Raw genomic sequence first — 72,089 nt, 5'->3', positions numbered from 1 at the left:
CGAGTTACCAGATTGCTTAAAATGCAAATTGAAGAGCTGCTGAATAAAAAGCTAAATAACTCAAAAACCTTCAATAATAAAAAATTAAAACAAATTGCAAATGATCTCAGAATATCACTCTCTACATCATACTAAATGTTGAACAACCCCTTTAAACAATTATGAATCTGTGTGAGTGTTCACCAGCCATTGCAACTAACAAGCCCTTATTAGCAATACCTGCTCCCTGCCAATTAGGTGATCCAAACACAGACCACACAAGACAGGGGAGGGTGCCAACATAAGAAATTCCAGACAGGGTTGTTCTCTCAGATTAAGGAAAACATAGTCTTAAATCCTTACAGGGCCTGATAAATATACATAAATTCACATGTTAGTTAAAGGGATACTGTCAGGGAAAAACATGTTTTTTCCAAAACGCATCAGTTAATAGTGCTGCTCCAGCAGAATTCTGCACTGAAATCCATTTTTCAAAAGAGCCAACAGATTTTGGTATATTCAATTTTGAAATCTGACATGGGGCTAGACATATTGTCAATTTCCCAGCTGCCCCTGGTCATGTGACTTGTGCTCTGATAAACTTCAATCACTCTTTACTGCTGTACTGCAAGTTGGAGTGATATCACCCCCTCCCTTCCCCCCGGCAGCCAAACAAAAGAACAATGGGAAGGTAACCAGATAACAGCTCCCTAACACAAGATAACAGCTGCCTGGTAGATCTAAGAACAACACTTAATAGGAAAAGCCAAGTCCCACTGAGACTGATTCAGTTTCATTAAGTAGAGGAAATAACAGCCTGCCAGAAAGTAATTCCATCCTAAAGTGCAGACACAAGTCACATGACTGGGGCAGCTGAGAAACTGACAAAATGCCTAGCCCTATGTCAGATTTCAAAATTGAATATCAAAAAATCAGTTTGCTCTTTTAAGAAATGGATTTCAGTGCAGAATTCTGCTGGAGCATCACTATTAACTGATGCGTTTTGGAAAAAACATGTTTTTCCCTGACAGTATCCCTTTAAGAGTATTATCAGAATAAGGTACCTTACCAACAAAGGAAATTTAGAACATATAGCACTTTTGATCCTGGAACAAATTCCCCCACACTTAAGACATTCCAACACATGCTCAATGTTGAAAATAATAAACCAGTGTTGGACAGGGTTCATCATATCCTTACCTGGGAGGAGAGAGCTGCAATCAAAACTCTGCAGGCAGATTCTGAACTTATTATCAGACCTGCTAATGAAAGTGGTGGGATTGTTCTTTTGGATACACAGTACTACTGTATATAGAAGAGCTGTTAAGCCAAATCAGTGATGAATCTACTCACACTTCTTTGTCTCAGGACCCCACACATATGTTTCAAGTTATTGTTGCTGATTTCCTGGAAAAAAAACCCTTGCTCATGGGTGGATTGATAGCAATACAAAACAATTCCTCATCGTTGAGTTTCCTAAGATACCAGTCTTATACGCATTACCTAAAATTCATAAGTCTCTATCTGCTCCTCTAGATCATCCCATTGTCTCATTGGTAGGTTCTTTATTAAAACCTTTGTCTGTGTATCTTGATTACTCTCTTCAACTCCTACCACAGAGGATGCCAAGCTATATTCCTTAAAGTGGATATTTTCACAAAAAAGACCAGCAACACCGAGATATCTTGTGCATCAACGTTAGAAGTGTATTAAATTTGCATGAATAACCAACGTGACATTTTGGTCCACACAGGGACCTTCCTCATGGCAATATATATAAATAAATATAACAAACAAGGAAAAGTTGTGCTCACCACTAATTTTTAAAACCATTAGGCAGGGGAGCAATGAGGCTATAGCTATAGCTGGGACAACTTTCCCTTGTTTGTTCTAGTTTATACAGGAGCAGTGACCAGCTCAATGTTGCAGCTCCCACCCTTCCCAACTATAGTCAGGTGATCCCACTGGTGTCTAATAAAAGGGCAGCCAAGTTTGGGAGTTTTACTTTGAAAGCAGCAAGTAAGTTGCAGGTAAAACTTAGTCCCTTTGTAAAATGTATAATTAAGCAATTGAATTCTTAATGAATCAGATGAAAATTGAGCATAGGACTGGCCAGATTTGGGATGACTTTGACGTAGTTGGCCAGCTTAAATATATTGCAATATATGGACAAACAATCCCTGTGTTGTTTAAAGGGTAAGGCATTTTTCAGTAGCAGTATGCACAAAATGTCTCTGTCTTAAATATACTGATAATGGGTTGAGTGCAGAGGACCTCTTGTATTTGTATGTATATATATATGTATATATATATATATACATATATATAGTCCAGGTGTGTATCCGCACTCTGACTTGTCCAAGTGGGTGCTATATCAAAATATGATAAATAGCGACGAAGAAGATAAGCACTCCAATGTTACTGATCAACAATCATTTATTCCACTGTGCATACCAACGTTTCGGTCCACATTTGGACCTTTATCAAGGATAAAGGTCCAAATGTGGACCGAAACGTTGGTATGCACAGTGGAATAAATGATTGTTGATCATAAATATATATATATATATATATATATATATATATATATATATATATATATATATATATATATATATATATATATATATATATGTAGCGCTATAGTAAATTGAGTGCACCTTACTCTACTTTGGGCTTCACTCCTAGTACATATGCTCCGGATGAGACCTTAAATCTTAGGGAGTGAGCCTTTGCATCGAGGTGGAAGCAGGGTGTAGTGCAACTGTAACAGTAATCAGGGTGCAGAGAATTGGGCGCCAGTGGTTCTTATAACTTAACCAAATAACAGATTTATTGAGCACAGTATACAATCCTCAGTGGAGTGTACATAGATCAGAACATTTGCAGGTTCATACAGTACATTGAATTGACCTTTGGTCAGTATGATCCTCCTCAGAGATAGGAACAATACGTGCAGCTTTGAGGAGGTACACCCAGCTTTCAGCCTTTTCCCTAAGTGAAACCTGAGGGGAATCTATCTACCCTAGGTCTGTACACTTAGTCCCTACTTCTGGGCAATGAGTACCCTGGGATCTTAATCCCACTACAATCCTCGTAGGAGCCTCAGACTGCTCAGCTAAATAAACTGACTGACTATCACTCCTAGAGTGATCTATAAGGGTGAGTAGCCTATTCTTACTAGACCTGACCTGTCTAGGTTCCACTCGAGCTCTGCCTCCTGCACAGGCTAGAGCCAGCACAAGATGAACCCTGAAAGTATGGCTTCAGAGCCTTTTATACTCTAGCACAGTGCCATCTGCTGGTCACTGTGCGAAACAACAAGAGTCAACAGTACCCCTCCCAACTGTATTTTAGGACCCAATTAGGTGTCCATAACATGGAGGGACTGCCTGCACAAAATACTAGGGGTGGCTATTTACACATCCCTACATATATATATTTATATATATATAATAATCAAAAAGAAAACCGCACCAACAGGTCTTTGTATGAAATAAACATATAGGTTTTATTTGATCAACGTTTCGGCTCAACAGCTAGAGCCGTCTTCAGGAACTTGTTGAGCCGAAACGTTGATCAAATAAAACCTTTTTGTTTATTTCATACAAAGACCTGCTGGTGCGGTTTTCTTTTTGTTTATTACTATTGCTGTCTTTAACCAGCACACAGGCATTGTTTTTTGTTTGTCCGTGGGCACCATGTATAAGCTTAATATATATATATATATATATATATTTATTTAAACATTGGAAAGTATGAATAAAGTATGAATAAAAAGTAATGAGTCACTGATTTTGGAGTGGCGGGGCCTTTGGAAAAAAAAATGTATATATATTTTTGTTTTACTAAAGATTTTTAATAATTAAAACTACAGACTGTACCAATGTAATGTTTTTGAGATTTTGACATCTTAGTAAGATTTGAGCTCTCAAAATGGCAGTTGTGTGGATCTCTTGAGGTTCCTCAACCATTAGGGACCTGCTTTAGATTACTTTTTTTTTCTATCATACCTCTATAAATTGTATGGCTTCTGAAATACTACCAATCAAACTTAAACAGATACTCTGTGTTTCATTACATGTAATTTAAGAATTATTTGATTGTATTTTACTACTGTAAGTTTATTATTTACTCTTTTGTCTGCAAAAGTTTTTTTTGTGGGGTGTCTGATATAATTTTTGTATATCATTTCTTAAGAGGTGTGTTAGTATTAATATCAGAATTGGTGAAGACTTTTTTTTTTAATCATACCTCTATAAATTGTATTGCTTCTGAAATACTAACAAGCATACTCAAACAGATACTCTGTGTTGCATTTCATTTCATTTAATAAGTATTTGATTTTTCATTTCATTTCATTTAAGAATGATTTGATATCATCTCTGGATATAATTTTTTAACAGGTGAGTACGTTTTAATATCAGAATTAGTGAAGGTTTCTAAGTGATATCAAGCCAGAACCTGATCTATAGAAGGGATTTATAGAGATTTTTACAGACTGAATAATTACGCTACAGAATGGGCAGGAACTTTACCATCAGGTTTTTGTTCGGCAGACACAGTTAAGGAAGAGCAAAGGTTGCACTGGATCCAAAAATAACTAAGTCCCCATAAGGATGGCATACAGTACATAGGATGACTTAAGCATACAGGCATTAAGGACTTGCCATATACTGCAAGTGGTTTGGAAAAGAAAATTTATCATGGTAAAAATGTATTTGAAAAAAGAACAAAATATTCTTCAGGTATTTCTTGGTTTCATCCTACTGATATATTTGGAAAATGTCTCATAATATTGCTGCAAAGATAAAATTATTACAAAATCATGCCCAATTCCAAATGTAATCCCTGATAAATTTGCAGATACAGGATCCCTTATCCAGAATCTGTTATCCAGCAAGCTCTGAATTACGGGAAGGCCATCACACATAGATTCCATTTTAAACAAACAATTCTATTTTTAAAGAAAGTTTCAGTTTCTCTCTGAAGTAATAAAACATTATGTTGTACTTGATGGTAACCAGTAACATACCAATAGATGTGAGTTCTCCAAAATTATAAGCCAGCAAGTAAAAAAATACAAAATATTTATTAGTGCATATTTGGCAAAAACCTAAAGCATTTTGTGCCTGTTGGGTCACTTACCTATGAGTAAGAGGTTTTTGCCCAATATGTCCTAATAAATATTTTGTATTTTTTTACTCGCTGGCTTATTTTTTGGAGGAACTCACATCTATTGGTATGTCACTGTATGTTTGCACCTGGAGGCTGGAGTGAACTGTGAGTATGTCCTGTTAATATTAATTTATCTTTTTTCAAATTTTTCAATTCATGTTTTTTGGTAGTACTATTATTTTTTGCTTTGTGCACCATCTTTTTTTAGTAACTTGATGGTAACAAAGCTACATTAATTCATTTATTTAATGTTTAGATGATTTTTAGCAGACGATAGTTCCAGAAAACCCCAAGTTCCAAACATTCTGGGTAGTGGATCCCAGAAATTATCTGTAGAAGGTTTCTGTATAAGAAATTATCTGGAGAAGAACATCTTAAAATTTAGAAAATATTTTGTATATCTTGGGATCTAATGTTAGCTGTGACTTTTTTAACTGTCTGATAAACTCAAGAAACAGAAGGCGAATAGTATATCCTACACAGTTTATAGGGCTAAATGTGTGGTATGAACAAGTGTTGTAAGGATGATATATTCATTGATGATAATCTTGCTATGTTATGTTTCCAATCAAGAGTTTTAAGGTGTTATTTACTAAACTGGAATTTTTCTGGTCGAGCCTTTAAAGGGGAAAAAACCCTCAAAATGTTCAAGATTTATTATACAACCAAAGCTGCTAAGCCAAGCCTACCATTAAGTACCTGTGAGATACGAAACATGTAAGGCCATGCTCTGATGTACCAATAAACTAGAAACATTTTACAAGTCTGTCTAGAGGACTGTCCTTTGAGTGCCTACTCCATTTACTATATGGTTTTGATCCCCAGCTGAAGGTTCAGGGCAGAACACCTGGACCTCTTCCTACACCCGGTGAGTGAAACATAATATTTCTTACAAAGCTGCAAAAAGTCCAAATCCGAAAATACTCAATCTCAAACCTACCGAGGTCCTGTATAAGTCAATGGCAGTGGTCCCATTTCCAATTTGAAGGTATCATGACCTGCGCTAGGTTTCATACAAAAAATTCTGTCTTTTCAGCCAATACCATGAAAAATGTGAGCATTTTGGTCATCAAACTCGATAAATGTGGGTTTTATGCCCCACAATCTGAAAAAGTCAAAGAATTCACATTTTTTTTCAAATTTTTTGAGTTATATCTGAATTTTTCTAGTTTTTTATGATAAACAAGGTCAAATTGTGGTTGGGAGTTTGGTTGGGCTTTTTTTTTAATTAAAATAATGAAAAATATTTGGATTTTAGTAAATAACTCCCAGTGTAGGTCCAAATAAATTAGTGAAATCATAACTGACTAAGGCAAGATTTGGCCAAAGGCAAACTGTTGCCATCTAACATTTTTAATTTATACTGTTACTAGGCAGGTGTTATACCCAGCTCTAAATCTCCTATTGTAGCTGTTCCAACAAGCTAGTTCAATAACATTTTACAGCAATTTATAATTGTATTAACCTTTCTACTATACCTGATGTTACTGTGTTTCTTAGTTTGCATAATTAATTTTGCCTTGCTAAATTTAGTTTCTGCATTATCTCTCATTTATGCTTTTATGTAGGCCAAGAGCCACAATAACTATGCAAGAGAACCAAAACAGCAGTGGATTCATTTTCCAGGGTTTCTCAGATTATCCAAACATGCAGATTCCTTTGTTCTGCCTGTTTCTCCTGATCTATCTCCTTACTTTACAGGGAAATGTACTTATTCTAATAGTGATTTACCAAACCTCCTCATTGCACATTCCTATGTACTTCTTCCTATGCAATCTTGCATTTATAGATCTCTGTGCCGCTTCTGTTTCTCAGCCTAAACTTCTTTCTATTCTCTTAAGAGGAGACAATGTGATTTCTTTTGGTGGCTGCATGATCCAGATGTACTGCTTTATAACTTTGACATGTGCTGAATTTGTCTCATTGACTGTCATGGCGTATGACCGCTATGTTGCTATTTGTAATCCTTTGAGCTATTTGATTGTGATGAACAGAAGGGTTTGTGTTATGTTGCTCATTATTTGCTGGATATTAAGCTTTGCAGAACCAATGTCACACACTTTGCTCATATCACAATTACCTTTCTGCAGATCACGGATCATAGACCATTTCTTTTGTGATCTTTCCATATTATTAAACCTGTCTTGTGCAAGCACTGCTTCTATTGAGTTGTTGACATATATTTTGGGCTCCTTGGTAGGACTTCCTGCCTTTGCGCTTATAATAGCCTCTTATACCTACATCATTTCAACTATACTAAAGATCCATTCTGCTACAGGAAGGAAGAAAGCTTTCACTACTTGTACCTCCCACCTCACTGTGGTCATTGTCTTCTATGGCACAACACTCATTACTTATATGCAGCCTACATCTCAGTATTCATCCACTTTGTCAAAACCATTCTCATTTTTATACACTGCCCTGGTACCACTTATAAACCCTTTTATATACACCTTACGGAACAAAGATATTAAACAACAAATTTCCAACCAAATACATTTCAAAAGTGGTCACTGGCAATAAGCAGATACAGTGCTCTAAACAAAAATAAATTAAAAAATGCGCCTGCAAAATGCCATTTTTTAAATGCTTGCTATATTAACTGTGTGCTTCAGATTGTATTCATATTGATGAATCAGGAGCATGTTGTATTGATCACAACTTTTATTACACAAGTTGGAAACATTTGCATTGTGGATAAAAAAATATGCCAACATTTTGCACTTAGAGGTGACTTTTATCAGCCCTAGAATTAATTACATCTTATTGAATATATGTATGTCTTTCTGTAAATTATTTTATGCAGTCATACAAGCCAGACGAATTTCCATCAAAATATAAATCAAAATGAGTAATTAGGATAACCGGGCGCAATGCTGTGAATAAAATATGCCCCTGCAAAATGCCATTCACTAGACTCCTTGTTTTATTAATCATGAGTTTCAGTTTGTATCCTTATTCATGAATCAGGAGAAAGTTGTATTGATCACAACTTTTGTGGCACACACTGGAAACATTTGCATTGTGGATAAAACACATGATGAACTGTGCCAATACTGTTTGCACCATCTTTTTCTTTCTGCAAATTATTTCTTGAGTTTGCAACTATACAACAAGGCAGATAAATGATAAAGACCATAGGGCTAACACACCCACATGTGTTCTAACATTGACACAATATAAAGTGCATGTTGTCACAGTTCAAGTTACATTTGTCCAAGCAAACTCCTAGGGGGTTATTTACTAAGCTCCTAATACAAGAAATTCCCCAAAATCCGAAAATTTGTGATTTTTTTTTTTATAAAATCTGACTTTTAAAAAAATCACAAATTTTTCGGAATTTATTAAACCCAGATGGCTAAAAAGCCCGAATATAAAAACACGGCATCTCAAACCTGTCGAGGTTGCATAAAAGTCAATTGGCTTAGTCCCATTGATTTTTGGTTGTGACGGGAGTTTCGGGCAATTTCACAATGTTTTCTGAGCTTTTGGGTGAAAACTCTGAAAAATTCGGGGGAAAATTCACGAAAAAATCGTGAAAATCAGAGCTTTACCTGCAAAGCAAATTTTTGGGAAAATGTAATAATAAATAAGCGTTAAAAACCCGAGCGGGTTAGATCGGAGATTGAAGCCGCCGATATTGAGATAAATTCGGACCTTGATAAATAACCCCCTAAATGTTGTACTTAAAATTTCTGGAATTTAACTTGCTGGACTTTAAGTTGTTAAATCTGCCATAGCTCTTATGCCATGCGCACCCCTGCCATGCTTCCCCTAAAGTGAATACCTGTAAAAGAAATAATAATACTCCTCCATTATTCTCTGAATGAAAACAGCCAACAGATAATACATAACCTATCAGGGCATATTATCATTTTGCCATAATTTTAGTTCTTACTCACTGAACACCTGAGATGAATTAACTCAAATTGTAATTGCAACAGAAAGAAGTTTGTGAGTAAAAGACTGTAACTGTCAACTGTAACTGATATACCCTAGCATGTATGCATGCACCTGGTTTGTATATGAACCAAATGTACACAAATAGTTTAGTATGGGATTATCCAATGGCAAATACTATTAGAAAATACACACACACACACACACAATTAACCATCCTGTATGAGGTTTGGAAGATAACCACTAAGTGATGGGAAGAATATACATCCTACCTTTCAGTGATCATTTTCCTTAGAAGGTTTGTATAATTCTTCTGAATGCATATGTAATGGTACAGTTCAGTGCTGCACAATATATTGGAGCTCTATAAATACATGTTGATATTAATAATAATAATATAGCGGAGAAAGAAACCAGAGCCATGCCTGAAAGATAAGGAGGACACAGGGGCACATTTACTAAAGAGCTAATTGTGTTTTTCTGAGAAATTTTTGCTAAAAAGAAAATTTGAAGTGACATTGCCTGTTTACTAAAAGACAAGCAACACACTTCTCTAGTGAATTACCTTGTCTCTGGAGAAAAGGGGAACAATTGTAAATCCGCTAATTTACCATTTTCACCAAAATCTATTTTGCCATTCTGATTGGCATCCTCAACATTATTATGTCAGGGACATCATATCTTGTATTAAAGGAGAAGGAAAGGTCTTTTTACTTAGGGATGCCAAAAGTTAGGCACCCCCAAGTGATCGCATGTACTTACCTGAAACCCTGGGCCAGTGCACCTATTAGGAGAAAACTGCACCGGCCCTGGATTCTTTCATGGAGCACCACAGAGTAATTGTCTTCCGGTTTCTTCAAATCTTCCAGGGCAGACGCATGCACAGTAGAACAAAATAGTTGGCTTTTTTGTTAAAGTTCGTCTTATCGAGATACTGCGCATGTGCAGCTGTGACAAAAAAGAAGAAACCAGAAGACAATTGCTCAGTGGTGCTCACTGGAAGAATCCCAGACCGGTGCAGTTTCCCCCAAATAGGTGCACTGGCCTGGGGTTTCAGGTAAGTACATGCGATCACTTGGGGGTGCCTAACTTTTGGCAAAAAAGACTCTTCTCCTTTAAGTCATAAGCAAAAGTCAAAACACTGGCGTCTTTTCATATTTAAAGTGGGATTATGTTTACAAGTTGTAACTGTTAAAAATATATTATTTACACTTTTTCTAACATTTGAACTCATACAACATTGGTTTTAGGGTGGGCTCATGGCCTAGGACAATAGAGGATCTCCGTCTTCATTTTGCTTCCTTGGACATTTATGTTGGACAAACATAAAGGACATACAAAAGAAGATGCCTACTTGCACCACTACTGGGGTAGTGGGGTAAATAATCAGCACCTTACAATATGGTTGGCTGCTTTCAGGTTGTGGCAGGCATAGCCAAAAGCAAAGGTGGTGGGTGGAGGAAAAGGTGTCTTACCAACATTTTAAATAGCAAGACATAGAAATGAATGATGAACAAATTAGTATTATGCATTTAACTATATTATGTGCACTCTATGTAAAAACATACCAAATCTATACACATATAACTGCTACTAAAGGGCATTTAAGTGTCGATACGTCTGTACATGTATTATATACTGTATATAGTAAATAAAGATCTTTTGAGTTAAATTGTTTCTTATCTTCCTGTTTTCATCTTGTGTGCATGTTTTTTTCTATTTGTTTCTATGCACATAATGCAAGACTGTACCACTGTAATGGTTTCAAACTGATACTCTCTGTTTCATTTCAATAACAGTTTTGTGGATCTCTTGAGGTTCCTCAACCATTAGGGATCTGCTTTCAACTACTGCTTATTTTCTGGTACCTCTATAAATTGTTTGGCTTCTGAAATACTGCCAAGCATACTCAAACAGAAACTCTGTGCTTTGTTTCATTTATGTTAAGAATTACTTCAAACAGTAAGTTTGTATATACACTTTTATCTGCAGAGGTTATTTTATGGGTTGTCTGATACCTTCTCTGGATATAATTTCCAAAGTGGTAAGTTGGTTTTTAAATATGAATTAGTGAAGTGATGATATCAAGCCATAACTTGACATAGAGAAGTAAGTTAAAGAGATTTTTCGAGACAGTAAGTAAGGTGCAGAATGGCCAGTAACTTTTAAGTTGGATTGAATGAATGGACAAAGATTGCATAGGATCCTAAAATAATATCCACATAACAGCCCATAAAAATGACATACAGTACTTAGGAGGTCCTACACATACATACATTACATCCATATATTGAAAGTGCTTTAGATAAGAAATTGTGGCTAAAATTGTTCTGCAGATGTTCAATTCTACTGATATATTTGGAAAATGTCTGCAAAGACCAAATTAATAAAAATACTGCTGAATTCCCAATGTAGACCCTGATAAATCTACCCTTAAGTTTCAACTATAGGTATGGGATGCCTTATCTAGAATTATGGAAAGACCATCTCCCACAGACTTTATTTAAAGCAAACAATTTTTTAAAGATAGTTTCAGTTTTCTCTGTAAAAATAAAACATTATGGTGGATCCTAATGGATTAAATGATTTTTGCAGGCTTAAGGCATGGTGATCCATATGACAGAAAGATTTTGTATCTGGAAAATTCCAGGTCCCAAGCATTCTGGGAAACACATCCCATTATAAAAAATTATCTGGAAAAGGATATCTTACATTTTAGCAAATATATATCTTTGGATCTTATGTTAGATGTAAATGTGTTTCTACTATCTGATAAAACTCAAGATACAGAATGCTAATAGGATATCCTGCAGTGAATAGGGTAAATTGGTTCATATTAACATAGCAAGTGGTATAAAGATGATACATTTATTGACCATGTGTCATATCAATAGTTTTACCCTATAGTTGTTTGCCTGGCTAACAATATACAACACCTCTACCTACATAAACTATACAGCACAGAATGTAAGTGTAGACCCATATGAAATTAGTGAAATCATAACAAACTGACCAAGGCAAGATTTGCTTAGATATTGGCCAAAATGTTATACATAACAACATAGCCCACTTAGTTTATTATATGTTTTAATGTATACTATTAATAATCAGGTGTTATATCCAGCATTAAATCTTCTCTTACAACAGCAGAACGTTCCAACAAGCTTGTTCAATAAAGTTGTACAGTACTTTTTAACTGTATTAACCTTTCTCATACAACTAATTTTACATTGTGTCATTCATTTTACCTACATCCTTGCTAAATTTAGTTTCTGCTTCATCTCTCATGTATTCTCTTATGTAGGCCAAGAGCCACAATAACTATGCAAGAGAACCAAAACAGCAGTGGATTCATTCTCCAGGGTTTCTCAGATTATCCAGACATGCAGATTCCATTGTTCTGCCTGTTTCTCCTGATCTATCTCCTTACTTTACAGGGAAATGTACTTATCCTAATAGTGATTTACCAAACCTCCTCATTGCACATTCCTATGTACTTCTTCCTATGCAATCTTGCATTTATAGATCTCTGTGCCTCTTCTGTTTCTCAGCCTAAACTTCTTTCTATTCTCTTAAGAGGGGACGGTGCAATTTCTTTTAGTGGCTGCATGATCCAGATGTACTGCTTTTTATCTTTGACATGTGCCGAATTTGTCTCATTGACTGTCATGGCGTATGATCGCTATGTTGCTATTTGTTACCCTTTGAGGTATTTGATTGTCATGAATAAAAGGGTTTGTGTTATATTGGTCATTTTTTGCTGGATGTTTAGTTTTGCAGAACCAATGTCACACACTTTGCTCATATCACATTTACCTTTCTGCAGATCACGGACATTAGACCATTTCTTTTGTGATCCTTCAATATTATTAAACCTGTCTTGTGCAAACACCTTTTCTATTGAGTTGTTGACATATGTGTTGGGCTCCTTGGTAGGACTTCCTGCATTTGCACTTATAATAGTCTCTTATACCTACATCATTTCCACTATTGTCAAGATTCGTTCTACTACAGGAAGGGAGAAAGCTTTCTCTACTTGTACCTCCCACCTCACTGTGGTCATTGTCTTCTATGGAACCACACTCATTACTTATATGCAGCCTAAATCTCAGTATTCATCTACATTATCAAAACCATTTTCCTTTCTCTACACTGCCCTGGTACCACTAATAAACCCTTTTATATACGCTTTACGAAACAAAGATATTAAACAACAAATTTTCAACAAAATAGAATTCCAAAGGGGTCATTGCCAACAGGCAGACACATTGATGAATGCAAATATGCGCTACAAAATGCATTTCTAGCATGCTTGCTACAGATGCAGCCACTTTGGTTTGTCTGTTTGACACAGAATAACTAAACACAGATATCCCATTTATCTCATTTAACACAGAAAACTGTGTCACAACATCCCATCTAATTAAAGCATTCACCATTGTGAACAATGGTGCTTTGGTATGCTAATGAAAAGGTTAAATGCATTAAATGAGTTAAGATGACTTTAGATAACCCAGTTTCTTCAATTAACCATGAGTCATGACGCATTTAACTCACAAATCCAAGTGGCTTCATCTGTATATGAATTGTGCACTTCAGCTTGTATTTATATTGATGAATCAAGAGCAAGTTGTATTGATCACAACTTTTGTGGCACACACGGGAAACATTTGCATTGTGTATAAATAAACATGGTGATTGGTGAACGATGCAAATATTATGCACTTAGAAGCAACTTTTATGATCCCCAGCATTGATTACATCTAAATTAATATCTGTATGTGGTTTTCTGTAAATTATTTCTTGTGTTTGCAGCCATAAAACAAGCCAGACACATTTTCAACAAAATAGAATCCAAAGATGTTACTCCAAATGTTGGAGTAACAGTGCATCATATAATGCATTGTGTGAAACTATAATTATTGACGCTTGAGAATTCTGAAGTCACCACTACATTGGACTGTAAAGTTCCCAGTGTGTGTTGCAACAACCAGAGTACCAGGCTTAAGCCCAGTGAATCAGCAAATAGCATTTTGAAAACACGCTGCTGAAGTGATGCAACCCCCATGCTATAAATGCTAGATGCAACACACATACATTTTGCATCCAAACACAATTTTCACACATCGCCACAATTGTGGCAGATGCAACAATTACATTGGAATTGTGGGGAAAATACACAGAATTGGCCTTTACAGTCCATTAACAATACATTGTAAGTAATACAAAATAATTAAAGTATTAAAACAATGTATGCAGTCATTTGGTGCCCTAATTAGAGGGTCTGGAAATGGCAGGGCCATGGGAACACATAGGCATAGGGTAGGATTCACACAAACAATTATTTTAGGAAACGAGGCTCCAACGTTAGAGGCTTTTCTATGGTAGCCTCCCTGCACTTAGCAGTTCAATCAGTGGAGAATGCCAGGGTTGTGTAATGCTACTGATGGTCATTGAAGCATGTAAGTTCAGCTGTGATGGTTACAGCTTGGTGGTCTTTGACATCCTCCACGTGTAAAAAGACTAACAACATGGGGTTCTTGGCAGCCACCTCTTTGTTACTTTCTGTAAATCACAAGGGCAGCTTTCAAAGGGGGCAATCATTTGACATGCCAGGCAGGTATAAATCTGGCCCTGAATGGTGATGGTGCCAATCACAACTTATACTACTGGGCTAATGAGGTGCTATTTGGTAAACATGCCAAGTCAAGGCTAAAGTTGCACTTTACTGTTGCTCTGCCTCCATATATATTATCAATTATCTTGGGAGAGGGAATGCAGACTGGCTAAAACTATACAGAAATAATATCTAGTATAGGTCAATCTAAAAACAACTGGACTTGCTGAGTAATCAATGAAGACGTTTCACTACTCATCCGAGCAGCTTCTTCAGTTCAACTGACTGGTGTGGGAAGTTTTCGGCATATAAACTCTTCCACTAATCCATTTACAATGGCAACTTCTTCAAAGAGGTAACATCTGAAGAAATTCACAGAGGTGTTGATTCTGTGTAGTTGTGATAGGATTATCCAATGTGCCATGCAACTACGAAGAGTTTATATGCCGAAAACTTCCCACACCAGTCAGTTGAACTGAAGAAGCTGCTCGGATGAGTAGTGAAACGTCTTCATTGATTACTCAGCAAGTCCAGTTGTTTTTAGATTGACCTATACTAGATATACCATGACCTGGATGAATGAAAATCTTTATAGTCATATACAGAAATAAATAAATATTGAGAAAAATTAAACAACATTTTTCCCCAGAGTACAAAAAAGGTTGTTTTATCACAATATATAACCATCATTGTCTTCTGTAGTGACCTTTTGGAAAGAACTTTTGTCATAGTCAGTGGATAAGTAATCTGAATGTTAGTGTTCAATGAGCTATTTAATGGTTGGACAGTATTTTAGAAGTTGGATGTTAGTAGACATAGATGGGAGCAGGTACAATCACATATAAGTACTGAACACAGACACTACTTACTGTATACATCTTAGGATGTGCTGCTCCATTACAGCTGTGCTGTTTATTTACATGGCGCACTTTCATAGATGCTCTAGGATCCAGTGCAGATGGAGGTAAGATGCAGTAGGTGCTAAGGGAGTAGATAAACAATCTCTTACAGGGGGAAATTTTTTAATCTATTGCAGGTATTGCTTGGGTGGTTGTTATGTTGAATGCATCTTTAAATACAACACCATTGTAGTAGTAGTAGTAGTAGTAGTAGTAGTAGTAGTAGTAGTAGTAGTAGTAGTAGTAGTAGTAGTAGTAGTAGTAGTAGTAGTAGTAGTGCTATTATCTGGGTACTTATATATTTTCTATTAACTGCTGGACAATGCAATATAACTTTGGGGGCTCTACTGGGAGCTCTAATTTTGGGATAACTTAAAAACTTAAAGCAGGGTAAAGATTTGCTGTTTGTTTATGGGCAATGAGATGTACTATAAGCTTTGGAAATGGTTTGACTGTTGGCACATGGTAGGAACCTGCTTTACTATCTTGGATTTGAGTGCAGACATTAGTAACAAAGACCAGACTATTAAATCTAGTGCACATATTGCCTAGTTCAGTGCAGTCCTTTGCTTACTGATTACTTCCCCCTTCATGATTTCTGCAAATCACGGACCATAGACCATTTCTTTTGTGATATTTCCATATTATTAAACCTGTCTTGTGCAAACACTGCTTCTATTGAGTTGTTGACACATATTTTGTGCTCCTTGATAGCACTTCCTGCCTTTGCACTTATAGTAGCCTCTTATACCTACATCATTTCAACTATACTAAAGATCCATTCTGCTACAGGAAGGAAGAAAGCTTTCTCTACTTTTACCTCCCACCTCACTGTGGTCATTCTCTTCTATGGCACAACACTCATTACTTATATGTGGCCTACATCTCAATATTCATCTACTTTGTCAAAACCATTCTCCTTTTTATACACTGCCCTGGTACCACTTATAAACCCTTTTATATACACCTTACGAAACAAAGATATTAAACAACAAATTTCCAACCAAATACATTTTGGTCACTGCCAATAAGCAGATACAGTGCTCTAAACAAAAATAAATGAAAATATGCGACACACAAAATGCCATTTTTTAAATGCTTGCTATATTAACTGTGTGCTTCAGATTGTATTCATATTGATGAATCAGGAGCATGTTGTATTGATCACAACTTTTATTACACAAGTTGGAAACATTTGCATTGTGGATAAAAAAATATTCTGAACTATGCCAACATTTTGCACTTAGAGGTGACTTTTATCAGCCCTAGAATTAATTACATCTTATTGAATATCTGTGTGTGTCTTAAATTATTTTATGCAGCCATACAACAAGCCAGACAAATTTCCATCAAAATATAAATCAAAATGAGTAATTAAGATCACCAGGCGCAATGCTGTGAATTGCGTTTCAGTTTGTATGCTTATTCATGAATCAGGAGACAGCTGTATTGATCACAAGTTTTGTGGCACACACTGGAAACATTTGCATTGTGGATATAAAACATGATGAACTGTGCCAATACTGTGTGCACCATTTGTTTCTTTCTGCAAATTATTTCTTGCGTTTGGAGCTATACAACAAAGCAGATAAATGATAAAGACCATAGGGCTAACACACCCACATGTGTTCTAACATTGACACAATATAAAGTGCATATTGTCACAGTTCAAGTTACATTTGTCCACGCACACTCCTAGGGGGTTATTTACTAAGCTCCAAATACCCGAAATTCCCCGAAATCCGAAAAATTTGTGATTGTTTTTTATAAAATTGGACTTTTAAAAAAAATCACAAATTTTTCGGAATTTATTAAACCCCGAGGGCTAAAAAGCCAGAATATAAAAACACGGCATCTCAAACCTGTCGAGGTTGCATAAAAATCAATGAGATTAGTCCCATTGATTTTTGGTTGTGTAAGGGGTTTCGGGCAATTTCTCAATGTTTTCTGAGCTTTCGGGTGAAAACTCTGAAAAATTCGGACATTTCGGGGGAAAATTCACGAAAAAATCGTGAAAATCAGAGCTTTACCTGCAAAGCAAATTTTTGGGAAAATGTAATAATAAATAAGCGTTAAAAACCCGAGCGGGTTAGATCGGAGTTTGTAGCCGCCGATATTGAGATAAATTCGGACCTTGATAAATAACCCCCTAAATGTTGTACTTAAAATTTCTGGAATTTAACTTGCTGGACTTTAAGTTGTTAAATCTGCCATAGCTCTTATGCCATGCGCACCCCTGCCATGCTTCCCCTAAAGTGAATACCTGTATAAGAAATAATAATGCTCCTCCATTATTCTCTGAATGAAAACAGCCAACAAATAATACATAACCTATCAGGGCATATTATCATTTTGCCATAATTTTTGTTCTTACTCACTGAACATCTGACATGAATTAACTCAAATTGTAATTGCAACAGAAAGAAGTTTGTGAGTAAAAGACTGTAACTGTCAACTGTAACTGATATACCCTAGCATGTATGCATGCACCTGGTTTGTATATGAACCAAATGTACACAAATAGTTTAGTATGGGATTATCCAATGGCAAATACTATTAGAAAATACACACACACACACACACAATTAACCATCCTGTATGAGGTTTGGAAGATAACCACTAAGGGGCCGATTCATCAATAGTCGAATATCGAGGGTTAATTAACCCTCGATATTCGACTGGGAACTAAAATCGTTCGACATCGAATATCGAAGTCGAACGATTTTGCGCAAATCCTGCGATCGATCGATCGCAGGATTTTCCGTTCGATCGAACGATTAAATCCTTCGAATCGAACGATTCGAAGGATTTTAATCCAACGATCGAAGGAAAATCCTTCGATCAAAAAATCACAGGCAAGCCTATGGGGACCTTCCCCATAGGCTAACATTGACTTCGGTAGGTTTTATCTACCGAAGTAGGTGGTCGAAGTATTTTTTAAAGAGACAGTACTTCGATTATCGAATGGTCGAATAGTCGAACGATTTTTACTTCGAATCGTTCGAATTCGATCGAATTCGATCGAATTTAACCAATTCGATGGTCGAAGTACCCAAAAAATACTTCGAAATTCGAATTTTTTTACATTCGAATTCTTCACTCGAATTTTGTAAATCTGCCCCTAAGTGATGGGAAGAATATACATCCTACCTTTCAGTGATCATTTTCCTTAGAAGGTTTGTATAATTCTTCTGAATGCATATGTAATGGTACAGTTCAGCGCTGCACAATATATTGGAGCTCTATAAATATATGTTAATAATAATAATAATAATAATATAGCAGAGAAAGAAACCAGAGCCATGCCTGAAAGATAAGGAGGACACAGGGGCACATTTACTAAAGAGCTAATTGTGTTTTTCTGAGAAATTTTTGCTAAAAAGAAAATTTGAAGTGACATTGACATTGCCTGTTTACTAAAAGACAAGCAACACACTTCTCTAGTGAATTACCTTGTCTCTGGAGAAAAGGGGAACAATTGTAAATCCGCTAATTTACCCTTTTCACCAAAATCTATTTTGCCATTCTGATTGGCATCCTCAACATTATTATGTCAGGGACATCATATCTTGTATTAAAGGAGAAGGAAAGGTCTTTTTACTTAGGGATGCCAAAAGTTAGGCACCCCCAAGTGATCGCATGTTCTTACCTGAAACCCCGGGCCAGTGCACCTATTAGGAGAAAACTGCACCGGCCCTGGATTCTTTCATGGAGCACCACAGAGTGATTGCCTTCTGGTTTCTTCAGATCTTCCAGGGCAGACGCATTCACAGTAGAACAAAATAGTTGGCTTTTTTGTTAAAGTTTGTCTTATCGAGATACTGCGCATGTGCAGCTGTGACAAAAAAGAAGAAACCAGAAGACAATTGTTCAGTGGTGCTCACTGGAAGAATCCCAGACCGGTGCAGTTTTCCCCAAATAGGTGCACTGGCCTCGGGTTTCAGGTAAGTACATGCGATCACTTGGGGGTGCCTAACTTTTGGCAAAAAAGACTCTTCTCCTTTAAGTCATAAGCAAAAGTCAAAACACTGGCGTCTTTTCATATTTAAAGTGGGATTATGTGTACAAGTTGTAACTGTTAAAAATATAATTTTTACACTCTTTCTAACATTTGAAGCTCATACAACATTGGTTTTAGGGTGGGCTCATGGCCTAGGACAATAGAGGATCTCCGTCTTCATTTTGATTCCTTGGAAATTTAAATTAATAAGTGGCCACTTCCAGCAATCACTAATAAATACATACATATATGACCTTTATATACCACTGAATTTTAATTGCTATAAGTGTAAGTAAGTTAACGAAGTTGTGCTAGGAATAAAGTAACACTAGAGAAAATTAATTTAGAAATTTTCGCTCCAACAAATCATTGTTGAAAAAAGTACGCCAATGTTCTGTTGCCCAGATGTAATTTGGAATTTTGATGAATACACGTATGTCACGGCCGACACCCAATACCAGAACAAATGCCAAGCACCCTGGTCTCGGCTCGGCTTCACCAGTAGTGTGACCACCGTTGGGCTTCGGGAGGAGCCCTCAGCTTACTTGGGTGCCACCTGGACTTAACGAGGGGTGCAAGGCGAGATGTTCTGGCTAGCAAAGGGGCACGGCTGGTAGCAGAGTCTTTTGGGCCGAGGGTCACGATACAAAACAGGAAACAGAATCGTAATCAGTTTGAGGCAGGCAGAAGTCAAACATAATCAGGCAGGCCAAGGTCAAAACCAGGTAATCAATCAGACAGGAGGGTTCAGCAGAAGGATAGTCGATATTCAGGCAAGGGTCAAAACCAGAATCAGAATCAGAACAGAACAGCTAACAAAGCACCAGGAAACAAGATCCTATCATGGGCAAGGTCTCACAGCCCTAATGAGCCTTTTAAACTATTCAAATTTGGCGCCATTGCGCGCTGCCGTCATCACACCAGCGCCTTTAAATGACGTAGAGGCGCGCGCGTCCTTAGGCCTCCAAGATGGCGCCTACCCGCTGCACCACTGGACCACCAGGGCAAGTAATATTCACTACAACTTATTCGTCAAAGAATGATGTCTGACTTATTTGTGCAAAGTCTGTCGGAGAAGCGAAAATTTTCATGTAGGTAAATGTGTCCCACAGAAAGTAGAAAGAATGTCAGGTATAAAGCCTGAAAGTTCTGGAAAACATTGCACCTCTTACTGATAGGTGGCATTGCTGGTATGGCAGAGAACAGAATTAGGGAATAGAAGAAACAGAACATATCTACAAACATAAAGGACATACAAAAGAGTATGCCTACTTGCACCACTACTGGGGTAAATAATCAGCACCTTACAATATGGTTGGCTGCTTTCAAGTTGTGGCAGGCATAGCCAAAAGCAAAGGTGGTGGGTGGAGGAAAAGGTGTCTGGCCAACATTTTAAATAGCAAGATATAGAAATGAATGATGAACAAAGTAGTATTATGCATTTAACTATATTATGTGCACTCTATGTAAAAACATACCAAATCTATACACATATAACTGCTACTAAAGGGCATTTAAGTGCTGATAAGTATGTACATGTATTATATACTGTATATAGTAAATAAAGATCTTTTGAGTTAAATTGTTTCTTATCTTACTGTTTTCATCTTGTGTTTATGCTTTTTTCTATTTGTTTCTATGCACATAATGCAAGACTGTACCACTGTAATGGTTTCAAACTCTCTGTTTCATTTCAATAACAGTTTTGTGGATCTCCTGAGGTTCCTCAACCATTAGGGATCTGCTTTCAACTACTGCTTATTTTCTGGTACCTCTATAAATTGCTTGGCTTCTGAAATACTGCCAAGCATACTCAAACAGAAACTCTGTGCTTTGTTTCATTTATGTCAAGAATTACTTCAAACAGTAAGTTTGTATATACACTTTTATCTGCAGAGGTTATTTTATGGGTTGTCTGATACCTTCTCTGGATATAATTTCCAAAGTGGTAAGTTGTTTTTTAAATATGAATTAGTGAAGTGATGATATCAAGCAATAACTTGACATAGAGAAGTAAGTTAAAGAGATTTTTCGAGACAGTAAGTAAGGTGCAGAATGGCCAGTAACTTTTAAGTAGGATTGAATGAATGGACAAAGATTGCATAGGATCCTAAAATAATATCCACATAACAGCCCATAAAAATTACATACAGTACTTAGGAGGTCCTACGCATACAGGCATTACATCCATATATTGAAAGTGCTTTAGATAAGAAATTGTGGCTAAAATTGTTCTGCAGATGTTCAATTCTACTGATATACAGTATTTGGAAAATTTCTGCAAAGATCAAATTAATAAAAATACTGCTGAATTCCCAATGTAGACCCTGATAAATCTACCCTTAAGTTTCAACTATAGGTATGAGATGCCTTATCTAGAATTATGGAAAGACCATCTCCCACAGACTTCATTTAAAGCAAACAATTTTTAAAGATAGTTTCAGTTTTTTCTGTAATAATAAAACATTACGGTGGATCCTAATGGATTAAATGATTTTTGCAGGCTTAAGGCATGGTGATCCATATGACAGAAAGATTTTGTGTCTGGAAAATTCCAGGTCCCAAGCATTCCGGGAAACACATCCCATTATAAAAAATTATCTGGAAAAGGATATCTTACATTTTAGCAAATATATATTTTTGGATCTTATGTTAGATTTAACTGTGTTTCTACTATCTGATAAAACTCAAGATACAGAATGCTAATAGGATATCCTGCAGTGAAAAGGGTAAATTGGTTCATATTAACATAGCAAGTGGTATAAAGATGATACATTTATTGACCATGTGTCATATCAATAGTTTTACCCTATAGTTGTTTGCCTGGCTAACAATATACAACACCTCTACCTACATAAACTAAACAGCACAGAATGTAAGTGTAGACCCATATGAAATTAGTGAAATCATAACAAACTGACCAAGGCAAGATTTGCTTAGATATTGGCCAAAATGTTACCACATAACAACATGGCCCACTTAGTTTATTATATGTTTTTATGTATACTATTAATAATCAGGTGTTATATCCAGCATTAAATCTTTTCTTACAAAAGCAGAACGTTCCAACAATCTTGTTCAATAAAGTTGTACAGTACTTTCTAACTGCATTAACCTTTCTCCTACAACTAGTTTTACTTTGTGTCATTCATTTTACCTGCAGCCTTGCTAAATTTAGTTTCTGCTTTATCTCTCCTGCATTCTCTTATGTAGGCCAAGAGCCACAATAACTATGCAAGAGAACCAAAACAGCAGTGGATTCATTCTCCAGGGTTTCACAGATTATCCAGACATGCAGATTCCATTGTTCTGCCTGTTTCTCCTGATCTATCTCCTTACTTTACAGGGAAATGTACTTATTCTAATAGTGATTTACCAAACCTCCTCATTGCACATTCCTATGTACTTCTTCCTATGCAATCTTGCATTTATAGATCTCTGTGCCTCTTCTGTTTCTCAGCCTAAACTTCTTTCTATTCTCTTAAGAGGGGACGGTGCAATTTCTTTTAGTGGCTGCATGATCCAGATGTACTGCTTTTTATCTTTGACATGTGCCGAATTTGTCTCATTGACTGTCATGGCGTATGACCGCTATGTTGCTATTTGTAACCCTTTGAGCTATTTGATTGTCATGAATAAAAGGGTTTGTGTTATATTGGTCATTTTTTGCTGGATGTTTAGTTTTGCAGAACCAATGTCACACACTTTGCTCATATCACATTTACCTTTCTGCAGATCACGGACATTAGACCATTTCTTTTGTGATCCTTCAATATTATTAAACCTGTCTTGTGCAAACACCTTTTCTATTGAGTTGTTGACATATGTGTTGGGCTTCTTGGTAGGACTTCCTGCATTTGCGCTTATAATAGTCTCTTATACCTACATCATTTCCACTATTGTCAAGATTCATTCTACTACAGGAAGGGAGAAAGCTTTCTCTACTTGTACCTCCCACCTCACTGTGGTCATTGTCTTCTATGGAACCACACTCATTACTTATATGCAGCCTACATCTCAGTATTCATCCACTTTATCAAAACCATTTTCCTTTCTCTACACTGCCCTGGTACCACTAATAAACCCTTTTATATACGCTTTACGAAACAAAGATATTAAACAACAAATTTTCAACAAAATAGAATTCCAAAGGGGTCATTGCCAACAGGCAGACACATTGATGAATGCAAATATGCGCTAAAAAATGCATTTCTAGCATGCTTGCTATATGAATTGTGCGCTTCAGCTTGTATTTATATTGATGAATCAACAATCACAACTTTTGTGGCACACACGGGAAACATTTGCATTGTGCATAAATAAACATGGTGAACAGTGCAAACATTATGCACTAAGAAGCAACTTTTATGATTCCCAGCATTGATTACATCTAAATTAATATCTGTTTGTGGTTTTCTGTAAATGATTTCTTGTGTTTGCAGCCATAAAACAAGCCAGACACATTTTCAACAAAATAGAATCCAAAGATGTCACTCCAAATGTTTACCAGTGCATCCATCATGCATCATATAATGCATTGTGTGAAACTATAATTATTGACGCTTGAGAATTCTGAAATCACCACTACCTTGGACTGTAAAGTTCCCAGTGTGGGTTGCAACAACCAGAGCAAATGACATTTGAAAACACGCTGCAGAAGTGATGCAACCCCCACGCTATAAATGCTAGATGCAACACACATACATTTTGCATCCAAACACAATTTTCACACATCGGCCACAATTGTGGCAGATGCAACAATTACATTGGAATTGTGGGGAAAATACACAGCATTGGCCTTTACGGTCCATTAACAATAAATTTAAGTAACAGAAAATAATTAAAGTATTAAAACAATGTATGCAGTAATTTGGTTCCCTAATTAGAGGGTCTAGAAACGGCAGGGCTATGGGAACACATAGGCATAGGGTAGAATTCACACAAACGATTCTTTTAAGAAACGAGGCTCCAATGTTAAAGGCTTTTCTATGGTAGCCTCCCTGCACTTAGCAGTTCAATCAGTGGAGAATGCCAGGGTTGTTAATGCTACTGATGGTCACTGAAGCATGTAAGTTCAGCTGTGATGGTTACAGCTTGGTGGTCTTTGACATCCTCCACGTGTAAAAAGACTAACAACATGGGGTACTTGGCAGCCACCTCTTTGTTACTTTCTGTAAATCACAAGGGCAGCGTTCAAAGGGGGCAATCATTTGACATGCCAGGCAGGAATAAATCTGTCCCTGAATGGTGATGGTGCCGATCACAACTTATACTACTGGGCCAATAAGGTGCTATTTGGTAAACATGCCCAGTCAAGGCTAAAGTTGCACTTAACTGTTGCTCTGCCTCCATATATATTATCAATTATCTTGGAAGAGACAGGGAATGCAGACTGGCTAAAACTATACAGAAATAAATAAATGTTGAGAAAAATTAAACAACACTTTTTCCCCAGAGTACAAAAAAGGTTGTTTTATCACAATATATAACCATCATTGTCTTCTGTAGTGACCTTTTGGCAAGAACTTTTGTCATAGTCAGTGGATAAGTAATCTGAATTTTAGTGTTCAATGAGCTATTTAATGGTTGGACAGTATTTTAGAAGTTGGATGTTAGTAGACATAGATGGGAGCAGGTACAATCACATATAAGTACTGAACACAGACACTACTTATACATTTTAGGATGTGCTGCTCCATTACAGCTGTGCTGTTTATTTACATGGCGCACTTTCATAGATGCTCTAGGATCCAGTGCAGATGGAGGTAAGATGCAGTAGGTGCTAAGGGAGTAGATAAACAATCTCTTACAGGGGGAAATTTTTTAATCTATTGCAGGTATTGCTTGGGTGGTTGTTATGTTGAATGCATCTTTAAATACAACACCATTATAGTAGTTGTAGTAGTAGTAGCAGTAGTGCTATTATCTGGGTACTTATATATTTTCTATTAACTGCTGCACAATGCAATATAACTTTGGGGGCTCTACTGGGAGCTCTAATTTTGGGATACCATATATACTAGAGTATAAGCCATCCATAGTATAAGCCGCGGTACCTAAATTTACCTAAGAAAACTGGGAAAATTTATTGACTCAAGTATAAGCCTAGTGTGAGAAATGCATTTTAGAACATGGCCAATTACATGGCATATTATCTTGCCCTATTAGAAAACTGAGGGGAGATAAAGGCTGACCAGTAGTGAATAAGCTTCATGACAAATAAGACAATTATACATTAGCAGAGGAAAACACCTCAGAATGTTGCTCATCTAGCAGTGCTGGGACACATCTGTTGCCGATACCACTGTACTGAGCTGAAGTAGATTTTAACAAAGCAGGTTTTCCGGAGCTGCTGCGTGTGCCCCCCTCGCCTATAAACCCGGACCCCTAATTCGTAAGACTGGGCGCACACTTCAACCAAATGCAATAAAGCACAGAGCAGCTACAGCGCTCCCATCCCCAAACAACACACAGCATCATGTGATACAGCAAGGGGATCGGATAGATACACACATATAGGATTACTTTTCAGTACAAAAAACAAAACACACAACATAACATCCCGAACAAAAGCACTGAAGTTTTGTCCCCTATGCAGTATGTATGGATAGGCCCGTAGAAGTTAGGGTGACGCCAGGAGGGGTTGATGTAAGGCCAGGGTCTATAGCCTTAGAATTACGCTCCAAACACATTGAAGACACATCGAGGTACAAAGGGGGTTTAAGGAAGAAGAAGCGGAATTCACAAGGCAGGTTCTACTAGAAATACCTACCTCCACTGAATGGGGGTGTACTGGCCCAATCGCCTCGGCCTAAGAAGACTGGCCTGCCCTGCCCCTTCCTCCTATCCACCCCTTTCTCAACAGTTTTTAATATACAGTAATGCCATCAGTCGGTCACACTTTTTTTTGTTTTGCATCGTACCGCCCCCCTGGACTCGTGTATAAGCCGAGGTAAACTTTTTCAGCACATTTTGGGTGCTGAAAAACTCGGCTTATACTCGAGTATATACGGTAACTTAAAAACTTAAAGCAGGGTAAAGATTTGCTGTTTGGTTATGGGCAATGAGATGTACTATAAGCTTTGGAAATGGTTTGACTGTTGGCACATGGTAGGAACCTGCTTTACCATCTTGGATTTGAGTGCAGACATTAGTAACAAAGACCAGACTATTAAATCTAGTGCATGTATTGCCTAGTTCAGTTACCTAACAAGTAATTAATATCTTTTCTGCATACAGGTGTGGCTCTGTTATCTGGAAACCTCTTTATCCAAAAAGCTCTAAAATATGGTATTGCCATTTTCCATATTGTCCTACTTAACAAGCAGCTCTTTATTTTTACTTATTCTGTATAATAAGTACTTCATAATAACTAAGCTTGCATAAATTAACTGATGGTAAAATGATCCTGTTTTTTTTTTAAATTTAATATTAAAATTGTTAGCAGCTTTGAGGCATAGTGATTCTAAAAAAATTGGAAACCCCAGGTCTACAGCATCCCCTATAAAAAAAATTCCATATAAGAATTTCATAAAGGTGCATTACTTCCACTGTACCTTTGCATGACTCTAATGAGTTTCACCTTGAATTATAATGTCAGTACTTATGTGAGATTACTGTACAGCTTTGATGTAATTCTGAATCTGACAAATTACAAATTAATCCTGAAAACTCAAATGTAAAAATAGCTTGAATGTCTACATTACAGCTGCCATTGACTTTAACACAAACTTACCAGCTTCTAGATGCTGAATTTTTTAAGTTTTTTTGTGCTTAATACATTTTTTAAATTTGAGTTTTGGAATTTTGAAACAAGATAATTAGAATTTGAACATTGATATATTTTATCTCTGGTGAACAAAGTGAAAAAGAAGAGGACACACATTGTCATGTAGGGACAAATACATGTGAGGCATTGCAAGGTAAAGACTTTTAATGGAGGGTACAATACAATATAACCAGGGCCGGACTGGGGGTAAAAAGCAGCCCGGGCAAAAAAAAAAAAAGCAGCCCACATGTAATGTTTTTTGTACACATCCACTCATATATTGGGGGAAAACTCAAAAAAAATATGTGCGTTAAGAGCTGCCTTGTAAAATATGTTTAAGATTCTGCAGCATTGTGCCTTTATATAATACCTTGATAAATATAATGGGCTGTCTACTGTACGGCACAAGAAAAATGACTGGGCCAAGCAGCGTGGGACTGAGGGGCCCCACAGCCGCAAAGTCCAATCTGCCGGGAAACCACCTCCGTGCGTGTGCACACCTTTTCCCTGCCCGACTGGGGTCCGGGAGGTTAGGAGTAAGTACAGGGAGTGGGTCTGGGCTGGCAGGGGCCCCACCAGGTGTACATACATTTTGCCGGTGCGACCAGGGTCCGAGAGGTAAGGGGACGGACTGGGTCTGGGCCAGCAGGGCCCACCCTAGTAACACGGATACATTGGACAACAAAACATTTTTTTTACTATTTTATTCATTCTTATAAAAAAAAAATTGAACTGAAAAAGTGTTGAAAACAAACAGACAGTCCAGGTTAAATTTTTAAAAAAGACAGATTTAGTCAGTACCTTTGACTCTTCCTACCCCATAGTGATTTTGCCTGCAGCCTGCTCTACAGAAATCCACACCAACCTGATGTTACTGATGTGGTGTGTTCACAGGCAGGGAGCATAATGTGCAGGCTTAGCACAGGCAGGCAGGCCAGCAGCTGCAGTATCTCCTATTCATCGGGCTTCCATGCTCATGCTGAGCTTGCTGTGACATACAAACAGCCGGCAGAGGCAGCAGCGTCGGAACAGAGAGGAGTGGGAGGGGCAGAGCCACAGTGTGAAAAAGGATGGAGGAGCGGTCCTAGAGCCCGCTGGATCAATCAGTAGCAGCCCACTCACACTGAATTAAGAGCAGCCCGTCGGGAAAATGCCCGAACAGGCCAATTGCCAGTCCGGGCCTGAATATAACCAAAAAGGAAGGATCTTATCACAGGAGGTATTATGAAAGGGTATGTCATTCAAGCACTACTACCTGCAGGACTAGTGTAAAAAAAAAAATCAGCATCTTAACAATATGGCTGGCTGCTTTCAGGTACAGACTGAGTGATTGGAAAAAAAATATCTGTCCAGCATTTTGGACAGAAAAAATAGTAATAGACTGTAGATAAAACTGCATGGGTATTGGAAGGATGGTATATGTTTAAGTAAAAATCTTCATAGTCATAACTAGATCTATAAAAGAAATATATATATATATATATATATATATATATATATATATATATATATATATATATATATATATATATATATATATATATATATATATACATACAGATGAAGCCAATTTGGTTTGTGTGTTTGACACAGAATAACTAAGCCCAGATATCCCACTTATCTCATTTAACACAGAAAATTGCGTCACAGCATCCCATCTAATTAAAGCATTCACCATTGTGAACAATGGTGCTTTGGTATGCTAATAGAAAGGTTAAATGAGGTAAAATGACTTTAGATACAAAAGTTTCTTCAGTTAATCCTGAGTCATGACGCATTTAACACACAAATCCAAGTGGCTTGTATATAAAAAGCAGCGTGTATGAGCCGCACACCGTAAACAAAGTCTAGACCTGGGTGCTCATGCAAGAATAGTCAATACAATGTGGAAAGTGATGGCACTCACAGGATTTAAACAAAAAATGTCAAAAAAACAAAAAGGTTTATTCGTCCAATGTTTCAGTCCCATACAGGAACCTTTATCAAGGAAACTTGCACTTATCCTTGTTGCACTTATTTTTGCAATTTTCCTTCTTATCAGTTGGTGGGTCCAGGCCTGTGTAGGCCCATTAACAATGTATATGCATTTAAATATTTAAGGGGGATTGTAATTAAAGTTGCAAGCTTTATTTAAAATGGCATCTTTGCAAATGTTAAGCAATGATGTATGTATATGTATGTATGTATATTTTTATTTGCAATGCGCTCATAGAGGGCAAAGCACTGTACAACAAAACAATAAATTAGTAGTAACAAACAGGGGTCAATGGAATAAAAAGTAACGATAAGTGCATTATTAGAAATACAATTCAGATAAATATAAAAAATATAATTACAATACAGATTAAGTGCTCAATGTCAAAGAAACAAAAGGCTAGAGGACCCTACCCCGTAGGGCTTACAGTCTAAATGCGAGGGTAACATAAAGACACAATTCAGAGGGGTATTAAGGTGCTGTAAAATCAGTTGCTGGTGAATAGTAAATTTCACTAAGCAAAGGTTTAGCATTAATGCCTGCTCTGGAGTTTAGTTAAATATTTTGTCTCTAAAAGACTTTGTGCTTGCGAAATGTAATTACATACGCTGCAAATATTTGCAAAAGCCATTTGTTTACAAACTTTGTATGAGCGATCTTGATATTCTCAGTACATCGAAAGGGGACGTCTGCTAAGAGCAAAAACAGGGTTCTTTGGGGCAGATCATATTCTGTGAGCCGAAAAGTATATTAACTCTTTTGTCTTATAATAAGGTTCCCTGGACATGTGTTTTAAAAAGAGGAGTCTTTGATATTTACATTTAAAATAAAGACGTCAATACAACTTTAATTTTTCAGTCCTGTGCAAATTGACCTGAGCGCAAGATCACTAGTGAATTTTCGCTAGGCACAAATGAACTCGAGCGCATCTTCACTATCAAATGTTTGCATTACAGAAGTACCGCTAGCCAAAAGTCACCAGTGTTCGGTGCCCAGGAAGAAACTCCACATATTAGTGAATTGTAATGGTCTGAGCGCATTTACGCCTGGCGAAGTGTTGCGATGGGTGAGAAGCTAATGTTGGCGAAAATTAGCCAGTTAGCAAATCTGCCCCTTTGTGTCATGCATGTTACCTGTTGCATAATGTGTGAGTTCTGTAGTCCTCAGCATTCACTATAATAATGTCATAATAGCTGTAATACAGCTTGAACCAGAGCATGGATCTCAGTAAAACTAAAATGGAATTCCTTGTTAGCCTCTCATTTCGTCCTTTTAGAAGATTTCTATGGGGTCCCTCCTTCTCTTCTTAACACCATAGTTACACAGTTCATTTGGTTTGATACCTTGGAGAGTACATACTTGGTGAAGAACCACCGAGTACGTACTCTCCAAGGTATCAAACACATAGGGGCCGATTCACAAAGGGTCGAATATCGAGGGTTAATTTAACCCTCGATATTCGACTGGGAATTAAAATCCTTCGACTTCGAATATCAAAGTCGAAGGATTTTAGCGCAAATAGTGTGATCGAGCGACCAAAGGATTATTCCTTCGATCGAATGATAAAATCCTTTGAATCGAACGATTCGAAGGTTTTTAGTCCAACGATTGAAGGAATATCCTTCGATCAAAAAAAGTTAGCCAAGCCTATGGGGACCTTCCCCATAGGCTAACATTGAGTTCGGTAGCTTTTAGATGGCGAACTAGGGGGTCGAAGTTTTTTCTTAAAGAGACAGTACTTCGACTATCGAATGGTCGAATGGTCAAAAATTTTTAGTTCGAATAGTTAGATTCAAAGTCGTAGTCGTAGTTGAAGGTCGTAGTAGCCCATTCGATGGTCAAAGTAGCCCAAAAAAACACTTCGAAATTCGAAGTTTTTTTACTTCGAATCCTTCACTCGAAGTTAGTGAATCGGCCCCATAAAGCTCGGAAAAATGTTTTCTCTTTACATACAACTATTTTTAATTGCATCATATCTTTTGTAATGGTCTGTTTTTATTTGTGCCAACCTCCTTTGAAGAAAAATGATTATTATGAATAAAACCATGCTGGAACAAACTTATAGTATTGTTAGTTGCAATGTTTTCAAGTATCTTATCCATTGTTACCCCATCCAAAAGCTTTCCTACAAATGATATCAAATTAACAGGCCTATATGTTTGAGAACAGGATCACTTTTTGAATAGTGGCACCACAGAAGGCAATGTTAGTGGGTCAGTGCAGTCCTTTGCTTACTGGCGGCTGTAAGTAAAGGGTCACTTTTAAATACAGGACCCAATTAAATATGAATCGTATTTTAAATGAGGGCCTCTCGGTTTCTACAGAAATTCATAAGAGTTTATACCTACATAAAAATAATTTAAATGGTAAATATATTTAATAATAAGGTTTGGGTACAGGGTTTCAATTTTTTCATTTATTTTTGTATTTGACTCGTACATTTAGGGGCAGATTTACTAAGCTAGAGTGAATTTTCGAAGTCCAAAAAGTTCGAATTCCAAAGTAATTTTTTGGATACTTTGAACATCGAATAGGATACCCCGACTTCGAATTTACTTCGACTTCGAATCGTTTGAATATTCGACCATTCGACAGTTGAAGTACTGTCTCTTTAAAAATCCTTCGATTTTAATACTTCGCCAAATTAAAGCTACCGAATTGCTATATGGCCTATGGGGATCTTCCAGTGCATTTTTTAAAGTTTTTGGCATCGAATAAAAATCCTTCGATTGATCGCTAAAAATCGTTCAATTTGAAGGCGTGGTGGTCAAGTAAATATCGTACGGAGGATAATATCTGGCGAGTATGAATTTTTAATGAGCATATATTGGAGCCGTTGTGTTCTTCCCTCAATCCTTGAACTTCAAATAAGGAGCGCTCCGCTATCTGTATGAGCGGTTGAAATTGGTGAGACTTACCATACAAATGTAGAGATGTCGCGAACTGTTCGCCGGCGAACTTGTTCGCGCGAACATCGGGTGTTCGCGCTCGCCGGAAGTTCGCGAACGTCGCGCGACGTTCGCCATTTTGGGTTCGCCATTGTTGGCGCTTTTTTTTGCCCTCTCACCCCAGACCAGCAGGTACATGGCAGCCAATCAGGAAGCTCTCCCCTGGACCACTCCCCTTCCCTATAAAAACCGAAGCCCTGCAGCGTTTTTTCACTCTGCCTGTGTGTGCTGAAGAGATAGTGTAGGGAGAGAGCTGCTGCCTGTTAGTGATTTCAGGGACAGTTGAAAGTTTGCTGGCTAGTAATCGTTTTGATACTGCTCTGTTATTGGAGGGACAGAAGTCTGCAGGGGTTTGAGGGACATTTAAGCTTAGGTAGCTTTGCTGGCTAGTAATCTACCTTCTACTGCAGTGCTCTGTATGTAGCTGCAGTGGGCAGCTGTCCTGCTTCTGATCTCATCTGCTGACTGCTGCAATAACAGTAGTCCTTGTAAGGACTGCTTTTATTTATTTTTTTGTTGTTTTACTACTACTACTACTACTACTATAAGAGCCCAGTGCTATTAGTCTAGCAGTGTTGGGGAGTGGGACTGGTGTGCTAATCTGCTGCTCCTAGTAGTTCAGCAGCTCCAACTTTAATTTTTTTTTTTAATATTCATTTTTTTTTATTTTACTTTTTTTTATTTTACTACCGCTGTAGTAGTGTATAAGTTGACCTTTTAGGCATTATTTGCCCTGTAGGCATTATTTGCACACTGTTTTCTTCAACCCGCCATCTAGCTGTGTGACCTTGTTCACATTCTGTCTAAATATCCATAATATTACCGTCTCCAGAAAAAACACCGGAGTGACTTTTTTCAAGCAGCCATAATATATTTTACGTAATCCGTATCCACCGCTGTAGTAGTGTATACGTTGACCTTGTAGGCATTATTTGCACACTGTTTTCTTCAACCCGCCATCTAGCTGTGTGACCTTGTTCACATTCTGTCTAAATATCCATAATATTACCGTCTCCAGAAAAAACACCGGAGTGACTTTTTTCAAGCAGCCATAATATATTTTACGTAATCCGTATCCACCGCTGTAGTAGTGTATACGTTGACCTTGTAGGCATTATTTGCACACTGTTTTCTTCAACCCGCCATCTAGCTGTGTGACCTTGTTCACATTCTGTCTAAATATCCATAATATTACCGTCTCCAGAAAAAACACCGGAGTGACTTTTTTCAAGCAGCCATAATATATTTTACGTAATCCGTATCCACCGCTGTAGTAGTGTATACGTTGACCTTGTAGGCATTATTTGCACAGTGTTTTCTTCAACCCGCCATCTAGCTGTGTGAGCTTGTTCACATTTTGTCTAAATATTGATAATATTATCGTCTCTAGAAAAACCACTTGAGTTACTTTTTTTCAAGCAGCATTCATATATTTTACGTAATCCGTATCCACCGCTGTAGTAGTGTATACGTTGACCTTGTAGGCATTATTTGCACACTGTTTTCTTCAACCCGCCATCTAGCTGTGTGACCTTGTTCACATTCTGTCTAAATATCCATAATATTACCGTCTCCAGAAAAAACACCGGAGTGACTTTTTTCAAGCAGCCATAATATATTTTACGTAATCCGTATCCACCGCTGTAGTAGTGTATACGTTGACCTTGTAGGCATTATTTGCACACTGTTTTCTTCAACCCGCCATCTAGCTGTGTGACCTTGTTCACATTCTGTCTAAATATCCATAATATTACCGTCTCCAGAAAAAACACCGGAGTGACTTTTTTCAAGCAGCCATAATATATTTTACGTAATCCGTATCCACCGCTGTAGTAGTGTATACGTTGACCTTGTAGGCATTATTTGCACAGTGTTTTCTTCAACCCGCCATCTAGCTGTGTGAGCTTGTTCACATTTTGTCTAAATATTGATAATATTATCGTCTCTAGAAAAACCACTTGAGTTACTTTTTTTCAAGCAGCATTCATATATTTTACGTAATCCGTATCCACTGCTGTAGTAGTGTATACATTGACCTTGTAGGCATTATTTGCACACTGTTTTCTTCAACCCGCCATCTAGCTGTGTGACCTTGTTCACATTCTGTCTAAATATCCATAATATTACCGTCTCCAGAAAAAACACCGGAGTGACTTTTTTCAAGCAGCCATAATATATTTTACGTAATCCGTATCCACCGCTGTAGTAGTGTATACGTTGACCTTGTAGGCATTATTTGCACAGTGTTTTCTTCAACCCGCCATCTAGCTGTGTGAGCTTGTTCACATTTTGTCTAAATATTGATAATATTATCGTCTCTAGAAAAACCACTTGAGTTACTTTTTTTCAAGCAGCATTCATATATTTTACGTAATCCGTATCCACCGCTGTAGTAGTGTATACGTTGACCTTGTAGGCATTATTTGCACACTGTTTTCTTCAACCCGCCATCTAGCTGTGTGACCTTGTTCACATTCTGTCTAAATATCCATAATATTACCGTCTCCAGAAAAAACACCGGAGTGACTTTTTTCAAGCAGCCATAATATATTTTACGTAATCCGTATCCACCGCTGTAGTAGTGTATACGTTGACCTTGTAGGCATTATTTGCACACTGTTTTCTTCAACCCGCCATCTAGCTGTGTGACCTTGTTCACATTCTGTCTAAATATCCATAATATTACCGTCTCCAGAAAAAACACCGGAGTGACTTTTTTCAAGCAGCCATAATATATTTTACGTAATCCGTATCCACCGCTGTAGTAGTGTATACGTTGACCTTGTAGGCATTATTTGCACAGTGTTTTCTTCAACCCGCCATCTAGCTGTGTGAGCTTGTTCACATTTTGTCTAAATATTGATAATATTATCGTCTCTAGAAAAACCACTTGAGTTACTTTTTTTCAAGCAGCATTCATATATTTTACGTAATCCGTATCCACCGCTGTAGTAGTGTATACGTTGACCTTGTAGGCATTATTTGCACACTGTTTTCTTCAACCCGCCATCTAGCTGTGTGACCTTGTTCACATTCTGTCTAAATATCCATAATATTACCGTCTCCAGAAAAAACACCGGAGTGACTTTTTTCAAGCAGCCATAATATATTTTACGTAATCCGTATCCACCGCTGTAGTAGTGTATACGTTGACCTTGTAGGCATTATTTGCACAGTGTTTTCTTCAACCCGCCATCTAGCTGTGTGAGCTTGTTCACATTTTGTCTAAATATTGATAATATTATCGTCTCTAGAAAAACCACTTGAGTTACTTTTTTTCAAGCAGCATTCATATATTTTACGTAATCCGTATCCACCGCTGTAGTAGTGTATACGTTGACCTTGTAGGCATTATTTGCACACTGTTTTCTTCAACCCGCCATCTAGCTGTGTGAGCTTGTTCACATTTTGTCTAAATATTGATAATATTATCGTCTCTAGAAAAACCACTTGAGTTACTTTTTTTCAAGCAGCATTCATATATTTTACGTAATCCGTATCCACCGCTGTAGTAGTGTATACGTTGACCTTGTAGGCATTATTTGCACACTGTTTTCTTCAACCCGCCATCTAGCTGTGTGAGCTTGTTCACATTTTGTCTAAATATTGATAATATTATCGTCTCTAGAAAAACCACTTGAGTTACTTTTTTTCAAGCAGCATTCATATATTTTACGTAATCCGTATCCACCGCTGTAGTAGTGTATACGTTGACCTTGTAGGCATTATTTGCACACTGTTTTCTTCAACCCGCCATCTAGCTGTGTGAGCTTGTTCACATTTTGTCTAAATATTGATAATATTATCGTCTCTAGAAAAACCACTTGAGTTACTTTTTTTCAAGCAGCATTCATATATTTTACGTAATCCGTATCCACCGCTGTAGTAGTGTATACGTTGACCTTGTAGGCATTATTTGCACACTGTTTTCTTCAACCCGCCATCTAGCTGTGTGAGCTTGTTCACATTTTGTCTAAATATTGATAATATTATCGTCTCTAGAAAAACCACTTGAGTTACTTTTTTTCAAGCAGCATTCATATATTTTACGTAATCCGTATCCACCGCTGTAGTAGTGTATACGTTGACCTTGTAGGCATTATTTGCACACTGTTTTCTTCAAACTGCCATCTAGCTGTGTGTATTATCGTTTCTAGAAAAACCAACTGAGTTTTTGTTGTTGTTGTTGTTTTTTTAAAAATAATGCCAGGCAAAGGCAGGCCGCCACGCAGAGGCCGTGCTAGGGGCCGTGCTGCTATGCAATCCTGTGGCCCTAGCAAATTGCCCAGTTTTAAAAAGCCAATGACCCTGAACTCCCAAAATGCTGAAGAGGTAGTTGACTGGCTTACACAGCACACCCCATCCTCTACCGTTTCTAACTTTACCACAACATCCTCCTCATCCTCCACTGCTATGGCCACCCCACGTAACACTTCCTCCACCACCGGTGCCCCTTCTTCACTGGAGTCAGAGGAGTTATTTTCCCATGAGTTTCTTGAACTGAGTAATGCGCAACCATTATTGCCAGAAGAAGATGAAGGAGATGAGGACCTTACACCAGATTTAATTCTGGCAGAGAACACGATAGAGATGGACATAATGAGTGATGAGGAGGAGGTCCCCGCTGCTGCTTCCTTCTGTGATGTGTCAGAAGAAATTGATGCATCTGAGGAGAATGATGATGAGGAGATTGATGTTTTGTGGGTGCCTAGTAGAAGAGAGCAAGAGGAGGGTAGTTCAGATGGAGAGACGGAGAGTCAGAGAGGCAGTAGGAGAATAAGACTTAGAAGAAGCAGGGAGGACAGCCCGCAGGGATCAGTAGGGCAACAATATGTATCGGCACCTGTGTTCAGCCGGCCAACGCACCCGCCATTGCCGCCAATGCCGCCAACTTCTACTGTTACCGCCAGATCGCACACTTCCAAAAAGTCAGCAGTGTGGGATTTTTTTAATGTGTGTGCCTCTGACAAAAGCATTGTAATTTGCAATGAGTGCAGTCAGAAACTGAGCCTTGGTAAGCCCAACAGCCACATAGGTACAACTTCTATGCGAAGGCACATGAGCGGCAAGCACAAAGCACTTTGGGAGCAACACCTCAAAGGCAACAGGCAAACTAAAAGCCACACTCCTTCTGGTCCAGCATCTTACTGCTCTACCGCTGCTCTCCTTGACCCGTCTGAACCACCCTCCACTCCGCCTTCCACCTTGACCACCTGTTCCCATTCCCAGTCATCTGCCACCAGCCAAGTTTCTGTGAAGGCCATGTTTGAGCGTAAGAAGCCAATGTCTGACTGTCACCCCCTTGCCCGGCGTCTGACAGCTGGCTTGTCTGCACTCTTAGCCCGCCAGCTTTTACCATACCAGCTGGTGGACTCTGAGGCCTTCCGCAAATTTGTAGCAATTGGGACACCGCAGTGGAAGGTACCCAGCCGCAATTTTTTTTCTAAAAAGGGAATACCACACCTGTACCAACATGTGCAGAGCCAAGTTACCGCATCTCTGTCACTTAGTGTTGGGCCAAAGGTCCATATGACTACTGACGCATGGTCCTCCAAGCATGGTCAGGGCAGGTATGTCACCTACACTGCCCACTGGGTGAACTTGGTAATGGCTGGGAAGCAGGGAATGGGTAGCTCAACAACAACAGTGTCACCGCCACGGATTGCACGCGGTTCTGCCACCACCTCTACTCCTCCATCGCTCTCTACCTCGTCTTCTTCTTCTTCTTACTCTGCTGCTGGGTCCTCCTTCTCCTCCTCCACACCTGTGCACCCCCAGCTCCCCCTAGGCTATTCGATGTGCCAGGTACGCCGTTGTCACGCTGTCTTGGGGATGACGTGCCTGGAAAGCAAAAACCATACCGGATCTGTACTCCTGTCATCTCTGCAGTCACAGGCCGATCGGTGGCTGACCCCACACCAACTGCAGATCGGAAAAGTGGTGTGTGACAATGGAAGCAATCTGTTGGCAGCGTTGAGACTAGGCAATTTAACACATGTGCCCTGCATGGCACATGTGTTAAATTTAATAGTCCAACGTTTTGTCTCCAAGTACCCAGGATTCCAGGACGTTCTCACCCAGTCCAGAAAGGTGTCGGCCCATTTCAGACGTTCCTACACAGCCATGGCACGCCTTGCTGACATTCAGCAGCGCTACAACATGCCAGTCAGGCGTTTGATTTCTGACAGCCAGACTCGCTGGAATTCAACGCTCCTTATGTTGGAACGTCTGCTGCAACAACAAAGGGCCGTCAACGAGTACCTTTTTGAACTGGGTGGTAGGACTGGATCTGCACAGCTGGGGATTTTTTTCCCCCGTTACTGGGTGCTTATGCGCGATGCCTGCAGGCTCATGCGACCTTTTGAAGAGGTGACAAATATGGTCAGTCGCACCGAAGGCACCATCAGCGACCTAATACCCTTCGCTTTCTTCCTGGAGCGTGCCGTGCGACGAGTGACAGATGAGGCTGTAGACCAGCGTGACGAGGAGCTGGAAGCGCACGATTTCTGGTCGGAATCACCAGAACGAACCCAGGCACCTGCTGCAACGCAGGGAGAGGTGCCAGAAGTGGAGTCAGAGGAGGAAGGTGGCTTTGTGGAGGAGGAGGAGGAGGACCAACAGGAGCAGGCTTCCCAGGGGGCTAGTGGTGACCTTTTGGGGACCCCTGGTCTTGTACGTGGCTGGGGGGAGGAGACCGTGGATGATGCAGTCCTTGATAATGAGGAAGCGGAGATGGATAGCTCTGCATCCAACCTTGTGAGAATGGGGTCTTTCATGCTGTCATGCCTGTTGAAGGACCCCCGTATCAAGAGGCTTAAGGAGAAGGACCTGTACTGGGTCGCAACGCTACTAGACCCTCGGTACAAGCATAAAGTGTCAGAAATGTTACCAACATACCGAAAAGATGCGGCATTTACAAACCAGCCTGCAAAACATGTTGTACAATGCTTTTAAGGGTGATGTCACTTCAGGAACTCATCAACATTCCAGGGGCAGAGGTGCCAGTAATCCTGCCACGAGCACACCTGCAAGGACAAAGCCCTTTGGCCAGTCTGTAACGTCAGACATGCAAATGTTTTTCTGTCCAAGGCAGCGCCACAACCCTTCTGGATCCACCCTCAAAGAACGCCTCGACCGGCAGGTAGCGGACTACCTGGCATTAACTGCAGATATCGACACTCTGAGGAGCGATGAACCCCTGGACTACTGGGTGCGCAGGCTTGATCTGTGGCCAGAGCTGTCACAATTTGCCATGAACCTCTTGTCTTGCCCAGCCTCAAGTGTGCTCTCAGAAAGGACCTTCAGTGCAGCAGGAGGGATTGTAACTGAGAAGAGAACTCGCCTAGGTCACAAAAGTGTCGATTACCTGACCTTTATTAAAATGAATGAGGGGTGGATCTCGGAGGGTTACTGCACGCCGGAAGACTTGTTCTGACTTCTATGCAGCTGTCCTTCTCTTCAAGCCTCATGACTCCACACACAGCTGTCCTTTAGCGTCCTCCTCCTCCCTCCGCCACCGTTACAAACTAGGGTGCAAACCCTACTGGTTTAATTTTTTCTGGCCTCTGTGCTTCAGTGGCTGCAACCAAAAAAACTGGGCAAACAATGTCTACAAGGTCAACGTATGGCAAAAAATGACTATTTTCAGCATTTATATGGCATATTTTTTCTGGCAACTGTGCTTCAGTGGCTGCGTCCAAAAAAATGCATATTTTCTGCATTTATATGGCATAATTTTTCTGGCCTCTGTGCTTCAGTGGCTGCAACCAAAAAAATGCATATTTTCTGCATTTATATGGCATAATTTTTCTGGCCTCTGTGCTTCAGTGGCTGCAAACAAAAAAATTTATATTTTCTGCATTTATATGGCATAATTTTTCTGTCAACTGTGCTTCAGTGGCTGCGACCAAAAAAATGACTATTTTCAGCATTTATATGGCATATTTTTTCTGGCCTCTGTGCTTCAGTGGCTGCGGCCAAAAAAACTGGGCAAACAATGCCTACAAGGTCAACGACGTTGACCTTGTAGGCATTGTTTGCCCAGTTTTTTTGGCCGCAGCCACTGAAGCACAGAGGCCAGAAAAAATATGCCATATAAATGCTGAAAATAGTCATTTTTTGCCATACGTTGACTCAACGTATATGGCAAAAAATGACTATTTTCAGCATTTATATGGCATATTTTTTCTGGCAACTGTGCTTCAGTGGCTGCGACCAAAAAAACTGGGCAAACAATGCCTACAAGGTCAACGTATGGCAAAAAATGACTATTTTCAGCATTTATATGGCATATTTTTTCTGGCAACTGTGCTTCAGTGGCTGCGTCCAAAAAAACTGGGCAAACAATGTCTACAAGGTCAACGTATGGCGAAAAATTACTATTTTCAGCATTTATATGGCATATTTTTTCTGGCAACTGTGCTTCAGTGGCTGCGTCCAAAAAAACTGGGCAAACAATGCCTACAAGGTCAACGTATGGCAGTTGTTTAAAGAGAACAGTAGATTACTAGCCAGCAAAGCTACCTAAGCTAAAATGTCCCTCAAATCCCTGCAGACTTCTGTCCCTCCAATACAGAGCAGTATCAAGCAGATTACTAGCCAGCAAACTTACTATCATCTGTCCCTGAAATCACTAACAGCTCTCCCCCTACACTATCTCTTCCAAGCACACACAGGCAGATTTTTCAGATACATTTTTGCCCTTGATCCCCCTCTGGCATGCCACTGTCCAGGTCGTTGCACCCTTTAAACAACTTTAAAATCATTTTTCTGGCCAGAAATGTCTTTCTAGATGTTAAAGTTCGCCTTCCCATTGAAGTCTATGGGGTTCGCGAACCGTTCGCGAACCGCTCGCATTTTTGCGCAAGTTCGCGAATATGTTCGCGAACTTTTTTTCCGACGTTCGCTACATCCCTATACAAATGTTGCATCCTTTCAGAAATAACAGTAGCGGTTAACAATTACCGCATTTTGCTACAATGTTTCTCTTTGCAGCTGAGCAGGAGTCAGCACGTGATTTTGTGTGACAAACGCATTGAGAATAACATTTACATCTGCTCAATTAAGGGATGCTGAATCAACCGGAGCAACTACACCTCTCAGTTCATTTTTAGAATAATTATTTTATATGCTTCAATTTGCTGCTATTATAATGAAATGAATATACACACATGATGGGGAAATTTACTAAAGGGCGAAGTGGCTAACGCTGGCGAAAATTCACCAGCGTGACGTCATTTCGGCACTTCGCCAATTTACTAACGGTAGCCGACGTAAATTTGCCAGCATTCGGTACCCTGTGCGCAACTTCAGATCTTCGTGAATTAGCGTTGTCCAGGCGAATTTACGCCTGGCGAAGTGTTGCGATGTGCGCAAAGCCATCGCTGGTGAATTTTCGCCTGTTAGTGAATTTGCCCCGATGTATTTAATGCTATAAATTACTGCCGTACATGAATTTTTGATCAATGAATTTTGTATATGAATTTGCTAGCAAAAATTTGGCAGAAATCATCTGCATGGACATCGCCAATTTACTAACAAATGAGACCTCCGCTAGCAGTTTCGTGCCCTATCCTCAGACAAATTTTCGCTCTGGCGAACGATCGTTACTCCGCAAATTCGCTAACGTGTAAATTTTACAGGACGTTACCTATTTTGCCAGAGTTTCCTTCACCAGCGGACATTTTTTCATATTTTAAAGCTGGATTGTCTTTAAAAGTTGTAACTATTACAAATTTTTGTTTTAACCTTCTTTTAAACCATTTGAGGGGCATGCCACATTTGTCTAGGACAAAAGAGGATCTATTTTGTCTTTATTTAGCTTTTTTGAACATTTTTAATAGTGGTCACTTCAAGTATTTGCACCAACATCACTAATTAAGACATATATATACTGTATATAGTGATGGGCGAATAAATTCGCCTGGCGCAAATTCGCGGTGAATTTCCGCGTTTTCCCCAGGAGGCGAATACATTCAAGAATCTCCTGCAAAAGTTCTCTTGTGAAAATTCGCCTGCGCCAATTTCTGATTTTGACGATTTTTCAGTGAAAACCTTAAAATTTCACAATTTTTTGGTGAAATCGTCTAAATTTACACGTTTTTGAAAACGTTCGAATTTCACAATTTTTTTGTGAACTTTCTGATTTCACGATTTTTCGCGAATTTTTTGCTGTTTAGTGAATTTTGCGGGAAATTCACAAATTTTTCGGCGATGTGAAACGGCAGAAATTCACCCATCACTACATATATATACATATATATGACCTTTATGTACCCAGCATATTCAATTTGACCTAATCGCAAGCGTACTAATGAATAATTATTGTATATTATATATGTGCCCAGAAATAGGAATGACTGGAACACTGTAAAAAGAATTCTACTGTCTCAGTGGTATTCCCAATGTCTTAGGTGCACTCATGTTGCATTTAGGGGCAGATTTATCAAAGGTCAAAGTGAAAATTTGAATTTAAAAAAATCGAAATTCGAGCTAATTTTTGTGTACTTCGACTAGGGAATAGTCCAAATTCGATTTGAAAAAAAAAAAATCTAAATTTATCATGTACTGTCTCTTTAAAAATTCCACTTTGACCATTCGCCATCTAAAACCTGCAATTGGTGGACTTTGAAAAGAAAAACAATTTGAATGCGCTATTACTTCGATTTGTACAATTCAAATTTGATCGAAAACTGACCTATTCAGCTAAAAAAATTTCGGTTGGTCTTTTTGAATTCAAATTTCTAAATTTTTCAAATTGGAAATTCCACCCTTGATAAATCTGGCCCCTAATCTGCCACTAGACAGAGAGCATATTTTCAGGAATTGAAAAAGCTACCATTCTCTTAATATTCAAGGGGTATTGTGACAATAAGATGAATATTATGAGCTTTGTCTCCGGATTTCCTGACTCATCACATGACTCTTACATCCTGAAGCAGTCTGGATTATATGCTGATTTCGAAAGTGGAAAAATGCCTGATGGATAGTTTTTAGGTAAATAACGGTGTCATGTTTATCTGAAGTTTACATTTGAAATATTTGCTCCTGGTCTTCTACTGTAAAACCATGGCCTACCTACCATAAGCATGGGTTGCCATTGCAAGCACGCCCTGATTTTGAATTAGGAGACTGAAAGCAGCTAATGTAGTGTCAGCTAATGTAGTGGGGCTATCAGTATCACACTGTTACATTGCAATCAGGCCCTGATTTCACAGTGGGAGACTGAAAGCAGCTTATTTCATACTATTTTATTTCAGGTTTTTCTTATGTTTTTTCTCAGGTTTTTTCCCAAACTGATTCAGTCAAGCTTTTTAAATAATAAATAAGGTAAAATTGGGTATAGACGTTTGGTCGTGGTTTTTTTTATTTAAATAATGAGATAAATTCAGATTTTAGTAAAAAAAAAAAGAGCTACACTGCTCTTTGCTTGTTGTTGAAGTATATTGTATGTTGCAATAAACGTGTTTTATATGTATATACAGTACCTTCCAGTTTAGTAATTTAAAAATTAATTCATGAAAAAATCTTAAATAAGCTTGACAGATGTTTCTGCTCTCAAGATTTTATGAGATGTTTATTAATGACCTGGAGGTGGGCATTGAAAGTACTGTTTCTATTTTTGCAGATGATACTAAATTGTGCAGAACTATAGGTTCCATGCAGGATGCTGCCACTTTGCAGAGTGATTTGTCTAAATTGGAAAACTGGGCAGTAAACTGGAAAATGAGGTTCAATGTTGATAAATGCAGGTTATGCACTTTGGCAAAACTAATATAAATGCAAGTTATACACTAAATGGCAATGTGTTGGGAGTTTCCTTAAATGAGAAGGATCTAGGGGTTTTTGTAGATAACAAGTTGTCTAATTCTGGGCAGTGTCATTCTGTGGCTACTAAAGCAAATAAAGTTCTGTCTTGCATAAAAAAGGGCATTAACTCAAGGGATGAAAACATAATTCTGCCTCTTTATAGGTCCCTGGTAAGGCCTCATCTGGAGTATGCAGTGCAGTTTTGGACTCCAGTCCTTAAGAGGGATATAAATGAGCTGGAGAGAGTGCAGAGACTAAGTACAACTAAATTGGTTAGAGGGACGGAAGACTTAAATTATGAGGGTAGACTGTTTAGGTTGGGGTTGTTTTCTCTGGAAAAAAGGCGCTTGCGAGGGGACATGATTACACTTTACAAGTACATTAGAGGACATTATAGACAAATAGCAGGGGACCTTTTTACCCATAAAGAGTATCACCGTACCAGAGGCCACCCCTTTAGACTAGAAGAAAAGAACTTTCATTTGAAGCAACGTAGGGGGTTCTTCACAGTCAGGACAGTGAGGTTGTGGAATCCACTGCCGGGTGATGTTGTGATGCTGATTCAGTTAATGACTATAAGAATGACTTGGATGATTTTTTGGACAGACATAATATCAAAGGCTATTGTGATACTAAACTCTATAGTTAGTATAGGTATGGATATATAGAATTTAATTAAAAGTAGGGAGGGGTGTGTGTATGGATGCTTGGTTTTCATTTGGAAGGGTTGAACTTGATGGACTTTGTCTTTTTTCAACCCAATTTAACTATGTAACTAACTATGTAACTATGTAAATTCAAATGCTGTATATTTATGTAAAAACTCAAACTCAGAATGTTTTAGCTGCCATTTTTCATTAGCATTGTCAAAATATTTGAATTTGCAATTTGAATTTTTATCCCCACTATCTGTATATACTGTTCTCTAATGTACTCATTTATCATGTCCCCTCACAATTGCTTTTTCTCCAGAAAAAAATAACTCCAACTTTGACAATTTACCCTCATAATTTAAGGCGCAGATTTATTATAGGTAGAGTTGTTATTTCTTGAAAATTTTGTTTTTTGAGGGTAGTTTTCATTCAAAAATTCAACTTTTTGGGGTTTTTTTAAAAAAAAAAACTCAATTTTTTCCAGATTGAATAAACCCCGAAGCTGGGAATAGCTTTAATCCAAAAATACTCCAGCTAAAACCTGTCTTGGTCATTTACAAAGTTAGCAAGCTTTTCTTTTAATTCTCTAGTCTGGTTAATTGATGATGGGTGATCTCATGGAAATGGACAGTTGGCTTTTTTTTTTTTACAAAGCAAATTAGCAATGTAACGATGATTTCCTGTTCTGAAAATGTAATTATATTTAAGGTTGTTTAGGAAATTAATCCAGTGAGTCAGTCAGCTGAGAATATATGAATCAATATAAACATCACAAGCACATTACTATAAAAAAGAGGGATCACAACTTGACCCGAAATAGGTCATCATGTGGAAAAATTGACTCAAGTTTGAACTCTAGTGCAGTATTCCTGCATTTTCTACTTTAAAATCGGATTTGAAAACTCAACAAAAAGCAGAACAGTGCAAACAGAAAAAGGATTGCCATTTCAAATATGGAAAATCTGAACAAAAGCACCACATTGAAATTCATTCTTCAAGGCGTTTCAGAATATCCAGATATGCAGATTCCATTATTTCTTGTATTTAGTCTCATGTACCTCCTTACTCTTGCAGGGAACATAATTATTATAACACTGATCTGCCTGAATCCAGCTCTGCATAAGCCAATGTATTTCTTTTTATGTAACCTTTCCTTTATTGACATGTCATATCCTACTGTGATTCAGCCCAAACTTTTATCCATGCTACTGGCAGTGAGCCTATGCCAGTTAACTTTCTGTCCACCCCTTTTAATTAATCATTTTTATTGTGATACTCTCTATATATTGGGTTTATCTTGTACAGATACTTTTTTCGTAGATATAGTCACTTATTTATTTGGTACAACGGTTGCATGCTGTTCTGTCATCTGTATTATAATATCACATTTTTATATCATTTTCACCATTCTGAAGATCAAATCTGTGGAAGGAAGACAGAAAGGCTTTTCTACATGTGGGTGCCATCTCACTGTGGTATTTCTGTTCTACGGCACAATTTTGATCATGTACACAAGGCCGTCATCCCAGTATTCATCTCCTAAAGGGAAGATTTTTTGTGTGATCTACATTGTCTTTATTCCAATGGTCAATCCCTTGATTTACATTTTAAGAAACAATGAAGTAGAGAAAGCCTTCTGGGAAGCTATTCAAAATAAGATGTGAAACCAAGGATTAAAATGAAAAAAATTACCATCTGTTTATTAATGTAATAAAATGTTACCCTGGTGGGGTTCGTGGGGGTCGGCGGGGACGCCTGCCGCACTCCAAGCGGTGGTCGCCCGCCATGAGTGTGTGCTGCACCGGTTTCCTAGGGTGCGCGCGGCACGCCTCCTTGTGTCTTAAGTGCGCAGGCGCGTATGACGTCAGCGCGAAATTTAAAAGTACTTTAAGGTACATTTTCTTTTAACACATTGCCCGTTATAGGAGTTTGTTCCTAGTGCTTTCTGAGCTTTTGCTTTCCTGTTTTGAACCTGTTTGATTCCTGTTGTGACCCCTGCCTGGCTTGTGACTATTCTGACCTCTGGATCCTGACCTTTGCCTGAATAGCGACTACCTCTTCTGCTTAACCCCTCTGATTGACTTCCTGGTTTGACCCTTGCCTGTCTGACTACGTTTATTCTCTGCCTGCTCCAACACGGCCTGATCTGACTACTCTATTTCCTAACGTCTTGTACCGCGAACTTCGGCCTAAATGACTCTTGCTAACAGTCGTGCCCCTCTGCCTATCCAGAACCTCTAGCCTTGCGCCTCTCATTTAAGTCCTGGTGGCATCCAAGTAGCTGAGGGCTCCTCCCGAGGCCAAAGGCGGTCACACTACAGGTGGAGCACGAGCCGAGACCACGGTGCTTGGCATTTGTTCTGGTGTTGGGTGCCGACCGTGACAATTAAATTGATTCCCTAGTTCAATATATCTGCCCTTTATGTAACATGTCTAGCAAAATGTTACACCCTTTCTATCTTAAAGGATTCCTGTTTAGCCTTACACTGATCAGTAAGGGCCTGATTGGTCCAGCCTAAGGTTCACTTCATCTCACTAAACTCCATGTTAGTACTATTAAAGAAGACATGCCAACATTCTTTAATATTTTAGAGCAGGATAGGAAAAATTAATTAAAGGTCCATTGGTTTTTGTATTTGAATTCAAAGGTATTCAGTTAGAATGTGAGTGCTCCAAACCTCCACACTCCATGGCCATTGTGCAAAATCAGTTCAAAATATGAGGTAAGAACTTCAACAAAATAAGATGGAAAATGTTATGGTATTGTGTGAAAAGTGGATAAAGTAGACAAGGTATATGCACTTCCTGCACCGGGTATTGTAACAATTTACAATTTATTTTGTTGGCGTTCTTTCCTCATATCTCAACCATTTTCCAGATTAATAACTTTTCACAGGGAAAAAAAGTTTTTAAATTTTAGATATGCTGCCCTATAGAGCTTGTGCTAAACATACTTTTTGCAAGTTGTTTTAATCATGAAAAAAACAGGGAAAAAGTATGTTTGACACAAGCCCTGTTCATGTTATACAAGGGGGGTATAGAGTCCCCAAGATCAATGGTAAATGGTAGGTGCTCTAAAAATTAAGTAAGTGGGCAGTGGTAGCTGATTCCACTTTGGGGAATATGAAGTGCAAGATAAGCTAAGTTATACCTTATATATAACATTCTCCACTGCTAACAGAGACATGTATTTCATCCTTCCCTATCACACTGCCACTAATATATATATAACATTCTCAGCTGCTCAGTACGAGGTGACAACCGTTTGATTTGCACTGAAAAAACTGTTTCTGTTTTTTCTGATGATACTTAATTTTTCAAGTTCCTGTCAGGGACTCCCTGGTTTTGAACCAGAAACCTGTTATATTCCAGTCACTGCACTGCATTGTGGTGGTAGCCTGGTTCTGACAGGATGCCTTTCATTTTACTGCCTCCGTGTCAGTCTTCACTAGTATACACCATCTCTATCCAGCTGAGGGCAATTGCTTGTTTGAGGGCTAATTAAGCCTGATTCTCAGTCACCCCATTGCTGGATTATTGGCCTTCCTGCTGACTCCAAGCCTTGTGACAATCTTGATCCTGTTTTCTGTTCCTGTTCCCGTAATTTTGTCCTGTTCCTTTCCTATTTCTATCTAGCCCCTGTTCCCTTTGATATTTGATCTCCCTGTATTGGCCTTGGCTTGTTTATCAACCCTGCATCTACTCTGCCTGTCCCAACCTTTAGCCTATTCCTAATACATTTGTCTGCAGCCTGCCCTTGTCTTTTGGCCTGAGTCTTGGACTTGTATTTTGCTGCCCTGTTATATCTCTCTGCACAGATTTGTTCACTTCTGTATTAAAACTTAAAGTTATACAGCAGTTATACAGCACATTGGCTCCTGTCGGTCAATCCTTACAGAATAATCCAGCCATTCAAAAAGGAGCCTGCTGGAAACTTAATATGCTGCACATTGCTGAACTGCAGCACTCTGCTGGATGGCTGCCTGTGATTAAAAATATGCAGGGCAAAAATTTGACTTTTCACTTTTGTGCAAAGGAAAAACTAAGCCCTTTTTTGAAGTCTCCCATGTACATTACAAATAGATAATTCATGTTACTGCTTTTATAGTGAAAAGCTCAGGACTGGGGGAACAAGCTATAGAATATAGAGTGTGCTTCTTTCCTATGTTTTCCTGTAATGAAACCCCACTTTACAGGGGACTTATGGCCAGTCCCAGAAATATTATTTTCTTAAGTTCCTGCTCCAGGGCTGGCAACCCAGCCTTCAGTTCCTGCTCCAGGGCTGGCTGCCCAGTCTTTAGTTCCTGCTCCAGAGCCAGCTGCCCAGCCTCCAGTTCCTGCTCCAAGGTCTGCCCTCCAGCAGATTTTTCTGGTACCAGCCCTCCGTCGGCTTGGTCCTTTGCCAGGCTTCCCACGGTTTGGGCCCCTACCTGCTCTCCAGCAACTCAGTTCTGGACATCTACCTCATGCTGTGGCGGCATCTCAGCCAGTAAATGCTCCTGTACTGGCTCCCCAAAAGCTACCTGTTCCCATGCCGGCTCCACAAATGTTGCCTATTCTGATGCAGGCGCCCCGAAGTTTGCCTGTTCCCATGCAGGCTCTCCAGTCTTCAGTTCCAGCTCCTGTGCCTGCACGCCAGTGTTCAGTTCCAGCTCCTGTGCTTGCACTCCAGTCTTAAGCTCCTGTCCCAGTGAACCAGCCTGCTCCAGTTTCTGTGCCAGCAGACCAGCCTGTTACAGCTTCTGTGCCATATACACATATATATACACATACACTGTTTTACTAGATTCACATTCCTTCAAACAGGATTGCAATTGCATGCAACATTCTGTGCATAGATAAGGCTGAGTTGCAGTGGGAGGTATAAAATATGGAGGATGGGTTGCTGGTAACTACAGGAGAGAACTATCTGTAGTAGTGTTGCCATCTGTTTGGTTTTCACCCAGACAGCCCTGTTTTCAGAATAGCTGGGTGAAAATAGCCTGTCTAGATTTTCAAATAGACCTACCCCATGATATCACCAACCCACCACAAAATGTTACCCACCCCTGATGTCACCAACCTGACCCAGCAATGATTGAATATTGGAAGACCTCAGTAAAATCTCTGTGTCAACTACTGGAGTGTGTGTGTAGATATTAAAATGATAGTATAATAGGGGCCTAACAGATTTAGTACTGATCTGGAGGAAGACTTGTGGGCTGGGGTTGGCAGCTGGAGAAGGGACATCCTTTACAATAAATAAAAAAAAAAACAACTAATACTGTCTTGTGCCCACATTTCTGATATAATAGGATCTTGACAGTCAATATATTTGATTTAAGGTTTAGAGCAGTAAATCTTAGAATGAAAATCTGAAGGCAAATCAACTTGTATTTTCCATGCAATTGGACTGCGTCATTATTAAGAATTATATTTCTATTGCAATTACAATTCAGTTCATAATATTTTTCAGTTTAGTTTAACAAGGGCATGAAATTCATTTGAGACTTCTTTAATAAACAATTTCATTGATACGATCGCACATATTATCTCCTGGGCTCCCTCAGGTATTAGTCTTTGACTTCTCCCACTATCTATATAAAGCAAGCAATTAATAAAGAAGAGCAGAAAGCATGAAACGAATGAAGCATACTCTGTGCTTGAGGTTTAAAAGCTAAAAAAAAAACTTTGTCTGAAAACTGAGCAGATAGTGATGGGTGAATCTGACCAGTTTCGATGTAAATTCGGAAACAGTGAAAAACTTGCCAAATACATTGAAGTCACTGTGTGACAATTTATACATTTTAACATGTAACATTTTTGATCTGCAATAATTTTTTCCGCTCATTGTAGTCTATGGTCAGTTTTTTCACAACGCAACCTGGTGAAAAATTCCACTCATCACTACACATCACAACATTTTCATACATTTTTGGAGATTTGATAAAGTACGTTGGCAGCCTTTTTCTAACTGGTATTTTGAGCATGAAAGGGTGGTTCACCATGTTATAGAATGAATAACTGTTCAATTGGCCTTCCTTTTTTTTTCGTTTTTGAATTATTTGCCTTCTTCTATCTGTTTCCAAATGGGGGTCAATGATCCCATCTAAAAACAAATGCTCTTTAAGGCTAAACCATTATTGTCATTGCTGCTTTTTATTACTATTTCTTCTATTCAGACCCCTCCTATTCATATTCCAGTCTCTCATTCAACTCAATGCATGGTTGCTAGGGTAATTGCAATTGCAAATTCTCTCAAAATATCATATATCATAATAATAAATAATCATAATAATAATAATAATAATAATAAATATTGCATTATATTCAAAGCTTATTTAAAGGTGAACAACCCCTTTAATTTGAGAAAATCAACCTTTTATTGAATCCTGTTAATAAAATAAAATGCAGCTATGCAATCTAATTACCTGTGCAGGAATCTTTTAGAGGCTTGGTTTGAAATAAAATATAATTATATTTTTGCTGGAGATAACAGTGGGCTAGTAGAACTTCATCTATGGGTGACAAGGTTTTTTCGATGCGCAACAAATTTTTAATGCAAGACAAATTTCTTCAACCATTGGAGTCTATAGGCGTCATTTTCATGGCGAACTTTGATAAAAAAAAATTTGCTCATCACTAATTATGATGTACGTGAATCCTTTTGGTGTATTTAGTCTATTCAAATGAAATATTATTAAGTCTACCTGTTATATCATGTATTTTTGTTCCTTTATAGCCCATGTCTTACAAGATTGATGCCAGACAACAACGAAAGCAGCACTGACGGTTTCCTTCTCCAGGGGTTTTCAGATTATACAGAGCTACAGATTCCATTGTTTTGTCTGTTTCTTATGATTTATCTTTTAACCCTTAAGGCAAATTTACTTATCCTAATAGTGAGTTACAAAACCTCTTTAATTCAAACCCCTATGTATTTCTTCCTATGCAATCTCGCATTTATTGATATCTTTAGTTCCTCTGTGTATCAGCCAAAACTTCTTTTGGTTCTCCTAAGAGGAGACAATACAATTTCTTTCATTGGCTGCATATTCCAGCTACACTGCTTTATGTCTTTGGCATGTACTGAATTTGTTTCGTTAACTGTCATGGCGTATGACCGCTATGTTGCTATTTGTAATCCTTTGAGGTATTTGATTGTGATGAACAGAAGATTCTGTGTTATATTGGTCATTAGTTGCTGGATGGTTGGCTTCACAGAACCACTGTCACACACTTTGCTTGTATCAACATTGCCTTTTTGTGGTTCCAGAGCACTAGACCATTTCTTTTGTGATCTCATCATATTATTAAAACTGTCTTGTAAGGATACATTTTTTATTGAGTTGTTAACATATATTTTAGGCTCAATAATAGGACTTCCTGCCTTTATTCTTATTATAGGCTCTTATATTTACATTGTTGCCACTATACTAAAGATCCATTCTTCTTCAGGAAGAAAGAAAGCTTTCTCTACTTGTACCTCCCACGTCACTGTGGTCATTGTCTTCTATGGCAGCATTTTGATAACCTATATGAGACCTCCTTCTCAGTATTCAACCATTCTATCAAAACCATCTGCCTTTTTATACACTTCCATTACCCCCTTAATCAACCCATTTATATACACTTTACGAACCAAGGAAATGAAACAATATGTTTCTAGGCGAAGCATTGTTAAACATTGAAATTAGGCTAGAGCTTTTAGGTGTAAAAAATGGATGAATGACTGAGAAACCCTCAGTGTGAAACTCTTGACTCTTCAATCTAGCCTTGTAGATGTGAACCATTATTCTATTTGCACCTACATTTGTAGTTCTCATGGTACATACAGTCTATCACCCTGTAAAAAAATACAGGAATGTTTGGCAAAGGGCATTAAAAACTATCCACATATGGTCCCTATTTAATGTGCTGACTTACGTAAATATATTAACATTTCATTGCGTGAAAAAGATGTTTGTCCCAGTGGGTATTGTGTATATGATGGCAGATGCCAGGGTAAGACAGGCTAAGGCCCTGCAGCATGGTTGGAAAGTACTCTGGACAATTAGAGGTACATTTATCAAGGGTCAAATTTTGAATAAATGTGAGTTTTTTTTTTTTAACTCACATGAATTAGATTTTACTTGGGTAATTTATTATAAAAATCAAATATGTCAAAGTCAGACGAATTTAAACAACCCGAAAACTCAAATCAAATCTGATTCGAATTCGATCAAACTCAATTAGAAGTTATTCTCCAAAACTCGAATATCAAGAAGGCTACAAACATCTAAACATCCAACATCCAAATTGGTCACCGAACCTCTCATATTGACATTGACATATGGGAATTCAGCAGGTTTAAGATGGTGAATAGTCAAATTCGAATTCTTAAAGGGTCAGAGAATAATAAATCTTGAAAAAGTAATCTTTTAAAAAACTTGAACTGAGTTTGGATAATTCCCTAGTCGAATTTGACAGTTTTGACCACAAAATAAATTTTTTTAATTCAACCCTTAATAAATCTACTACTTAGTCCGCAGGTGGGACTGTTTAAGGAGGGTCTGGGTTTGCTGGGAGAAGCTGGGAGAAAGTGTGTGTTTTGAAACAAACTATTTCTGAGCATAGTACTCTTCGTGGCATCAATATGCACTTCTACATTGTTTGTACTGTGTTAATCCTGTCTTGTTTGATGAATTAAATTTATCAATTGATGCTGCTGCTACTGCCAGGGTTCCCAGTGTGGGTTCAATCAATAGACACAGCAGATTTACACATAAAGAATCAGCCACGTATGTGAATTTTGATGGCAAGCACCGGAGGTGACACCAATCATCCAACTCCAGTCTGGAGGATGTTAGAATTGCAGTTCAGGTTCTACTACAGGAGTGTCCAGAGTAGCCTCCCACAGTTAGCAGTTAACACTGCCGAAGAGAAGCAGGAATTCCTCTCCTGTTGTATGCTCATTTTGGGCAGTAAAATCATCAAGCACCCAATACACCTCTATACACAGCCTCCACAGCATGGCACCACTCTACTGTGTCCTCCAACAATAATATTTTTCCAACAATACCAGCCCACTGGAACTTCTATCCTGTGTCTGTTACCATTAACTGCTTGGAGCTCTACACCATGATACTGGCAAAGTTCTTGAGCTCACTATGGCCATAGAAGCACACTATCTTAAACTATTATATGCACTAAGCTTTTAAGCTCTGACAAATACACTGCTTAGGCTACTATGCCAGGTTATCTCACTGATCTGTATGCACAAAAGTTCCTGCTAAACTGTACAGCATGTTTTCTCCTATTCTCCATATAGGGATAAACCTCAAACCTCTAGTTTACTTGACTAAATAACCCACATGGTTTACTTTTGAGTATAAATAATCAGTACATTATGGTGTGCTATAATAGAGGCTAGAAAGGGAGGGTTCACCAGGATTATGGCATACCAGTATAATTTCTATTATCTTGGCAGGTCAGTTCAACCCTGGACACTTGGGGGCATATTTACTAAAGGGCGAAGTGACTAACGATAGCGAAGGTTCGCCAGCGTGACATAATTTTGTTACTTTGCTGATTTACTAATGGTGGCTGGTGTAACTTCGCTAGCGAAGGAGATAGACGCTAGTGGTAATTTGGTCCCTTATGCCTGGCGAAGTTGCACTCTGGCCAATGGACTTAACTATTCAAATTCACAAAGATGCGTATTTTACTGAACGTTACCTCTTGCGCCAGACTTGCCTTTGCCACCTCAAACCAGGCGAAGTGCAACAGTGTAGATAGGACTTCCTCAAAAAATAGTTAAAGAGTGCCATTCAAAATTCTAGCAGGCAATCACAGCAAGGATGCCAGTGAGTGTTTGAAAGATGTCTTCATGGCTAGACCAATACAACAAGAAGGGGGACCCAGTAAATTCTGGCTTATCCATCACTTGTCTTACCCCAAGGGAAAATCTATGAATGATGGAATTATCAAGGAAGCAGCTGCAGTCTCTTATGCCCCTTTTGATAAGTATAAATAATCATTCTGAAGTTTCTAGGGTCTCCAAGTAGAAAGTGATTACTCACCAAATCAGGAAAGAGGCCCAGGTGCACCGCCCTGAGCCCTCAGTACGGGGAGCGGACAATCCAAGAAATCTTTGGAGCAGGCACTCAAAGAAGGCAAACTTCCACCAAGCAATAGTGAAAAGAGTTTATTGTGTCCACAGCCTTACGCGTTTCATATCATAAACACTTAATCATGTTTCATGTCATAAACACTTAATCAAAGACTGCAGCTGCAGTCTCTTATGTCCCTTTTGATAAGTATCTCTAGTATTGCAAGCTGGGTGAGGTGCTCTGTTAGCAAAATGGGATGAGTCTGCTTACCCTCTCCTCCCATTAAACAGTGACTGCCATCTCTTGGGCTGTCAATTTGAAGACCAATACTACTTCAATATTTGCCTTCTGATGAGCAGCTCAATAATTTGCTGTTATTTTGAAACCTTTGCATTGAATTAGTAGTTAAGTATGACACCTGGTACAACTACATTACCCATTACTTGGATGACTTCCTTGTAATGGGGACTGCAGTCATCTGGTTTGCCGTTTACTACCGATCGCTTTTCAGTTCTTCATGGATAAATTTGGGGTACTGTTGTCAGAAGACAAACCGGAGGTGCCAACTACTGTCTTCTCTTTTCTCTGCATTGAAATTGACATTGTTGTGCTGATTTTCTGCCTCCTGGTGACCAAATTGGCCACATTAAAATCCACAGTATCTAAAATTTTAGCAGAAAAAAGTGACCTTGCATAGCCTCCTGGTTTTTGTGCATAAAGTCCATGGCAATGGTCTTTCCACATAGACTGTCCTGGTCCATGAGGGGGATCAAAAACCTTACCATTTTATCAGACTCTCCAACTACAGGAGGATCTGAGGGACTGGCACACTTCTTTATATAGTTATAATGGACATACATGTCTCATGTACATGGAAATGTCTAATGATGGACTGTACTTGTTTGCCGATGCCATGGGTTTTTTTTGCCCTTTGTGGTCATAGCTGTTGTGTGGAAAAATTTCCAGTCAGTGTTTGCAAAAACCTGACTCTTCTCAAATTTTTTCCAATTGTTGTAGCTCTGGAGATTTGGGACAAGTATGTCAGGTAAAAAGATTTGTTTTTGGAATGATAAACTCAGCATAGTCTTTGCCATAAATGATTTGATATCTTCATCCTTACCTGTATGTTCTTTACTACAGCACTTGGTACTATGTTAGCTTGGCTTCAACATCTGGTTTCCAAGCCTGGCATTTGCTAGGTTGTATTAAAATTGCAGCTGATGCCCTTTCTTGTTTCCCGTGCCTAATCTTCAGGGAAAAAGTACTGGAAGCAGAGCAGCAAGGAGCAGCGTGTCCAGTGTTCTGGTGAAGGACAACTTCTGAGCTTGATTAGGTCCTTGGTAACTCCAGCTATGTGGAGGTCGTACGGTAATTCTTTGTGGGTGTGGCTTATTTTTACAAAGGGTAGAAATTGCAAGGACACATGCCACAGGTAACAGTGCAATTGACTACCTATTAGCCCTTAGATCCATTGGCTGGCCAGCAATGCCAGCTCAGCAGCACCTCACAGACATGGCATCAAGATTATGAAGAAATCTGGTTGTAGCCTTGTTTGTGTCCCTGCAGGCATGGATATGGTCTGGAAAGGTTTAAAGGTTTGCATTGGCTTCAAGTATTGCCTAAAGTTGTTTTGTTCGGTAGAGTCAACAGTGGCACATTTATTTTGGTCATCATGCAGACTGAAACATTTATTTCACAATTAAAATCAATGACAGACAGACAGTTAGATAGATCGATAGATAGATAGATAGATAGATAGATCGATAGATCGATCGATCGATCGATCGATCGATCGATAGATACTGTATGTGTTATTTAAGGGCCAATGCATTTAGCTCATTTCAAAACATTCATCAGTTATTGCATTTATAATCCAGTACATAATATTGTACAATTCAATGGAACAAAGGCATGAAATTCATTTGAGACTTCTTTAAAAAATAGACTTATTAATATGAATGATCATAAACAGTGTCTCCTGGGTACTCACAAAAAAAAGCCACAAATAGCCTGACGCTTCCACCACTATTTATATAAAGCAATCAATGAAAGAAGCCTTAACAGAATAGTATTTGGATGCAAGCAAGAAAGCAATGTAGCATACATTGTCCAAACTAACAGGCAAAGTGCTCCATGCACCCAGAGCATGGTAAATGAGGCATTGCGGGTTTAAAGTATCTAATAATAAATCATCAAAATAGTTTGTTTATTGATTAAAACTCTTTTGGAGCCTGAAGGAGTATTTGCACCACACATGGCAAAAAAGGCTTTTTTTGTGCCCCACAGCACTGGGCTCTGCTCTAGCACCTGAGGCTATGGTAGAACCAAACCCATGAATATATGCATCAGATCAAGGCTGAACATAAGAGGTAATAAAACTGAAAGGTAGAAGCAACTAAGTATGGGAATTGTATTTGAAAAGATGTAAGCAGAAATATCATATGTCCCATTTATTCAATCCATAGACACCACAACAAAAGTTGTTAAGTAATGGAATTAAATTGGCAATTTAATATCAGCAACATGAGTTGCACCGGCTTTCGTAATCCATAGCAACCAACCACATTTTCTTTCTAATAGATAACCAGTAAATACCACCCTTTTACAAGCTGTTGTGGTTACTAGACCTGCTTCAAAATGTGGCACTTTGATTGCATTACCCTAAATATCATAAACTCTAAACTTTTGTAACCCCATATATAATAACAAATATTACTGTTGTAATTACAATTAACGACAGAAAAAATGGTATGAAAAGCTGTGTAAAACAAACAAGGAATTTATCAAGGTGTGTGCTTTATTTTACAGGGGAGAAAAACATGAATGGATGGATGAATGCCATGTTTTCGCATAATATTTTCAAATGGCTCCTTCTGTTTACACCAGATTTTTATACAGAGTTACGCGATCACTAAAAATCATTGCACTGCTTCAAACACACCATTTTTTACACAGTGATGCCTGGTGATGTACTGTATGGTTTATTGTGTCATCATTTTTTTACACAGCATGATAAATAGGCCAATAAAAGTTTTTAAGAAAGATTAAATTACATTGAACTTCTTAATAAAATATTTTACCTAACTAACCCTTTTGGTGTGGTTAAGCCCATCAACCCTATTTGAAAAATAGGGTTGCAAAATTTGTTCCTCATATTATATAACCCCCTTGGTGTCTTTAGTTCTGTCTATTATCACTTCCATATTTGTTCCTCTAAAGTCCCTGTTCTTCAATATTAATGGCATACAACAACGAAAGCAGCACTGACCATTTCATTTTCCAGGGGTTTTCAAATGATACAATGATGCGGATTCCATTGTTCTGTCTGTTTCTTATAACTTATCTTTTAACCCTTAAGGCAAATGTACTTATCCTAATAGTGATTTACAGAACCTCTTTATGGCACACCCCTATGTATTTCTTCCTATGCAATCTCGCATTTATTGATATCTTTACGTCCTCTGTGTATCAGCCAAAACTTCTTAAGGTTCTCTTAAGAGGAGACAATACAATCTCTTTCATTGGCTGCATATTCCAGCTACACTGCTTTATGTCTTTGGTATGTACAGAATTTGTTTCATTGACTGTCATGGCCTATGACCGTTATGTTGCTATTTGTAATCCTTTGAGGTATTTGATTGTGATGAACAGAGGATTCTGTGTTATATTGGTCATTAGTTGCTGGATGGTTGGCTTCACAGAACCATTGTCACACACTTTGCTTGTATCAACATTGCCTTTTTGTGGTTCCAGAAGACTAGACCATTTCTTTTGTGATCTCATCATATTATTAAAACTGTCTTGTAAGGATACATTTTTTATTGAGTTATTGACATATATTTTATGTTCAGTAATAGGACTTCCTGCCTTTGCTCTTAATATAGCCTCTTATATCTACATTGTTGCCACTATACTAAAGATTCATTCTGCTACAGGAAGGAAGAAAGCTTTCTCTACTTGTACCTCCCACCTCACTGTGGTCATTCTCTTCTATGGCAGACTTTTTATTACTTATATGAGGCCTCCATCTCATTATTCCTCTGCTCTTTCAAAACCATTTTCATTGTTATACACTGCCCTGACCCCCTTAATCAACCCATTTATATACACTTTACGTACCAAGGAAATGAAACAATATGTTTCTAGGAACAGCATTTTTAAACTTTAAAATTAGGCTAAGTTATCTCACTGTTGCACTCTTGCCAAATAAATTTGCTTGTTAAACCTTTCTGCAATAAATTGTGTGTGTGGTTCCTAAATGGCTAATCAGCTATTATAGAGATACCCCGCCAGGAATCAAGGGAACATCGGCAACACCAAAAGAACTTCTGCATTTTGTGTGCCAGACCCTATCACAGCACTAATCATATACAACCAACAAGGCTGAAGGCACCTGGAGTGATGGTGGCACCGGGTTGAAGCTCCTCAATCTGCTCTAACATCAGCATTTAAAACAATATGTATGACTTTTACTTACCATTGGTACTGTGGCAGAGTTTGGTCAACTGAGTAAGGAGACGATTGGTCATTGAAAGATGAGCCAGACCAGTTTGTGAGGAAGTGAGAGGGATTATGCGGCTCTGACAGAAAGTCATTCAGGATCATAAAGGTAATGCATCCTTAAAGGGATACTGTCATGGGAAAAAATTTTTTTTTCAAAATGAATCAGTTAATAGTGCTGCTCCAGCAGAATTCTGCACTGACATCCATTTCTCAAAAGATCAAACAGATTTTTTTATATTGAATTTTGAAATCTGACATTGGGCTAGACATATTGTCAATTTCCCAGCTGCCCCAAGTCATGTGACTTGTGCTCTGATAAACTTCATTCACTCTTTACTGCTGTACTGCAAGTTAGAGTGATATCACCCCGTCCCTTCCCCCCCCCAGCAGCCAAACAAAAGAACAATGGGAAGGTAACCAGATAACAGCTCCCTAACACAAGATAACAGCTGCCTGGTAGATCTAAGATCAACAATCAATAGTAAAAACCAATGTCCCACTGAGACACATTCAGTTACATTGAGAAGGAAAAACAGCAGCCTGCCAGAAAGCATTTCTCTCCTAAAGTGCAGGCACAAGTCACATGACCAGGGGCAGCTGGGAAATTGACAAAATGTCTAGCCCCATGTCAGATTTCAAAATTGAATATAAACAAATCTGTTTGCTTTTTTAAAAAATTGATTCCAGAGCAGAATTCTGCTGGAGCAGCACTATTAACTGATGTGTTTTGAAAAAAACATGTTTTTCGATGAGAGGATCCCTTTAAGATGACCAAAAAACAGGAAAATTCTATATTTACCGAAGATAGAAGCTTGAAACATAAAGTGCTTTACTAAAGGATTTGTGATGCAGTTTGCATAAATGCAAAAGTGGGCCTGAAACAGTGACATAAATATACGTTTTACTGTGACTCAGAAATCATAATTCCTTATGAACATTACAACAGACTACTGGTTTTTGTAAATGTTTGCTACAAATTATTAACTTGGGACAAGAGAAGAATCTTGGATTACAAAGGTTTACTTTAAGTGGAGAGGCCATTTTGGTTATCGATTTGTAATTAAATAGCTTGCATTGACTACAGATTATAAGGCAAGTTCATATGCTTATTAGGCTTCAGCCTGATCACTGGACTGATAGAAGGAAAGGGACTCTCAATATTGGATGTTGTGATTTGTTTGTGTTTGTATTTGGACATTATTTAAAGCTAAATATGCAATTAAACTGTGGTGTGCAGTTCTACTTTCAAAGTACAAAAATGTTAAATATTGAGTATAGTTAACTCAAAAATTTATATGCAGTGGTCACATCCCAGGAATCCCCAGTCCAAGGGTTGTCCAACATTTAGTAGAATAAATAAAAAAATCGGGAGGTACCTACTGTTATGGTAAAGGAGTAACCCAAGTATTATTTAAAGTTAAAAAATCTTTATTAGAACATACTGTACATAAGCCTAATGCATTTCATGCCTGAGTGGGCACATACTCAACAACTAAGGTTATTAGATTTTTGGACTGCATACAAAGTTATTACCAATATTAAATATTTATTTATCTTGTTTATAGGGAACATAGCACTGGACCAATGGTGATTGGTAATAGTAGAGAATTGATCTGTGTTCTCCCAATTTTTGCAGGGATTCTGCAAAAAAAAGAAAAATCTAAAAACAAGATGAAAAAAACAAACAAAAACCCCAAAAGAGGGGGGGGGGGAAGAGATATTTTGAGAAACTGTACAGGTATCACGATCTCCCGCAAATCATTAGGTACTAAGATAAATCCCCCTAAACGTGAAGTCCATGGGTCCTCTGAACAGTTTAATCCCCAATGTGTTTAGGTTTACTTAAGTATGTGACATGTGAAAATGTACTTTGTGCATACTAATCTGAATCTATATCTACAATAATTCATAAACAGCCGCCAGATTTATGTGCGGTTAAAGTTCCAAAACAGTATGGCCACCCCTGAAAGTTATATATTTTTGGAAAGCAATGATCCTTAAGAATGGGTAAATGTGTCTTTCTACTCCAAGGTACCAAACTGAAAAGTTTTCCTAAAGTTGCAATTTGCTGCATTTATCCCACACAATTTTTTATATACTAAGACAAATCACCCTAAATATGAATGCGAGATATCAAATTCATAAAGGTACTTGTTAAGGGTGCCCCCTTTCTGTTTTGCTATTCAATATTGCCTTAGAGACACTTCTTTTAATGTTAAAATGTAGCAGATACATTTCATGGAACAACTAAAAAGAGCTTCTGCTTTTGCAGATTATATATAGTGATGGGCAAATTTATTCACCAGGAGCGAATTCGCATAGAATTCCCGCAATTTGCCGTCTGTGAATAAATTTGAGAAACCGGCGCAAAAATACTATAGTGCACCGGCATAAAAGCAAAAAAGGATGTGGCGTTTCGCAAATTTTTCGCCGTTTAGCAAATTTCTGGGCCACAGATTCGCCCATCACTAATTAGATATATATCTAGTAGTCCAAAACCCTAATAATTCTCTTTATTTAACTTATTAAAAATTATAGCCAATTTTCTGGTTATATAATATGGGGTTTATTTATCAAAGGTTGAGGTATTTTTTTCCAGAAAAAAATTGAGTTTTCAAGGGTTTTTTTGGGTTAAAAATAATCTCAAATTTGTTGACATGTATTACACCCAGAAGCTAGAAAAAGTTTGAATCCGAAAATACACAGGCTAAAACTTGTCGAGGTCACCTAGAAGTGAATTGCAGAAGTCCCTTGAACCATTTGAAGATGTTTGTAGCCTTCATGATGTACAGGGTTTTTTTCAGTGGTTTTTGCTTGAAAACTTAATCTATTAAAGCGATTTGAGATTTTTTTTGATGAAAAATCAATCAATTATATTACCAATTTTCTGGTTATATAATATGGGGTTTAGTTATCAAAGGTTGAGGTGTTTTTTTTTCCAGAAAAAATTTAGTTTTCAGGGGTTTTTTGGGGTTAAAAATAATCTCAAATTTGTTGACATGTATTATACCCAGAAGCTAGAAAAAGTTTGAATCCGAAAATACACAGGCTAAAACTTGTCGAAGTCACGTAGAAGTGAATTGCAGAAGTCCCTTGAACCATTTGAAGATGTTTGTAGCCTTCATGATGTACAGGGTTTTTTTCAGTGATTTTTGCTCGAAAACTCAATCTATTAAAGCGACGAAAAATCAATCAATTCGAGTATTTGAGTTTTTCATCTCAATTAGACAGATTCACTTTTTTTCATAAATTATAAAACATTTGAGTTGTGAGTTTATTTGAGGTATAAAAAATCTCACAAACCTCACAGAATTGGCCTTTGATAAATATCCCCCTTAATGTTCAAATAATTAAAATAATGAATGAAAAAAGACAGGCACGAGCAATCTTACATTGCATCCCCAATACTGTACTGTAATTTGTTTTGCACTTACACTCATAAATTGGAATTAAAGTTTCAAGACTTAAATGTTCGCACAAAATATTTAAAAAAGCATGAATGTCAAACGTCAGCATGTCAAAGCGTGCAAGTTCAATGGAAGTCAATGGAAGTTAAGCTTTTTTCAAATTTTCAAAAAATTGTGTACAGTTTGTAGACCCAATAAAATAAGTATAATATAAATTTGATCCACTGTTTTTTCAAGGTTTTATTTAGTCACATTTTTTAATAAATATGCAAATAAGTTTGTTAAAAATGGAGTTTGTGGTAGGCCTCTGTGGTATGTTGCCATTAGATTAAAAGTGTTAAAATAATAATCCATAACCCTAAAATAATAAACAAATAGAAGTTGAGGTCTCTCTGAAATAACATACTGAAGTTGAAAGTGCAGACTAATCCCAATCTGGGGGTGAATAGCAAGACTGAAAGTAATTTTTCACTGCACAGGCACACTACCAATTTTAGCTATGTAAGGTAATTACTCTCTATTGGAAATTCACAACTTTTCACTTGAGGAACTGAACTATAATTTGAAGCAGGGAAGTGGTTAATCAAGGGAGGGAAAAGCAGTTGTGGAATGCAACTTTAGAGGGACAATTTAGCCTTTTGATTCGAGCAATTTTAAAGGAAACAGGATCATAAAGGAACTCATGTGGGGTTTTAAGGTAAAACTCATTAGTTGAGGTATTTTTCCCTTTCTTAAATAAGAAAAAATTCAGCAGCATCACTTTTGGTTGATGAGCAGTAGCTGCTACGGAACTAAGAATAGATGAAAACCATTTCAAATGTGAAACAATATGGCTGAAACCGTTTAAAGGGTAAAGCTAATAGAAAAAAAAATGTTAAAAAATGCCTCACTTAATAATGCTTCTCCAGCAGACTTCTGCACTAAAATCCATCCAAAAGAGCAAACAGATTTTTTTTTTATATTTAATTTTGAAATCTGACATGGGGCTAGACATAGTCAGTTTCCCAGGTGTCCAATTTCATGTGAATTGTGCTTTGATAAACTTCAACTCTTTATTGCTGCACTGCAAGTTGGAGTGATATCACCCCCTCCCTTCTCCCCAGCAGCCCATCAGCAGAACAACAGGAAGGTAACCAAATAACAGTTCCCTAGTAGCTATAAGAACAGCTCTCAATAGTAAAAACCCATGTCCCACTGTGACCCTATTCTGTTACATTGAGTAGGAGAAACAATAGCCTGTCAGAAAGCAGTTCCATAAGTACAGCACTGGCTTTTTCTGAAAGCACATGACCAGGCAAAATGACCTGAGATGGCGCCTACACACCAATATTACAACTAAAAAAATGCACTTGTTAGATTAGGAATTACATTTTATAAGGTAGAGTGAATTATTTGCAGTGTAAACTAGTGTAATTTAGTTTAGTGTAATTTAGAAATAAAAACGACACCATAAAAATCATGACACAATTCCTTTAAAGAAGATGTTTAGTGCATTAGTAGGAACATTATTAACAAAAATACAATCTAAACCTAAATCAGTTTAGATGGTGGAGGGCAGATAATGGAAGCCAGTGTTAACCACTCCATGTTTTTAAACCACACCCACTTTAAACCACACCCATGTTACCACATTAATTGTGGTGGCACACCAAATTGTGAAACAATTTGTCATATCAAGAAATACCCTTAAAGGACATGTTAACCCCCCAGCCAAAAATCTTATCTTTAAAAAGCCCCACTGTGATCTTTAAATACCTGCCTCTGCGGTCACTGAGAAGTCAATAGAGCGGCTGCTCCATTCCCTTGATCTGTCTGCATATCGGCAGCTGGCTCGCTCCCTCTCCCCCCTCCCTTCAGAATTCTCCTTGCCGTTTGGCGTCGGGAGCATGCGCCCTTTCTCACCTTCCGTACAGCTGAAGCTTGCTTCATCAAGTTTTTGTGCAGAAGGGACTATACGCACATGCGCATTTAGAAGAGGAAGCCAGAAGCGATGACGCCGGACAGGGAAAATGGCCTCCGGGTGAAAAGTTTAATGCAGTTACACACAAAGCGACGGTGCAGGACGTAGGATCCGAATGGGGTTGCGAAAATGATGCGGTTGGGGTCAGGGTAAGGTGCTCTATGCACACAGACTAGCACCACAAAAATACTTTACATGTCCTTTAAATCCATTTGCCTTATCCTCCCCTGTGGATAATACATCACCCCCCAGCACATGATTAAACACCTTAGGGCCCCCTGACAACAATTATCAAATGCTAACAAACACTCAGCACAAACCCCTACCAGGCTTATGTTCCACATGCAAAGCAGGGCACAGATAGGGCAGGCAGAGTATGATACACACAGGGAACACAGGCAAGGCAGAACAGAGCAGGAGACAGGGAGACCTATAAGAACCACTCTAAGATGTACTAAATACAGTGACACAATGCTAGTGCCCCATTTGAAGTTGGGGGCAGACACTATGCGGGGGGCCACACAAATGTTGGACACCGCCAGTTGGACAGCTTTGATAAATAACCCCTCTTTACGGGGGGTATTTATCAAAGGTCAAATTTTAGAGTTATGTGAGGTTTTTTAAACCTCGAATGAACTAACAATTTGAATGGTTTAAAAAAAACTCAAATGGAAAAAACTCGATTCAGCGAGTTTGGGGTTAACAACCGCGATTGATCAAGTTTTCCGCAGGAAAAAACTCGAATCCCTCAAGTTTTCGAGCAAAAGCCACCAAATAAACCTCGAACATCATAAAGGCTACTAACATCTTCAAATTGTTCACGGGACCTCTGCCATTGACTCCTTCATGACCTCGACAGGTTTTAGGTGGTGTATTTTTGGATTCAAAATATTTCCATGGTCAAGGTATAATAAATCTTGAAAAATCTGAGTTTCTTTTAAACCAGAAAAATCAATATTTGACCAAAATATCACCTCAAAAACTCGAATTTTCATGGAAAACACAATTTGACCTTTAATAAATCTGCATATTTGTGTTTTATTTCATTGTGTTTATTTTAATACTGATTATAATACACAATTAATGAAAGATTTTCCCATCTAGGTGATTTTAAATAGCATCGCAGGGGAGAACTTTAATGGGTCTCTTGAGTTTTTGCAGTGTTTAGGGAACTTCACCTCTATAAAATGGATGCCTTCGGAAATTTTTCCAGACATAAATATCTTAGCAAACATCCTTTGTTTCATGACATTTATTTTATGAATGGTATTTTTACAATGTACTTCAAAAGGTAAATGCATTAGGCACTGTTTAATAATCCTTGCTTTCTTCTTTGTTCATAGTCTAGAAGTTTATTTTAAAATTCCCAATGTTTATATGACATATATAGATAAACATTAAAGAGGTGTCAACCTGAGCAAGTTACAAAGAATTTAAACTGGAAGAGATTTAATAAAGAGAATGTAGTATAACCTACAAAGAGTAAGGTTGCATTGCATCTTAGAATACATTTTAAAAAAAGCAGCATGCCATACAGACAACCAAGGTCTTTTTAATTTTGCAAACTAATCATTTATCAGGCTGTCAAGTAAAAAAAAAAAAAAGGGGTCCTCCACTCCAAAAATTCGCCAGCGCAGGCTTCGCGCACATCGCAACACTTCGCCAGGCATAATTCACCTGGACAATGCTAATTCACAAAGATCCGAAGTTGCGCACAGGGTACCGAACGCTGGCGAAATTACGCCAGTGAAATTATGCTCAGTAGTTCGAAGTTACACTAGCGTTGGCTAATTAGCATACGGCGTGCAGTTAAAGTACAATGTCCGTATATGCTGGAATAAATACATTACACTACACAAGGCCAGGGAACCTTAATAAAATTATATAGAGGTGTTATATTGCCCTACACATGTGCCCACAGTATAGTTTAGGTGCCATATGTTAGCAAATGTAGGGGGGAAGGAGGGTACCCAAAAAAAAAGTCCAATCTTTTTCAGTCTTTCACCCTTTAAATAGGAAAAAACGCCAGCGTTTTCAACTTTTTTTCGAGGAACTCCTATCTACTCTATTGCACTTCGCCTGGTCTGAGGTGGCGAAGGCAAGTCTGGCAATAGAGGGAGTGGTCAGTAAAATCATGGTTTCATGGTGAAAGAAAATGTTATTCTTAGCAACTTTCCAGAATTTTTTACAGATTTTAAATGGTTTGGAAGGTCTGAAGGATTCATATCAAATAGTTTCATTGCAACTTATTTGATAGTATCAGGTATAGTAGTATTTTTTAACTTGATGTTATATATTAGTCATCAAAGGCAAAACAATATCCTACATAAATTGTTGTTGGGCTTTTAATTTTACCAGTAGTCCTTTATAACGTTTAAACTGCATTATTTAAAAGAAATTTCTGAAAATCTTTTCTAACCAGTAATTGTTTGTTTAAATAGTCTTAGTCGATCTTTGAATGGGAGTCCACAATTAATCTCTATATGCATTAAGCCAAAGGGACAGTTCCATAGGCAATCAATGTACAAAAGAATTTATATCAAAAGATATATGTCCCAAGGCTTTTCAATAGTTAAAACAAAAATATTTATTTAAGTTACATTAAAAAAGTGATACATACTGACCCCACATGGTCCACCTTACGCGTTTCGTACCCTCCGACACTTAGTCATAGGTGGAGGGTACGAAACGCGTAAGGTGGACCATGTGGGGTCGTTATGTATCGCTTTTTTAATGTAACTTAAATAAATATTTTTGTTTTAACTATTGAAAAGCCTTGGGACATATATCTTTTGATATAAATTCTTTTGTAAATAGTCTTAATCCCCTTATATCTTTATGTCTCGTTTTAAGGTAAAAAATAATGTGCTCCTCTAACTGAATCATCTTGGTGAATTCTAACCTATTATGTCTTTCAGTTTAATTCTTCAGTTGTCTTCAGTTGTCTTACAAGAATTATGCCAGACAAGAACCAAAGCAGCAGTAACAGATTCATTCTTCAGGGCTTTTCAGGTTATACACAGCTGCTGCCTCCATTGTTGTGTTTATTTCTGCTAATTTATCTTCTAACCCTACAGACAAATGTACTAATCTCAACAGTGATTTACAGAAACTCTTTAAGGCACACACTTATATACTTCTTCCTATGTAGCCTTACATTTATGTCTCTAATTCATCTTGTTCATGGGTAAATCTGCTCGAGACCCTAAGGACTCCACATGATAGCAGACGTCCTGCATACAAAGTACTAGATAAATATAAATTCTCCTCCTTTAGCCTTGGCATAAGCATTTAAATAATGCTTTTTTAAAGTTTGAGTTTATTTGTGGTAGAAAAGACCTCTAAAATTACACAAATACAAATGTGCAAAAATAACCCCTACATTTTTTTATCTAAGAAAGCTGAAAGCAACTAACTGGTTAACACATAGGTTAAAGTTCTATGTTACTATTTAAATTGTTAAATAAGGCTTTCAATTATTCTAGTAGTAGTCATGTGTTAAGTTTTGCTTTAAGAAGTAGCATTTTTTAATTAGAAATATTATCCAATTTTTCCAACTTCGGCTTTACCCTATTTCCGTTATTTCTTCACATTTCCCAAAAAAGTTTTTAAGAACATCAACATTCTTCTTGGACAAGAGGACATCTTCGATCAGCAAAGTGACAGAGATAAAATGATGATTTCCTGAAACAGAACAAATGTATGTCCCTGGCTTTTCCATTCCCAAATCAATAATTATTTTGCTGTACCTTTATTTTCAATATAAATTTTTTGACACTCAAACAAGCATGTATTTACTACCAGCATGTAAATAGTGTTTTAAATCCAATATTTTAAGCCATGGTTTATCTAAGCAAAAACATTTTCCAACCAGAAATGTTTATTTTTGAATTTCCTATTGAACTTCAGATCTTTTCAGATCTCTTTTTTTTGTCCTTATGTCTCTGTTTATGGTTAAAGGAGAAGGAAAGGTTAAAACTAAGTAAGCCTTATCAGAAAGGTCCACCTAAATATACCAGTAAACCCTCAAAGTAATGCTGCTCTGAGTCCTCTATCAAAAGAAACACTGCATTTCTTTCCTTCTATTGTATACACATGGGCTTCTGTATCAGACTTCCTGCCTTCAGCTTAAACCTCATTGCCCTGGGCAAGAGCATGCTCAGTTTGCTCCTCTCCCCACCCCCCTCCCTCCTCTACTGTAATCTGAGCCCAGAGCAGGGAGAGACTCAGGCAGGAAGTGATGTCACACCACATTAATACTGCAGCTCCTATCCTAAACAAACAGAGAGTTTCTAGAACATTTTACTAAGGTATGGTAAAACATTCTACAGAATAAATATTGCATTCTAGCTTGCACTATTGCAGATAATCTATTGGCAATAAAATGCCTCCATAGCTTTCCTTCTCCTTTAAAAAGTTTCTTCAACTAACTGAATTGTATCATCTTGGTGAATTCTTACCTGTCTACTTTATCTCAAAGTTTTGTTATTCTGCTGTCCGAGGGCTACAAAAATGATGCCGGACAGGAACCAAACTAGCACTAATGGATTTATTCTTCAGGGATTTTCATGTTACACACAGCTATGGGTTCCATTGTTTTGTTTATTTCTGCTGGTTTACCTTCTCACCCTACAGGCAAATGTACTTATTTCAGTAGTGATTTACAAAACCTCTTTATGGCACACCCCTATGTATTTCTTTCTATGTAATCTAGCATTTATTGATATCTTTACTACCTCGATCTATCAGCCAAAAATTCTTTCTGTCCTCTTAACGGAAGACAGTACAATTTCTTTCAATGCCTGCCTTTTCCAGTTACACTGCTTTATTTCTTTGATATGTGCTGAATTTGTTTCATTGGCTGTCATGGCATATGACCGCTATGTTGCTATTTGTAATCCTTTGAGGTATATGACTGTACTGAACAGAAGAGTTTGTGTTATATTGGTCATCACTTGCTGGATCGTTGCTTTCACAGAACCACTGCCACGCACAATGCTTATATCACAATTACCGTTCTGCAGATCCCTGGTAATAGACCATTTCTTTTGTGATCTAACTGTATTAATAAAGCTATCTTGCAGAGATACATCTTTAATTGAGTTGTTGACATATATTTCATGTTCAGTTATAGGACTTCCTGCCTTTGTTCTCATTGTATCATCTTACACCTGCATCATCTTCACTTTTTTAAAGATCCGTTCTGCTACAGGAAGGAAGAAAGCTTTCTCCACTTGTACATCCCACCTTACTGTGGTCATTCTCTTCTGTTGTAGCACATTGATCACTTACATGATTCCTTCATCCCAATATTCATCCACTCTGTCAAAACCATTTTCCTTTCTCTACACTGCCCTAACCCCCTTAATCAACCCTTTCATATACTCCTTACGGAACAAAGATATCAAATGCTGTCTTTCTTGGCAGAGATGTGTTACTTTAATACATTGTTATTTGTTACTTTAATACATTGTTTAATTCTTCTTAATTTTCTAGTCTAACCCAGGCTTGCTCTAGTATATTAAGTTTTCTTAGAGTTTCTTAGACTGAACAGTTCACTATATATCTTATTAAAATGGGTGGATGGCCATGAAAAGAGCATCTGCAATAGATTTACTTGCCCTCCAACAGTCATCATTTATAAATATAGACACCAATTTTCCAAATTATAACTTTTGCAAACTGCTGAAATTTTCATCAAAATATTGGTTGTAAAGTAACTGATTACATCATCATCATCATTGGGCTAAACTTTTTAACATGTAGATTGTACCTTCTGCAGGACAGGGACACTTAGCTCTGGTGAATCTTTAATGGAACTGTACTTTGTATTTATTTGTATCTATTATTGTAAGGACCCCAATTTGTAATATTTGTTGTTCTGATGTACATTACTATTTACATAAGTAGCACTGTATAAAAAAAATAAACATACATGAAAAATGAAATAGAAAAATATTTGTTGCTAAGATTCCCTTGCTTTTTCTAACCCTCATATATTATTAATTTCTAAAAAAAGAATTGGAGAAATGTCTAGATAGGTGTGTTACTGTATCATACAATCATTTAACAGCCCCAGTGGCAGGAAAAGGAGGTGTAGTGACTTCATAGTAGGGGGATGGGTGTACACAAGGTAAAATCAAGAACGAGGAGGTGTGTTGACATCATAGTAGGGGGTGCATAAAAGAAAATCACAATAAATAAAAGGTAGTAGAAGCTAAATAAATGATAGTAGTGGTTAAATAACATTAATACATCCATATTAAGTCTAATGTACACAAGTAAGACAAGATTTTGTTCAAACGATCTCCACCTGTGTAGCTGCTCACTTTCCTTCAAAGGTCAGACCAGAATAAATACTTTAAACGATGAGGTGTAGAATGGAGCACACAGTACACAAACTCTGCTGCAAAGTTTTTATTTAACACAACAACGGTTGTGTTAAATAAAAACGTTGCAGCAGAGTCTGCGTACCGTGTGCGCCATCCTACACCTCATGGTTTAATGTAGCAAGTAAGTTGTTGGTATAGCAGAAAATTATACATAAGATCACTAATTTTCACATAGAAAAAGGTTAGCGGGATAAACATGTAATAAATCCATTCTCGCTTCAAAATAAGCAAGATATGTCAAGAGTATCAAAACTAGTTGAAGAACAACCGATAAAGCTTAGCACTTGTGCATATATCACAGTCTGTTGTAGAACAGTGCTAAGTTCAAAAGGCGTTTGTGTGATGGTCCCCATAAGTAGAACCGTAGAAATTGAAAATATCAGTACCTGTTGGCCTTACAATATGTTCCACTGTCAGGACATTAATCTTTTCAAGGAAGGGAACCAGAGTCAATGGTCTCTCCTATATTATACTTGAGGACTGTTGCAGTCAAACATGGGCCGTGACTAGACCCAAGTGAGGAGAGATGTGTAAACTTCAAGTGTGGCCAGTAGATGGTGCCAATATGTCCGAAGCATTGGGTATAGTTCAATCAACAGATGATGGCGTTATTAAGATTAGAGTATGGGTCTCTCTGTACAGTAAATGAGTTTCATGTATCAGGATGAGAGTGGTTTCATCATCATCATCATCATTTATTTATATAGTGTCGACAAGATACACAGTGCTTTACCTTAGTTATAACAAACAAGGAATAAATGGTGGATAACAAACAAGTTTTACAGAGTACAATAGGATTAGAGGGTGCTACAAATTAGAGTTTACAAACTAAAGGTTAGGGTACAATTGAGACATTAGGATTTTAGAAACAATTTATGATTTTTGATATAGCAATGATTAATGAATTAAGGTACATTGAATAAGCTTCTTTAAACAGGTGGGTCTTTAAGGAACGTTTGAAAGTTTGGAAAGAAGGAGAAAGTCTGACAGCTGGAGGCAGAGTTCCAAAAAAAAGCAGAAGCCTAAGAGAAG

The 72,089-nt window shown here is 38.0% G+C and overlaps 5 protein-coding genes across 5 annotated transcripts; all 5 read left to right on the top strand.

Moving 5' to 3' along the window:
• The first annotated feature begins 6,744 nt into the window (after positions 1-6,744).
• On the top strand, positions 6,745-7,680 carry LOC108699008 (olfactory receptor 8U1). The gene has a single exon (XM_018230864.1). It carries the CDS (start codon positions 6,745-6,747, stop codon positions 7,678-7,680), a length of 936 nt encoding a protein of 311 aa, XP_018086353.1.
• Positions 7,681-12,353: 4,673 nt separating this feature from the next.
• Positions 12,354-13,364, top strand: LOC108699007 (olfactory receptor 8H1). Its single transcript, XM_018230863.2, has one exon. It carries the CDS (start codon positions 12,381-12,383, stop codon positions 13,362-13,364), a length of 984 nt encoding a protein of 327 aa, XP_018086352.1. The 5' UTR covers positions 12,354-12,380.
• Positions 13,365-20,542: 7,178 nt separating this feature from the next.
• LOC108699006 (olfactory receptor 8U1) lies at positions 20,543-49,403 on the top strand. Its single transcript, XM_018230862.2, has 4 exons — positions 20,543-20,577; positions 22,787-23,727; positions 25,258-25,338; positions 48,973-49,403. The coding sequence occupies exons 1-4, from the start codon at positions 20,543-20,545 to the stop codon at positions 49,401-49,403; spliced, it is 1,488 nt and encodes a 495-aa protein (XP_018086351.2).
• Positions 49,404-51,465: 2,062 nt separating this feature from the next.
• On the top strand, positions 51,466-52,395 carry LOC108699005 (olfactory receptor 5V1). Its single transcript, XM_018230860.2, has one exon. The coding sequence runs from the start codon at positions 51,466-51,468 to the stop codon at positions 52,393-52,395; it is 930 nt and encodes a 309-aa protein (XP_018086349.2).
• A 16,785-nt stretch (positions 52,396-69,180) lies between these two features.
• On the top strand, positions 69,181-70,131 carry LOC121397313 (olfactory receptor 6Y1-like). The gene has a single exon (XM_041573933.1). The coding sequence runs from the start codon at positions 69,181-69,183 to the stop codon at positions 70,129-70,131; it is 951 nt and encodes a 316-aa protein (XP_041429867.1).
• The last annotated feature ends 1,958 nt before the right edge of the window (positions 70,132-72,089 follow it).

Source organism: Xenopus laevis, chromosome 8L, assembly GCF_017654675.1.
Source record: "Xenopus laevis strain J_2021 chromosome 8L, Xenopus_laevis_v10.1, whole genome shotgun sequence".
Classification (NCBI taxonomy): Eukaryota; Metazoa; Chordata; class Amphibia; order Anura; family Pipidae; genus Xenopus; species Xenopus laevis.
The sequence above is the reverse complement of the archived record's forward strand: the minus strand, read 5'-3'. Positions and strand labels throughout refer to the sequence as shown.

Excerpts from the sequence above, each read along its gene's own strand:
- LOC108699008 (XM_018230864.1), top strand. The coding sequence starts at position 6,745 with ATGCAAGAGAACCAAAACAGCAGTGGATTCATTTTCCAGGGTTTCTCA.
- LOC108699007 (XM_018230863.2), top strand. The coding sequence starts at position 12,381 with ATGCAAGAGAACCAAAACAGCAGTGGATTCATTCTCCAGGGTTTCTCA.
- LOC108699006 (XM_018230862.2), top strand. The coding sequence starts at position 20,543 with ATGGCGCCTACCCGCTGCACCACTGGACCACCAGG. Across the intron at positions 20,578-22,786 it reads TGCACCACTGGACCACCAGG|GCCAAGAGCCACAATAACTA; the intron begins GCAAGTAATATT and ends TCTCTTATGTAG. Across the intron at positions 25,339-48,972 it reads AGGATCCAGTGCAGATGGAG|GGCTGGCAACCCAGCCTTCA; the intron begins GTAAGATGCAGT and ends TTCCTGCTCCAG.
- LOC108699005 (XM_018230860.2), top strand. The coding sequence starts at position 51,466 with ATGCCAGACAACAACGAAAGCAGCACTGACGGTTTCCTTCTCCAGGGG.
- LOC121397313 (XM_041573933.1), top strand. The coding sequence starts at position 69,181 with ATGCCGGACAGGAACCAAACTAGCACTAATGGATTTATTCTTCAGGGA.